Below are 72089 nucleotides of genomic sequence, written 5' to 3' on the forward strand. Positions count from 1 at the left end.
GGAAGGAAGAGAATGAGGAGGAGGAGGAGAAGGAGAAGAAGAAGAATAAGGGTTAATGGGAGGTAACGTGTCACGTTAGATAAAAATAATGGGAGGTAACATGCCACGTTAGATAAAAATAATGGGAGGTAACGTCAGGGACCTTACTGAAACTAAATTAAAAGTTCAATGACTATATTGCATGTTTTGAAAGTTAGGTGACCAAAAATAAAAATATCCTAAAAGTTTGATGACTATTTATATAGTTTACCCTTAAAATATATGAGGATCAAGGCTTGTAAGTTCCCGATAAAAAAAAAAAAATCATGTTAAATTCAAATCGAATAAGGTTTAAGTACAAATTTAAGTTAATACTGAAACTAAATTAAAAGTTCAATGACTATTTGCATGTTTTGAAAGTTAGGTGACCAAAAATAAAAATATCCTAAAAGTTTGATGACTATTTATATAGTTTACCCTTAAAATATATGAGGATCAAGGCTTGTAAGTTCCCGATAAAAGAAAAAAAAATCATGTTAAATTCAAATCGAATAAGGTTTAAGTACAAATTTAAGTTAATTTCAAATCAAGTACAAATTAAGGATTTGTTTGTTTCACGTAAAACATTTTTCGGAAAATATTTTCTTCATTTTTCCAGTGTTTGGTTGGAGGAAAATTGGTTGGTTAATGTAAAATATTTTCCTAGTCAATAGAATTTCCTTTGTATTTTCAAAATAACTTACAATTTGATTTTTCGTAAGCCAATTTCCGAACTTTTCACTTCAAAGAACAAATACTCAAAATAATTTTATTTCATAAATGTAATATTAATATAATATTTTAATATCATTTTGATCAAAATATTATTTATTAAAAATATTTTTTAATATTTTTTAATAATAATATATTATATTTTTTAATATTATAATATACTCAATTATATTATAATAATATAAAATATTATATTTTTATTTCAATAAATTCTAAAAGATTCATCCACTGGTGAAAAATGATTTACACAACCTCTTCCAAACACCGTAAATTATTTTCTTAAAAATATTTACATAAAATATAGTTCATTTTACAGTACCCTAGGTTCAATTTAATCTCAGAAGAATCATTTTCAAGTATAGATCGATGAATCATTTTCAAGTATAGATCAATTTCTAGCTGAATGAATTCATATAGTCAACTTATCATAGTCAAATCAGATTACGTCAAATTTGAGATTAAAATTTTAGATTTGTCAAATTTGGCACGTCCATCTTATGGTGTTAGGAAACAATTGCATTGTAGGCAAGTAACGAGCAATAACAGTTGCTGGTTTCTAATTTCCTAACTTTTAAATGCATTTTCAGTTTGCATGAAGAGACTGGATAACAGAATTATTCACCAAGTTCTCATTTCGGTGAGAGTCGCACATACCCCCCTACAAATATTAGCAACACGAATATGGGGGAAATGGTTGAGCAATCCATGTCTTGAATCTGTCTTCAGCCACGTATGAGGAAGATGGTGAAGTATTCTTCGCCAGCCACTTTTTAATCGTGAAGGGCACACAATGGCCGCCAATGAAAATCAATAACCAATTTTCTTCGATACTTATTCCACTTCGATAATGTTTATGCAATGCAATTCTTTATCCTTCTAATGTTTTCTCAAGAATGATACACCAATTTGATTTGTCATAAAACTTATCAACGATCACAGCATTATCCATTCCCGATACCAACCTGCACAAATTCGTGTAAAAATTAGCAGAAATCTGCAGACGTAAATGGTTAAACGTAGATGGTTAAACATGTTATATCTTTAACTGAAATTGTATAAATCCCTTGGACATCAGTTCCCAATGCAATTATATCGACGGTTGTGAACCATTTCCATCCCTCATATGCAAAAATAACATTTACACCAACTACTATGTCATGATATCATGTCCGGTTAGCTTACTAAAAAACAGTATACTGTACTGTACTGAAATGTGTTGGGTGCAATGCTAATACACAACACACATATTGTTGGGAGGGCATCCACAAACTCCGAATATGAACAGTTAAACGGACATGGAAGAATAAAAAATACAAAACAGTGTATTGAAAATGCCAGTTAGATAGGAAGAAGTTTTGAGCAGTAGTATCATATATCTAAAATCACAAGCCACAGTCACACCGTTTTGGAGAGCCAATCGAATGGGGAAGGAGGCTTGCCCCGTGTGCAGCCTGACCATTGGATAATATGTTGCTAAATAAATGGATAATAGAACAACAAGCATTTACAAAAAAGATTTTACATACCTCTCAAGCTCGCCCTCACCAAACACATGGTAATATCTGTTGTACACTACAGCACCCTTCTTATCATCTTTCTTTGCCAAACCATTTTCAAGAGCACTGGCAGAGGCACCACTAACTTCAGCACGGTGATAAGGTAAGTGCCAGGGGACGAAATATTCCTGCTGATTCCTTCCATCATTAGAAACCAGTGAATCATCCTCATTTTGGGGGGTTGAACACATTGGTTGTAGCATAGTCCCAGTCAAACTCTCTCTAGAATCTTTAGGATGGCCACCCAAACCATTTTCCTCAGTTTCAGGAATGCTTTCTAAAGTCAGAGATGAAGGCCCACGAACACGAGGACTACCTGGTCCTATCCACTCTTCTACGTACTTTTCAGCAAGTGGAGTCCATTTAGCAAGTAATGACCTATCCTCTTGTTCAACAGCCCAAACAGTTATTAGAACTAGCCCACCCTTTTTGACAACACGAACTAATTCTTCAATAGCTCTTTCTCCTGTTCTCTGTACTTAAGTGGTGTAAAACAGCAATAGAGATTGCTGCATCACCAAAATTAGCTCTGTAAGGAAGATTAACAGCATCTGCAACCAAAACTTCATGCCCTTTATCAGCACAAATTTTGATAAGGGAAGGACTTATATCACATCCTATAAAATAGCAGCTAGAATTTAAACCTAGATATTTCCCATTTCCACATCCTGCATCTAAGATAAGAGAGAGCCAGTAGGTAACGATTCCAAGAAAGCAGCAACCTTTGGCCACTTAGCAAAACGGGTTGAACTAAAATGGGGAGCAATAGCATCATAAATTCGATGGACATATTTCTTTTCTATTTCAGGGGTTGATTTTACACTTATAGACGAACACTTGTGATCCTCACTTTGAGAGGCAGGTTGCCGGATACCAGGTTCTGTATCAGGTACAATAGTACACAAAGAAGAAGCATCTTTAACTTTGATTTCTTTCATACTCGGGGAACTTACCAAATGGCCAGCTGAACAGATACAATCAATGGATGGCCTGCTTGTACTCCAAAATCGATGAGTGTATCTAGCAGCACTCAGAGAATTATAAATCATCGGTCCTAAGTATTAGAAACCATCATCAGAAGTTCAGAACACAAACAATGAGAATGTAAGTAACAGTGTGAACTATCAGCATGGTTTTATACTTTCAATTCTTAAACGAACACTTCACATCGCCAATAGGTTATTTACACCGGGGTTATTGACACACTATTGAAGGAAATAGAAATGAGATGATTCTGAAACAATAGGCGAGATATAAAGCAACAACCAGGTAAGAAGTAAGAACAACGGGGTAGATTTCACTATCTTATCTGTTGAATATTTAGGAATTCACTTTTGTGCTTTTCAGCTGATTGATTCTACCCAGTTCAATACAGCAAAAGAAACCCAGATATCGATAGAGATAAAATCAACTAACTGAACTATTATCTGATTAAAGAACTCTCAAATTATAATTCAAACAAACCCCAACTTCATATTCAGCAGGCGAAGAAGGGGCATTAAGCCAGATCAGTCGCAACCTCAATTCACTCACAATGCTATATATAAGCATCATCCAAATCATTTTTTTTACTTAACCAACAACTTTTAATCTTATTCTCATCTGTATTACTAAGAAAACAATAAGAACATGATAGAGGGGAAAGTCAGAGTTAAAATAAAACATTAATTACTAGAAAAATTAATAAGCTTTTATCAAGAAATTATGGCGGCTTACATTGATGCAGCGACAGCGGAGAGGGAATAGAAAGATTAAAGCGGTGGAGATTTCATCTGGGTTTTACGAATTTTGTGAGTTAGGGTTTTGGAAATGAAAGCATAGTAATATTAAGGGAGAATTATTAAGAAACGCACGAGTATAGCACTGAAACGTGAGCCGTCAAATATTGGCCGTTAGATACATAGATTTTTCAATAAAATATGGGTCAAGAACGCAACCCTAATAACTTCAAATTAGAGAGCCAAGGAGCCTTAATTTTCCAAACATCTAACGGACAAATGAAGCTTCAATTTTCATTATAATTTACTTATATTAATATTGGTAAATGATTCTAATGAAAAGTTGAATGACACTTCGCACTCTTTCTCAACATAGTTGTTTTAAAGCTGAATTTTTAGAGAAAATAATATTTTTTTAATTATCGATATCATTTAATAATTTATAACGAATTTAACAAAAAATTTCTAATGAGAAATATTTAATAAAAAAAACTCGAGTATTCTTTTGTTCTAAAATCATAATTTTTTGTTAAAAAATTTATTGATCGTCTTAGTTGAACGTTAACCTGTTAATTGGGTTATATAAAATTTGTTCATAGAACTATTTGAGTTGTATTTTATGGACCGACTATTCGTTTAATTATGTCATCGAGCTAGCACTTAAAAGCAACGACAGAGCTAGTAAACATCACTAAAATATGATTTTATCATATCGTACACAACAAATTAACATCCAGTTCAGACGACCATTGATTTTTAACATAAAAAGACGAATTTAGAACATATGAATAATTATGTGATCATTTTGTAACTTTTAATAATCAAAATACTCAACACAGTAACATCTTATAGTCGGGGACCATTTAGATACTTTACCTTATTTTTGAATTAAGACTATAAATTATAATAAGGGTAAAATACAAAAATGTTCCCTTAACTATATGACACTACTTTGTTGAGTCCTTCGCTTATTAAAAGTTATAAAATGATACATTAACTATAAGGTGTTGCTTTGTTGAGTCATTTGACTGATAAAAGTTACAAAATGGTCACTCGAGTATTCATATGTTCCAAAATTGTCATTTTTTGTTAAAAAAATTAGTGGTTGTCCTAGTTGAACGTTAACCTGTTAACTTATATATGATAAAATCTATTCATAGAATTATTTGAGTTTTATTTTGTGGATTGGCTCTTTGTTTAATCATGTCGTTGAGCTAGTGTTTAAAAGCAACGACGGGGCTAGTAGACATCATTAAAAATATGATTTTATCATATCCTACATAGTAGGTTAACATCTAACTTAAGCAACCATTATTTTTTAACGTAAAAAGATGAATTTAGAACATGTGGATAATTAGTTTATCATTTTGTAACTTTTAATAGTCAGATAATCATTTTATAACTTTTAATAGTTAGAGATTCGACAAAATATAACCTTATACTTAGGTGACCATTTTGTAACTTTTAATATTCGAAAGACTTAACAAAGTAACATGTTATAGCTAGGGACCATTTATATACTTTATCTTATTTGATCATCAAAATTAACTTTAAATATTAATTTTTAATTAGGTCTTAATTTCAATTTAATTTAATAAATTTATTTCTCCAATCAAATTGTGACACATTTCACCTTTTGTATAATGCAATTTAATTTATTCAATAACTTTTCAATCCAATAAAAAAATGACACATGTCACCTTTTGAATTGAAGTGGAAATAAAAAAAATATGAGTTTTAACACCCAAGGGAATCCAACTTGGGTTCCAAGGGTAACCTTCACATGCCTTAACCAATGAGCTAATTCTCAGTCTTTTTATGATAATAATACATATGTTATACAACTTGTTCAAGTTTAGGCATAATAAAATTAACACAAAATGAATTAGTAACCAATCAACCTTAACGAATAAGCTAAATCTAATATTTAGAAATCAATTATAATAAATATATTATATAATAATTAGTGATAAAAATAAAAAACGGATGAGTGAGAATTTACCTAAAGGCCAATTGAGAACATTACAACATTTAAATCACTAAAATAAATCTAATAGTTTATTTATAATTGATTTAAGTTTTTAATATTTTTAAATTATATTTATTGTTTTCATATTTATTTTTTAATGATTATATATATATATAATTATTAAAAAATAATTTAATATTCTAATTATAATCATAAGAAAGAAATATTTAAGATTCAAATCATAAGTTTATCTTTTGATTTTAAATTGTGCTCGTGAGTTCGTGTATGTTAAATAAATTTTTAATTTTAATATAATTCCATATATATAATCATTAATAAATAAATATAAAATAAAATTAAAAATATTAAAATCTTAAATTAATTATAAATAATATATTAGATTTTTTTAGGAATTTAAATGTTATCATATTCTCAATTCCCCTAGATTTAAGTATCACTTGTTTATTTTTATTTCTATCATTAACTATAATATATAATATATAAAAAAAAATTAATTGATTCCTAAATATTAAATTTAGCCTATTGGTTAAGGCTTTGCTTGGTTACTAATTGATCTTGGGTTCAAATGCAATTAAGTTATTTTAGTTTTAGTTTTATGCCTAAACCTGAACAAGTTATATAATATATATATTATCTTGATAAAAAGTGTGAGAATTGCATTAAATGAAAATCTAAGAAAACAAATCATAAACAAATAGTGACCAAAATGGAAGAAAATAAAGTAGAGTGCCAACGACGCGAATACGTAACTTTATAAGAACATGTTCCCTAATTATATTAATTTTATTAACTGTCACGTAAACATTTTCGTTAAACGTTAACAATAGGTGGTTATGTTGAAATCATTTAAATAGTTCGGTGGTCATATTCACGTAAATTTGAAAATTCATTTTTTTAAAAGGATTAACTACATGGATAGTCATTTATGTTTGTGTTTTGTCTACTTTTGGTCATTGATTTAAAAAAACATAAGATATTCTCAGTTACATTTTTATTTAATTAAGATGTGGTCACCCCGAGTTAATTGTTGTTAACAACAGTTAAATATTTTGATAAAATCACAAATTTGGTCCTTGTATTTACATATTTTCTCAATTTAGTCATAATTTTAAATAAATTTTAACATAAAATATATATTTTTAAATGAAAAAAATAAAATATTTGTAAATTAAGCGAACAATAAAATATATTTAATAAGTTAATATAAAAAATATTTTTAAGTTAATATATATAATTTGAGTCACATGTACCTGATTCATAATTTTTTATTTCTTTAATTTATATTATTTTTGAAAAATCATATATAAATTTTTTAAAATTTAAAATTTAAAATTCTATAATATATAATCCACACATAAGTTTAAAAATTCAAATTACATAATTGAAATAAATTTTTTTAAAAATTAAAATAAATAAATAAAATAAATTTGAAATATTTTGAATTTAAAATAAATATTTTAAAAAATAATTTATAACATTAATGTGAAATAATTTAAGAATTTAGAATGTTATGGTGTCAAAATTTAAGAAACTAGGATTTTAGAATGTTAGAGTGAAATAATTTGAGAATTATGAATAAAAAATTTAATATAAAAATTTAATATAAAATATTGATACCCTGTTAAGCAACATTTTGTGACCTAGGCCTTACCTAGAAACCAGAAAAAAAAAAAGTGGACCAAGTACCAAGTACCCGACCCAGAAAATCAGGTGTTTTTATTATAAACACTCGGTTTTTTAAATGGGTAGGCGGGTTGATGGGTCCGGTATTTTTGATCACCCATATGTGGCATGGCATGTGTCATTATTCGAATGAAGGATTAAATTTATTTTAATTTATTAAAAGTATAACTAAATTGAGAGAATATGTAAATAACAAAGACCAAATATGTGATTATATAAAAATATTTAACAGCTTTTAATGGCAGTTAACCCGTGATAATCACATCTTAATTAAATAAAAACGAAAGTGATCATATCTTAATTAAATAAAAATGAAAGTGACTATATCTCATATTTTTTGAAATTAGTTACCAAAAGTGGACAAAACAAAAACATAAGTGATCATCTATATAGTTAACCCTTTTAAAAAAATTCCTCTTATTAACCGTCGTTTGTATGAAAAATGGAACCTTCACGGTAAAGATTCATCTTCCTTTTCTTCCGGCTTAAGCACCAGTAGCGGATGCACTAAGTTCTATAGAGGCTAAATGCATCTCATTATTTTTTAAAAAATAGTTAAATTTAAGTTGATGTGATAAGAAATATCTTTTTTTCTTACATATCTATTATTTTTTTAAAAAGAAAATTAAATTTTTTGGATCATTCTTAAATTTTTGAATCAAACTGTTAAGCACCCGCCGATCCGCTACTGGGTACTTAACTTCATTGCTCCTCCGCTTTATTTTATTTTATTTTTTAGTGTTAAAATGGACTAGAAATGTCATTTTTACATGGATTATTGTTTCCATGTGCATTTATTGACGTGTTCTCTGTTGGATTGGGTCAGTTCTTGCTTTTGTTTTTCTAGTGGCAAATTGGTTCTTTTTTTCCATGATGTTTTCTAAAAAGGAAGCAAAATGGTGCTATTCATTTTTCTTATTTTGGTGTGACATTTGGTTTTGGATTCTCGTTTACTCTATCCTTTTTTCCTTTTGTGTCAGTCTTTCTGAAGGTGGACATCTGCATCTTTGTTTCTTTTGAAGTATGTGGAGTGTCATTTCTCTTCTTTGCTTGTTTTGTCATTTTTAAAGCCTTTTCGTTTGAAGTCCACTCTTTTATTTTTCAATTAGAAGAGTTTGAATCCGCGGATTTTAAGTCAGAGTTCTGAAGTTTGTTTTGAAGTTTTTGCATTTTTCGGAAATTTTTGCTTTCCTTTGAACGAGGCATGGCCTGGAATTAGCGATATCCTCTAATTTGGCTTTTAGTTCAAATATCCTCTTTATACATTTTTGGATCTTGTGTTGGTTTCTGAAGAAACGGTGAAGTCAAACTCCCTAGATCAGACCATTGAAACCAGCAGAGTTTAAGGGTTTTCTCCCATGGATTTTGGCTTGGAGTTTTGTTTAATTTGCATTCCTGTTTACTGAACTTAAACCTTCATCTGAATTTAACTTCTGTGTAATTTGGCTCTTTCTAATAATAAGAAAAGCTCTTCTGTTTGCTTTTCATTATTTTTCTTCTAATTTTGTTACTGTCTCGATGAAGTACACTTATTCATGGGATTTCAATGCTCGCAGTAGGCTTCGGATTCCAAATATGCTCATACCTGCATTTGAACTAGTTTTATTTGGTCTCAGATGTCTTTGTGCAAATGATATGGCAATTTTGGTTGTTTTGTTGTAAGCAGGGACAGTGTAATGGGGGGGGGGATTGTTATGTCATAGAGCTGGTGATTAATTGATTTGCTGGTAATGTCGAGGATCCACAAGTGGAAGATTGAGAAGAAAAAAATAAATGTTGTGTTCCGGTTACAATTCCACACTATACAGGTAAGTCGCAATTTATGCTTGGGGAATTTTATTACATTTTTATTTAAAATTTTCTATTTGAAGCTAATATCTTATTGATATTGTTATACGGAAGAACATGTTACAAGTTGATGAATTCGTAATATTTGAAATTATAATGTGTACCAAATTGTACAATGTGCCTTATTAAGGTGAATCAAGAACTCAATGGAAATGCATTGAATGTAGAACTTAAGCTATATTATGTGAATGTTCTATAATGTTCGCATGGATTGTGATTTTATCTTTTGTGGTACTTCCACCATGCAATTACGATTTTGTGATTGCTTGCATCTGGTAGGAAATATGTATTTTGAATGCAAATTTTGCTTTCAAGTTTTTCGCAAGTGTTTTCAGTTAGAGAGTTTTTTGCTAGTGTATTTTGAATGAAAATTAGATGTCCACCATTTCATATGATCTGTGCATCTAATTTTTCCCACTGTTTATACGCCGGTAACCTAATACGTGATTGATTGTTTGTCCATCCTTCCTTCATAACTGGAAAAACATATTCTGATGCATCATTCATCTTGCTATGTTTATTTTTCTGAAAAATTCAGATTCCACAAAGTGGATGGCATAAACTGTATACATCCTTCATTCCTGCTGATTCTGGGAAAGCAACTGCAAAGACAACCAAAGCAAATGTGAGAAATGGTGTTATATTTACTGTAAAACTTTTCTGTAAACCATTTACAAATGTTCTGTATTTTTCATTTCACAAGCTTGTATTTATCATTTTTACAACCTCCATGCTAGAAGAATCTATTTGTTATGCCAGCTCACCTATGCAGTTATAACCATTTTAACAACTTGGCTAATATTTGTTTTATTGGTTAACATTCTCCCTACTTTCTACGGCTTCAACATCACCTCCATAGACATGCATCCTTTCGCGAAACATTGAAAAATAAGCTCTTGACAAGGGTTTGGTTAAACCATCTGCACATTGATGTGAGGCAGGAACATAATTAACTGCAACATCACCAGCAGCAACCTTTTCCCGAATGAAATGTAAATCCAACTCAACATGTTTCTCGAACGTGAGTGAAACACTGGGTTTGCGCTCATGGCAATAGCACTAGTATTGTCGCTCCAAATGACAGGCTGACTAGAGCACACTATACCCATATCTTTGAGCAAAGCTGTAAGCCACACAACATCAGTAACAGTTTCTACAATCCCACGATACTCTGCTTCAGTGGTGGACCTTGAGACTGAGCGTTGTCGTTTAGACGACCAAGATACCAGATTTCCGCCAAGGAACACACAAAATCCAGAAATGGAACGACGATCATCAATGTTGCCTGCCCAGTCAGCATCGGCAAATGCTTCAAGTTGAATTCCAGTGTTATTTTTATGGAATATTAATCCATAATCCAAAGTGCCACTGAGATAACGAAGGATACGCTTCACGGCTATCCAATGTTGTTCACACGGGGCATGCGTATATTGAGCCACGCGATTTACACTAAACGCAATGTCCGGACGTGTATGATTGAGATATAATAGAGCCCCCACGACACTTCTATACATTTGAGCATCTGGTAATAGACTTCCACCATTCTTACTTAATTTTGGTGATAAAACCATTGGTGTTGGCACCGGATGAGCACCACGCATTCCAGCTTTGTCAAGCAACTCAAGAATGAACTTCTTTTGTCGTAGAACTAACTTCTGATCATTTTGTGTAACTTCCAATCCCAAAAAGAAATCCAATTCCAATAAATCTTTTAGAGAGAATTCATTACCTAATAGCATCACCACTTGTGCAACATCCTCATCATCATGACCCGTGATGATAATGTCATCAACGTATATAAGAACATATACCATCTTGTCATCAAGTCGACGAATAAACAATGAGGCATCAGCCTGAGTACCATTGAAACCAATTCGAATTAAGAAGGTTCGTAACTTTGCATACCAGCTGCGAGGAGCCTGTTTGAGACCATACAACACTTTCTCCAACTTGCATACCAATTGAGAGCCATCGACTGTAGATTTTTCAAATCCCGATGGTTGCATCATGTACACTTCTTCATTGAGTTCCCCATTGAGAAAAGAGTTGTTGACGTCGACTTGTCGCAACTTCCACCCATGCATCACGGCTAATGATAAAACTACCTTAATTGTGGACGGTTTGATGACAGAACTAAAGGTGTCGTGGAAGTCCTGACCAGGAACTTGAGCAAAGCCTTTTGCTACAAGTCTGGCTTTATGTCGTGCAACTGACCCATCAGCATTCTTTTTAATTCGGAACAACCATTTACATCCGATAGCCGTCCGACCATGAGGTAACGAAACTAATCGCCAAGTGCCATTTTGAACCAGCGCATTGTATTCAGTCATAACAGCCTCCTTCCATATGGGTGAGAGCAAAGCTTGTTGAATTGACACTGGTTCATCGCCATCGATCATAGAATTTATAGAGAAAGCTTTCGGTTTAAAAGTGCCAACTTTACTCCTAGTAACCATAGGATGGATATTGGATATGGAAGGAAGAGGTCCATATACTGTACCCGTAGCAGCAACTTCAGGTGGAACAAAAGTTGATGACCCTTGAAGTGAATTACTAGAACTAGCTTCTGAATTTTCAGTCGCATGTATTGTTTGTAAGTCATCAGACGAGTGAGTTTGAACAACTGAATTTGTGGGCATCATATTCGCTTGTCCCATGTTATCATATGCATTTGCAACCGGGAGAGAAGATATCGAAGTTCCACTTGAACCAGAACCAGGATTGTCGTGCAACGTAGCTGGAGCAAGAACACGATTTAGTTGTTGAGTGCCTGGAACCTGAACAATCTTGGTGTATGGCATCAAGGACATCGTAGTGGAAGCAGGAATCGACTCTATAACCTGTCCTGCAAAAGGAAAAGTGCCCTCGTCAAACTTAACATGTCGAGAAATAAATATTCGTCCATCCGGTGCCATGCATAAATAACCCTCGTGTTGCACGCCATAACCCAAAAAAAGTGCAAGCCTGTGACCGAAAAGCAAGCTTGTGTGACTGAAATGGCCGAAGATATGGGAAACAATGACATCCAAAGACACGTAGGTGTTCATAACTCGGAGTTTTACCAAATAACTTGCTGAACGGAGTCGAGCCGTGTAGAACTTTTGTAGGCAATCTGTTGATCAAATAAACTATCGTAACAATAGCATATGACCAATACTTTAGTGGTAATGAGGCCTGAGCAAGAAGCGTAAGAGCCATTTCAACAATGTGACGATGTTTACGCTCAACAATTCCATTTTGTTGAGACGTGTGAGGGCAAGTGAGTCGATGACATATCCCGAGTTCTTGAAGAGCTTTAGTGAAAGAACGGAACTCTCCACCCCAATCACTCTGAACTTCCTTTATTTCCTTATTAAACTGTACACGAATTAATCGTTGGAACAGTTTGAAGGCATACAAAGCTTGAGACTTCTCTTTTAACAGATAAACCCAATTATACCTGGTACATGCATCAACACACGACATATAGTATCGATATCCATTGGACACAACGTGAGGAGGCCCCCATAGATCCACAAATATTAAGTGAAATGGCTCGGTATAAGTATTAACAGATGGAGAAAAAGATAGAGAATGACTTTTGCCAGAGTGACAAGCAACGCAAACAAATTCATCATTAACCAAAGTTGTATCAACATTACATTCTCTACACACTTTGAGTAATGTATCCCGAGAAGGATGTCCTAATCGGTTGTGCCATAAGCGAAAATCAACAACCCCACGAGCTACATTAAACTCGGCATGATCATTATTCCTTACCAAGATAGAGTCAAACTCATAGAGACCATCTTTCTCACATCCTTCAAGTAGCACCGCTCTTGTAGCTTCATCCTGAACTACATATCTATGAGCATGAAATTCAAGAAAATATGCGGTTATCTTTGGCAAGCTTAGAAACTGATACTAAGTTCTTCGATATTTGAGGAACATGAAGTTAATTATTTAACGTTAAAGAACGATCACGGCCATATAAACAAGAATGACCAATGCTGGAAATAGATAAGTCGTTACCATTACCAACCACAAGCTTACCATGTCCGGTATACTCCTCTCGACCAACGACATTATCTGCATCTGACGTCACATGATGGGTGGCACCTGAATCGACAATCCATTTCCCAGATGATCGAGCAACACCACAACTACCCATATTGGACTTAGGAGCACATTCAGCCGCAGCTACTGTAGCATTGGCATCCCATACTCCTTGACAGCTACACGCATGTGATGAGGAAAAAACACAAGAATGAGAAGCTGGATTGACAGTCGAAGAAGAACGCCCTGCAGAGACCCCTTGAAATTTTGGTCGAACCTATACCAGCAACGGTTCACTAAGTGACCAATTTTCCCACAAAGTTGACATTGAATCCGAGGCTTACCACGACCTCGACCACCCTGGCGATAAGCAGAAAAACTAGGAGATGATCTAGTTGAAGGAACAACCCCATTCACCGGCACGTCAAAAACCTGAAGGTTCACAAGATTTGCGCTGATCGTCAAGCTATCAGCCTCCTCAAAACCCTTCTGTTGTAATTCTGCATCAAGCAACACAGACGTAACACCATCCAACATGAAAGGTTCTCTGCTAGCAGTGATAATAGTAATAAACGATCGGTACTCCGATGGAAGACCGTTCAAAATGGTCGCCACTTGCTCATACTCGGTCACCGGAGAACCACACGCGGCAAGAGCATCACAAAGCTCCTTGACCTGAGATATGAACGTTCGCATGCTCATTTCACCTTTACGAACTGCTTTCAAATGATAATGAAGATTCATTATCGTCGTTTTCGACTTGCTGGCAAAATACTTAGTGACTGTAGCCCATACCTGCGCAGCCGTATCAGCTCCGACCAAGTGGGGAAGGATCGACGGGCTTATAGTGGACAGAAGCCATGAAGCAAGTGCACTGTCTTGTGCAACAAATATTTCATATTCTTCATTTTCACCAACCGTACCATTTCCCAGAACCACCGTTGCCGGAGGAGGAGTGACTGCACCAGTGAGAAGTTTTTCCAGGCGATGACTACGAACCGCCAGAAGCACTTGTTGTTTCCATAAGAGAAATTTGTGTTCATCTAAGACGACACTGAGTCGTTTGTTGGTGAAGATCTTTTGCAGCGTCGTCGATGATACGTCTGTATCACCCATCTTACCACCAGCAGAACAAAGTAAGAAGAAAAAAAAAACTAAGGAAGGTAGATACCCACAGACCCCAAGACGCTCTTATACCATGTTAGATTTACTGTAAAACTTTTTTGTAAACCATTTACAAATGTTCTGTATTTTTCATTTCACAAGCCTGTATTTATCATTTTTACAACCTCCATACTAGAAGAATCTATTTGTTATGCCAGCTCACCTATGCAGTTATAACCATTTTAACAACTTGGCTAATATTTGTTTTATTGGTTAACAAATGGGACTTGCAAATGGGCTGATCCAATCTATGAGACTACGAGGCTTCTCCAAGACATCAAAACTAAGCAATTCGATGAAAAACTCTATAAACTTGTTGTGGCAATGGTAAGATTCTAATCCTTACACTCGAATTGCAAAAAGCAGAATAGATATTTGTTTTCCATGTCATTTTAATTAAGTTTAACGGTCTTTCACCTTGATCAATTTGGCATCAGGGTGCCTCAAGGTCTGGCCTTCTGGGTGAGGCGACCATCAACCTTGCTGATTATGCTGATGCATCAAAGCCTTCTGTTGTTCCACTGCCACTTATTGGCTCTATTCTGGAGCTATATTACATGTGAGGACTTTTGGATCTCTCAAAATATTCTTGGTTTATTCTTTTCATTTTCTTGTTGGATTGCTTGAGTCGTAATGTAGCTAAATGCTAAAATATTTGTGTGTAACTTCTTCTAAAATGTTTTTGGAACTCTTTCATAATTGTTGTTGAAGTTTTTCTCTGTTACTGGAGATTCTATTGTTTTATGCCTAAATAGTCTTTAATTTATAATTTATATTCAATGGCAGGTCACTTTACAACTTCTAACCTCTAAAACTGGTTTCAGGTATTTTTTTGAAAATATTTAAACTTATTGCTTCAGCTTATTTCAGACTGCTTATCTGTAGCTATGCTTGGTCTCAGGGAGTTTGAACAACAACGAGAACTTATGGAGATGGGATTGCAGGTGGGGTCAGATCAAAATGGTCCTGATCAGTCTTCTTCTGGAAAAGTATCAGTTTCTGAGGATATCCTCAACAGTCATACGGTTAAGGTTCAGTCTTTTGTTTCTTTTGGATTTCTATATGTAACTGTATGTATTTTATTGTAGTTAAGGTTCTTTGCTTTTGTTTTATGCTTTATATTGATATCTTTTCACATGTACCCACAAAAGCACATTCTTTGTTGGAGATACATGATTGATCATAGTTATCTTCTTTCTGAGACAGTTCTTCACTAATGGTTACGAAGTTCAGATTGTTGGTTGGGGTTATGCCCGTAATTCCAGACAGTTCTTCACTAATGGTTACGAAGTTCAGATTGTTGGTTGGGGTTATGCCCGTAATTCCTGTGTTATCATTTTCAAATCTCTCGAAGAAATGATGGAGGCATGGACAAAGAAGAGAGATGTAATAAACTTCTGTTTTGATAGATTAGCACCTTTACTGAATGAAGAAGGTGTTCCAATGGCTTATTGTCAGCTTGAGTTAAGTGGGGTTCCTCTGCTATGTTGGGATGAATCCTTCTTGGAACGAGCTGCTGGAAGATGGGGAAGTATGGTAGAAATCCATGAGTCCACGAAGAACAGGGAGGATCTCTCGTCAGTGAGGATTCTTTTGCGAGTTGCAAGTCCTTTTGATGTTCCAGAATTCACTAATTTTGGATCCTATGGCAGATCGTATCGGATTAAGATCAAAGTTGGAGAGGGCTGGGAAGTTGCAAATCCTTCTTTCAAATTTTTTCCGGTGATCGGTGCAGATGGGAAACAGTATGGCGAGTTGGGGTCTGAGGAAGGTAGAGTCAGGGAGAAGTCAGAATATGAGGAAAGTTCAGTCAAATCAGCAGAGATGTTCAGACAGAAGGTTGACTTGTGGAATGATGATGGTGTCTCTTTCGGCACAGCACAGTCTGATGGAGAAATGTACTTTCCAAGACTTTCTAAACATGGGAAAGGCATTAAAAGAGGGTTGTCAGGTGTTCAGAATGGTGGGAATACCATAGTAGGTGAGTTTGCAGGTTTGGGCATCAGAAATTCAAATATTTCGGCTAATGGGCCGGAGGCCCTATCTGTTGACATGAGCTGACTGGATCGGAGGCTTCAAAGTTTTTTCCTTCTGGGCCAGGATATACAATTAACAAGTTGGTAAACTGGTTAAAAACAGGGGAATTATAGAGGCTAGCAGTGTTAAAAACAAGAATAAAGGGACCAGTTGCATTTCAGCTTCGTATGCCAGTGTAGATATTGAGGTTCCTGATCCTAATTTTTCGCTGATAGTTCCTAACTCGAATTGTTTGAAGAGCCAGTTAAGAAATAAAGCGATGGTGGTGCGTAGAAGCTCGCTATCCACAAAAATGAGCCTCTACAGAGAAGGAGAATGGCCAGTTACACAGCAAGTTTATAGAAGGAGGGAGAGAAAACAATGGCATGGGGAGATTCATAAGGAAACTAATGGTACAGAGGTTGTTCCAGTTCAAAACAAAGTTTGTGATCAGGTCTGCACGCCAAATCAAAAGATTTCTACAGCAGCAGAGCTTATTTCTCCAGGCAGAGAGGAGACAAATTTAGTAGAGAAAGCTGGGATTAGTAGTCTCGATGGAGAGCCAGGGTTGTGTGACGGACAGTCATTTGATTAATTCCAAATCAGGATTTTGCAAAAGAAGGGCAATAAGATCATTGGTAAGAGAAGCTCTAGAACATGTCGATATTTCTACAGCCTCTTCTACAGAATTTTCAGAGCTTTTAGATGAAGCAGTAGCCACATGGCAAGTGAGTCAGATTTTGGGGGTCTCTTTTACTAAGGGGAAGGAAGCTTTTCTGGACAAAATAATTAAATTAGACAGGGCTTGAATTTGGCCAGTTGAGTTGCCCATAGTGGGGAAGTCAGTTCTCAAGAAATTTTAATGAAAGACAAATTAGCAATATTTCATGGAATGTTAGGGGCTTGGGGAAAGAGAAAAAACATAAAGCAGTCCAGAGATTGGTCTCTACCTCATATCCTTCTTTCTTTGGTTACAAGAAACTAAAGTAGAGAAGGTTCAAAGGTCTTTTCTGAGAAGGAATGGACTGAATAATCTTCAGTGTTATTGAATCTCCAGCTATTGGTTCTTCAGGGGGCTTATTATGTTGTTGGGATGACAATGTGTTTGAGATGGAAATCACTGCATTAACAGAAGATTCATTGCTGTTGAGGGAAATTCAGGCTACATCAATTCAGAAGTGTTCTCATTAATGTTTATGGCCCTTCAGTGGAGGAAGAAAAAGAGAGTTTTTTTGAAGAACTCAGTGTGTTCATCTCTGGACAGAACCTGCCGGTTTGTGGAGGGATTTTAATGTTTATTTGTGTGAAGATGAGAAGGTGGGTAAAGCACAGAATAGGTTCTCTATGAGGATTTTCTCTAAGTTTATTCAGTCTTTAGGTTTGATTAATCTGCCTTTGAATGGGGGAAGGTTCACTTGGTGTAATAACCAAGATGATCCAACTTTTGTTATTGGACAGATTTTGGTGGATGGTCAATTTTAGCTACTTTTCCTGAGATTTCTCAGTCTCTTATTCCTAAATCCCTTTCAGATCACAATGCTATTTTATTGAAAGATGAAGATATTGATTGGGGGAAAAGACCGTTTAGACTCTTTAATTATCTGATGGAGGAAGACGGCTTGAGGATATGGTCGACATTCTATCACAGATGTAAAAAGACTGGGAGAAAAGGTGGGATTAAGTATTTGAAGAACTCTAGAGCTGCCATCAAGAAATGGTCAGGGAAGAAGAATCAATTTCCGGGAGTAGCAATATCAGATTTGGAAAAGAAAATTCAGAAGCTTGAGGAAGACGCCAGCAGCGGATAAGCTCTGTTCAGGGGATTGCTAAGAGCTTAGTGTTTGTAGAGCAGAGTATGGAGACTTCACAGAATTGAGGAGCAGATTTGGCTTCAAAATTCTAGGAAGTGGCTTAATGATGGGGACCGAAACACAAGATTCTTTCATACTTGTGCTTCATTAGAGGAAACGAAATGCTCTGAATGCTTTAATTGTTGATGGGAATACTACTCACGATCTAACTGTTATTAAAGCCAAGGTCAAAGATCATTTTTTCAAAATTTATAATGATCGGTCTACTTTAGAAGTTGAAGATATGGTTTGGTTTTCCCCCAGAATTTCTTTTGAACAGAATGCTTTTAGAGAAGGAGTTTCCGAGGAGGAGGTTTGGGAAACTCTAAAGTCTTGTGATAGTATAAAGCTCCGGGGCCCGACGGATTGAATTTGGGTTTTTTTTAAAAGGTTTTGGTCTGTTCTCAAGGGGAATATTATGCAGTTTTTTCACAGATTTTGTAGGGAAAGAATGGGAACATGGTATTAACCATACTTTATTACCCTTATTCCTAAGGAATCTAACATGGAAGTCTTGATGATATAGACCTATAAGCCTAGTAGGAGTGTATAAGATATTATCCAAGTGTCTTTCAAGGGGCTTAGAAGTGTATAGAAGATCTTATAAGCCGACTCAATTCTCTTTCCCGGTAGACAAATTTTGGACTGCTCACTCATTGCTAACGAGGGTATTGATTATTGGAGGAAGAAAGGGATAAAGGGTTTGTGTGTTTAAAGTTGATTTCAAAAAGGCATACGATACGGTTGACTGGCCTATCTTGTTCAAAGTGATGGAAAAATGGGTTTTGGTTTCACATGGATAAGTGGATTAGGAGATGTGTTTCTACAGCTTCAATCTCAGTGTTAGTTAATGGGGTTCCATCCGAGAGTTTCCAATGGCCAAGGGTCTTAGACAGGGATGTTCATCTCGCCTTTACTTTTAACCTAGTGGGGGAATTATTGAATTTTTAATTCGAAGAGCTGTTTCGGAGGGTTATTTGCTGGTTTGACAGTTGGAAAGGAGGAGGGGTCTTTTAACCTTTCACACTTGCAGTTTGCGGATGACTTAATTATTTTCTGTGGAGCTTCGAAGACTCAAATTATGAATGTGAAGAGGGTGCTTCTCAATTCTATTATGTCTAATTTCTTATGGGGAGGGGGCAATGGTATTAAGAAGATACACTGGGTTAAATGGGATGATGTCTGCAAATCAAAGACTGAGGGAGGCTTGGGAGTTCGGAATCTGATTTTTATGAACAGAGCATTGCTAGGGAAATGGTCTTGGAGGTTTGCAAATGAGAGAAATTCTGTTTGGAGGAATTTTATTTGTAGCAAATACAATATTGACTCTTCTAGACTGTTGTTTGACAGCAAGATTCCTTCTCAATCCTCCTGGTTTTGGAGAGCAGTGGTTAATACCATTTCAAACAAGACTCATTTGGTGTAAGTTTCGTAGTTTGTGCAAGTTTTATGTCGGAAATGGTAAGCATGTTCGATTTTGGCAAGATAGTTGGGCTGCTGATTTTCCACTTCAGATTCTATTTTCTAGACTGTTTTCACTGTCAACTAATAAATTCGGTAAACTTTGTGAGTTCGGGGAATTTATTTCTTCGGGTTGGATATGGGATGTTAAAGTTTGAAGAAATTTAAACGATTGGGAGCTTGAACAATGGTGCAATTTGGTGAGCATCATTTCTTCTTCTCTATATCTATGATTCTAGCGATGGATTGATATGGAAAGGCAGTGGGGATGGGGTTTATACAGTCGGTTCTTGTATTAAGAGTTGTGCTTCAATTTCAGAAGAGACTAATTTCTGGAACAAGATTGTTTGGAGAGGATTGGTTCCCCCTAGAGTTGAAACATTAGTTTGGCAAATTGTGCTTCAAAAAATTGCAGTTAAATCCGAATTGGTTAAAAGAGGAGTTCAAGGTATTGAGGATGGCTTATGTCCTCTTTGTAAAATGGTTGAAGAATCTTCTTCGCATATATTCTTCTCCTGTTCGGTTGCGTGGTCTTTATGGAATAAATTTCTAAATTTTTGGAGATTTAGTTCTGTGTTTTCTGCAGAAGCAAAAATTTTCTTCTTGCTTGGATGAGTTGAAATCTAATTCGGTAATTTGGACTTTCATTCCAGGGGCTGTTATTTGGACAATCTGGAAATTCAGGAATTACATAGTTTTTGAAGGGGGGAAGCTCGATCAGACTGAATTATTCTTCTTAACAAGAGTTAGGCTGGCCTCTTGGTATTTAGCAAAGAATAAGGATGTTTCTATTCCTAAGGACTCCTTAATCTCTGATCCTTCTATAGGGGATTCTTACTCGTCCTATAATTTCTTGAAGTCTTCCATAACCCCTTGGTTACCTCCCCCTACGGGTTTCATCAAGTTGAATGTGGATGCAGCAATTAGTTGTGATTGGGAAAAATCAGGTCTGGGTGGTCTTATGAGGGATCATTCTGGTGCAACCCTTGGTTCTTTTCAGGAACCGGATGGTTCTGGACCTCCAACATTGAAGGAACTTAAAGCTATCCAAAGGGGTATCTCTTTCTTTACCTCTGTCCTAGGGAGAGTTCAAGATAGGTTGATCATAGAGAGTGATAGCAGAGTTGCAGTAGACTGGATCAATAAGGTTGTCCCATGTCCAGCTGTTTATGGTTTCATTGTTAGAGATATTGTTGAGTGTCTTAAAACCATCGGGGGGGTTGTTAGATGGATTGCAAGGACAACTAATGTGGATGCCGATGCTCTAGCAAAGGCTGGTATAGGTTGATTATTATGTTGTCCACTTCTATAGTTCGGTTTTAAGGCTCAAGAATTGTTGTAAGGGTATTTCTTGGATTTTTCTATCCAAGGTTGTAATTCTTATTTTCTTCAATGAAATTATAAGGCACTCTTTTCCTCCTTCCCATGATTAAGAAGATTTTTTACAAGCTTCATTAATCAAGAAGGAGGTTTTTAAAGAGACCTTCAAATCTTATCAAAAAAATTTAAAATCACAAAGATTGGTCGAATTTAGTTGTTGCAAGCATTTTATGAATGAACAATATATGCTTTCCCGTTGTCTTCTATAACTAGGAGGTAGCCTTATGTTTCACCTTTTATCATGTATGTAGGTTAATCTAAGGGTTAGATTTAAAGAAAAATCAAAAGAACACCCTTTGCTTGAAGAAGATTTGAATGAAGACTATAGAGACTCAACTGTTGGGTTTGATGGCTCTTCTAATACTTCAGAAAGTTTATATGCAGAGAAATATGACACTTCCAGTACTCATGAAATTGGCATCCTAAAGATTACAGTCTCTGGTGATTTGACCGGACTTGGTCATAGCCCTGGGAAAGAGAAAGGAGATCTCTTATATCATTGATTTTTGGAAGAGGGGACTAACTGTTGGGTTCATGGCTGTAGTTCAGATTATTCGGGGATAATGACTAAACTGTTACTTATGAAGAAAATAGCAGACACCGAGGGTTCTTGGAAGTGGCAGAGTCCTCCATTCAGGAACTTATGATACAAGTAAGCTTGTTGGAAAATCATGCTAGTCAAATAGGTGCTGAAAATGAGAAGTTTTCTCAGCAACTTGTCCCTGAAATTTCTTCAGAACGGTTGGCAAAAGAGATTTCTGCTTTAAAATTAGATTGCTCGATGTTGAAAGACGACCTTGATCAGATGACAAGTTCTAAACTGTGCCCTTCTCTAACCAGCAACGAAGCTATTAAGAAAGGCCATGACCACTTACTTCAAGACTTAGAGGTCTTATTGTCAAAGGGGCTTTTAGTCCTGGAGGATAAGATGAGGGAACTTCAAAACAAGGCATGTTTGAATTTGTTGAAAACATTTTGATATTTTGATATAACAAATTAAGTTAAATGAATTTTAAGATTTTCCAAATGATTTTCTAAGTATATTCGATAGAATTATTCGAATATCAAAACATTACTCCAAATCTTTCAAATATCATTTTTAATCCTTACTCAAAGTGTAAAATTAAGTTTAAATCTTAAAACAATTTCAAAATAATTTTACAAAGTATTTCAAACCATTTCAAAGCCAAAAATTCCAGATTGCTTAGAGGGAACCGATTCCCCCCTAAGGGGGTACCGATTCCCCCATGAATGGTTTGGCTCCGAGAATACCAGTATGTTCGGAGGGAACCGATTCCCTCCCCAGGGGGTACCGATTCCCCCTTGTATAACGGTCGAAATATTTGAATTTTACACTTAGGGAACCGATTTCCCATAGGGGGTACCGATTCCCCCCACGCTCCAAATTGTTTTATTAATTGTTTTCACATTAAAACAGCTATATTGTTTTCTCTAATTATCCCCAACGTTCAGAAGTGATTCAAGGTGTATTTAAGCAAGCTTAGAAGCCATTGATCAATAACAAGAAACATCAAGCAATTAGAATCAAGAGAGAATCAAAGAGAAAGCATCAAACCTCAAGTTTGAGCATTTCAAGCCTATTTTTCATTCAATATTCATTTTTCTTTCAAGAACACTTATTGTGCTCAATTGTATTTATTCTTGAGTGTTCTTTCTTTGTTCTAGAATTGTGCAAACATATTTGCCTTGTGAGGTTTTTCATGTAAGTTAGCAAATTTGTATCTCTTTGAGAAAAGAGTTTTCTTAAGAATTGGGGTATATTCTTGATGGAGTTGTAAGGTTATCTCTTTGGCCTCAAAAGAAAGAACAAATTAGTGAATTTGTTGGAAAATCCTTGGTGTGGATAGCTAAGGTAGTGGATGTAGACTTTGGTTGATAAAGTTGAACCACTCTAAATCGCTGTGCAATTTCTTTTAATTTTCTGCAAAAGCTTCCACCAAATTTTTTAATTACCGATTCACCCCCTCTTGCCCATATTCGTCAATCGATTAACTCAACAATTGGCATCACTGCCTAACTCATTTGAAGGTTTAATCACCTCTTGAGTCGATTCGGGAAGAGTTATATCGATAATCAAAGTCATCAGTGGCCTCCGCTTCAAACTTCGACTCCGGTCTTGACTCGATGCCCGTCAACAAGCCTCCTTTCTTCAATGGAGCTAACTATGCCTATTGGAAGAATATAATTATGTACTTCATTCAAGCAAGTGACATGGGAGCATGGAATGCTGTAGAAGAATGATACATCAAACCTCTCACTCATCCAAGGTTGTGGAGTGAAGGAGAGACAAGAATGTTCCAGCTCAACTCCAAAGCCATCCATATCATTTTTTGTGCTCTTGGACCAGATGAATACATAAGAGTTTCATCGTGTACAACCGCCAAAGAAATATGGGATAAACTTCAAGTCACTCATGAAGGTACCGATGAGGTACAGAAATCTAAAACTAGTATTCTAACGCATAGCTATGAAAATTTCAGGATGAAACCAAATGAAGATATCAAAGCTATGACGGATAGATTTTCAACGATTGTCAATGGTCTCAAATCATATGGAGAGATCATTTCAAATGAAAAGCTTGTGAGGAAGTTAGTCTACTCCCTCCCAAAATCGTGGCAATCAAAGAAGACATCAATCATCGAGTCTAAGGACTTAACGTCCTTAACTCTTGAAGAGCTAATTGGGTCACTCCTCACTCATAAAATGATGCTCGAAGATGAGGTGGACCTCGACAAGATTGACGAGACACCAAAGGAGAAGGAGAAGAAGAAAAACATTGGAGTTGCTCTCAAATCCAGAAAAGATGAGAGTGATTCGAATAACGATGACGATGACGAGGAAATGGCATTGTTTGCCAAACGGTTCAGAAAAATGATGAGACCTTATCGAGGAAGAAAATTCAAATGAAATGAAGGCCTCAAAAATGAACCGAAAGATAATGACCCAATCATTTTCTACGAATGCAAAAAGCCAGGGCATGTTAAATATGATTGCCCACAATTGAAGAAAAAGGGTTAATCAAAGAATAAGCACAAGGCTCATGTGGCTACATGGAGCGATGAAGAAAGTTTCTGATGAAGAGGAACAAGAAGTAGCTAACTTGTGCTTGATGGCATTTGGGGAAGATTCTAAGGTAACCTCTAACTCATCCGTTTTGATGATTTATCCTATGATGAGTTATTAGAGGAATATAATGGGTTTGGCTTCGGGTTATGAGAATTATTTTTAAAATATAAAAATGATGTTTCAAAATTGAAAAATGAAAACAAACTCATATCCAAAACCAACAACGATCTTGAAAGTAAAATCAAAGATTTGCAAATCAAACTAGAAGAGTTTGAAAAGAAAAATTTAGATTTGCAAAATTTACTTTCAAAGATCAATGATGATCATCAAAGAAAATTGATGATCTTAAAACTTCTTTTGATAAAGTTGGAACAAAATATTTTGAAAAAGGTGGAAATTCAAAATCCAACTTTGTTAGAAAAGTTTTAGAAACTACAATCATAGAGGTCCCCAAAGAGCCTCTAATAGAAAATCGTTAGAAGTATGTGGGTTCCTAAAGAACTCATTACTACTAAAGATAAAAATATCCTACACAAATGGATACCTAAGGGGACTAGGATTTTGGAAACTAATGAATATGGACCCAAAGAATTTGGGTACCAAAAATCAAAAATTAATCTATGTTTTGTAGGGAAGGAGCATTGCTACAAGGCACGGGAAACAAATTCAAATTCATGGTACCTTGATAGTGGATGCTCAAGACACATGACCGGAGACAAAAGCCGGTTCATTGAGCTTAACGCCAAAAATGGAGGAGAAGTGACTTTTGGAGACAATTCAAAAGGTCACATTGAAGGTATTGGTACAATAGGTAATACCTCTTCCATACAAATTAAAAATGTTTTATTGAATGGATTAAAGCATAATCTATTGAGTATTAGTCATTATGCGATAAAAGGATTCAATGTCTTTTGAAATTAATGGTTGTAAAGTCATTGACATTGCATCTAATCGGATTATGCTTGTTGGTCATAGAATAGGGAATATATACATGGTGTATTTAGATTCTTTTGATATGACTAATTTATGCCTAGTTGCTAAGGATGAACATGATAGTTGGTTATGGCATAGGAGACTAGGATATGCTAGTATGAGTGTTTTGCAACGGTTAATTCAAGGAGACCTAGTAAGAGGGTTGCCTAAGCTTAAATTTGATAATGATAAAAATCTGTGATGCTTGTGCTAAAGGAAAACAAAGCGAGTTTCTTTTAAATCCATTAATGATGTATCAACTAGTAGAGTTTTAAAATTGATCCATTTAGATCTTTTTGGGCCAACTAGAACTACTAGCTTGGGTGGAAAACAATATGCATTTGTCTTGGTAGATGACTATTCTAGAAATACTTGGGTTCTATTTTTAAATACTAAAGATGAATCATTAGAACAATTCATCACATTTTCAAAAGTAATCCAAAATGAAAAAGGTTACTCTATAACTAGTGTTAGAAGTGATCATGGAACTGAATTTGAAAATCTTGGATTACTGAATTTGTAACTCTGACGGTATTAGCCATAATTTTCAGCACCTAGAACCCCTCAACAAATGGAGTTGTTGAGAGGAAAAATCAAACTTTAGAAGAAATGGCTAGAACCATGCTTTGTGAAAATAATTTGCCAAAATATTTTGGGCGGAAGCCAAAACCGCTGTTATGTTGTAAATCGAGTAATGTTAGGCCAATTTTAAAGAAAACTCATATGAAATTTTCAAAAATAAAAATCCAACATTAGTTATTTTCATCCTTTTGGATGTAAATGTTTTGTTTTTAAACAACGGTAAAGAAAACCTTGGCAAATTTGATGCTAAAAGTGATGAAGGAATTTTTCTGGGTTATTCTTTAAATTCTAAAGCCTATCGTGTATTTAATAAAAGAACTTTAGTTGTAGAAGAGTCTATACATGTTGTTTTCGATGATAATCCCCTTCCGAGGAAGGATTCGTGTGTGACTGATGATGTAGGTGTATAAATACAAATGACGTTAGACATGACGTTGGAGAACCATCATCAAAGGAAGAAACAAAAAATGAGGAAACTCATGATCCTCTGAGAATCCAACCATTGAAAAAGGGAAGTATCTTATCCAAGAGAGTACAACTATGTCAAGGAGGTGAAATTATAGGTGATCCATCAAAAGGGGTAACAACTCGATCTTCTCTTAGAATATTTGTAATTATGTTGCATTTATCTCATGCATAGAGCCTAAGATATTAAAGAAGCATTAAATGATGAACATGGATTATGGCTATGCAAGAAGAGTTAAACAATTTGAGAGAAGTAAAGTATGGACATTAGTTGAAAGGCCTAGTAATAAATCTACTGTAGGTACTAGATGGGTATTTAGGAATAAGCTTGATGAGAGTGGTAATATAGTGAGAAACAAGGCTAGACTTGTTGCTCAAGGGTATACTCAAAGAGGGCATAGACTATGATGAAACATACGCTCCCGTCCGTAGCTAGGATGGAAGCAATTAGAATGTTATTAGCATTTGCATGTTTCAATAAATTAAATTATATCAAATGGATGTTAAAAGTGCATTTTAAATGGTTTTATAAAGAAGAAGTGTATGTGGAACAACCTCCAGGTTTTGAAGATTCAAATTTTCCAGATCATGTTTTAAAATTGACAAAAGCACTTATGGTTTAAAGCAAGCTCCTAGAGCTTGGTATGAAAGATTGTCAAATTTTTTAATTGAAAAAGGTTTTTCAAAAGGGAAGGTTGACACTACATTGTTTTTGAAGCATAAAGGTAAAGATTATTAGTAGTTCAAATTTAGTTGATGATATAATATTTGGTTCTACTAATGATGTTCTTTGCCAAGAATTTTCTAAGCTAATGCAAAGTGAGTTTGAGATGAGCATGATGGGGGAGCTCTCATTTTTCTTGGGACTCCAAATCAGCAAAGAAAAGATGGCATCTTCATCAATCAAGTTAAGTACGTCAAAAGATTGCTCAAGAAGTTTGGACTGGAAAATGGGAAACCTCATGACACTCCAATGAGCTCTTCAACAAAGCTTGACTTTGATGAAGGAGGTAACTGTGTAGATGTTAAATTATATAGGTCAATGATTGGATCTTTACTTTATAATGCAAGTAGACCGGACATTATGTTTAGTGTTTGCTTATGTGCTAGATTTCAATCATGCACTAAGGAATCACATTACTAGCTGTTAAGAGAATCTTTAGATACCTTAAGGACTCCTAGTTTAGGACTTAGTATCCTAGAGACTCTAGCTTTAGCTTGCATGCTTTTTCTGATGCGGTTATGGAGGATGCAAATTAGATAGGAAAATCACCTCCGGGTACTTGCAATTCCTTGGAAATATGCTAATTTTTGGTTTTTAAAGAAACAAAATTGTGTTGCATTATCTACCACTGAAGTCGAATACATTTCAGCCGGTAGTTGCTGTGCACAAGTTTTATGGATGAAACAACAACTTTTTGATTATGAAATTGAAGTAGGTATCATTCCTATCAAGTGTGACAATACTAGTTCTATTTGTCACTAAAAATCCCATCCAACCTAGAACTAAGCACATTGAAATAAGACATCACTTCATTAGAGACCATGTCACTAAGGAAGATGTAGTTCTAGAATTTGTTGATACTTTGCACCATTAGCGGATATCTTTACAAAACCTTTAGACAAGGAACGATTTTGGACCTAGGAGAGAATTAGGTTTGACCAATCTATCTTCACTGAGTGTTTAAAATAATTTTAGCACTTTTAATAATAAATGAAAATTGCTTATAATAATAATTTTTAGTTGCTGTGCACAAGTTTTATGGATGAAACAACAACTTTTTGATTATGAAATTGAAGTAGGTATCATTCCTATCAAGTGTGACAATACTAGTTCTATTTGTCACTAAAAATCCCATCCAACACTCTAGAACTAAGCACATTGAAATAAGACATCACTTCATTAGAGACCATGTCACTAAGGAAGATGTAGTTCTAGAATTTGTTGATACTTTGCACCAATTAGCGGATATCTTTACAAAACCTTTAGACAAGGAACGATTTTGGACACTTAGGAGAGAATTAGGTTTGACCAATCTATCTTCACTGAGTGTTTAAAATAATTTTAGCACTTTTAATAATAAATGAAAATTGCTTATAATAATAATTTTTTATTGCATTCATTGCTATTAGTTAGGGGGAGTTTATGATTCTTGATAAAAAAAATTAATTTTATGTTCAAATATCGTTTAAAGATTAATTGAATTATTTGAACATGATTAATTTTCAATATATGAGTTGCCAATACCACTAGAGGAAATTAATTTAGCATTTTGGGTGTTTAAAATCGGATTTTAGCATTTTGGTGCAGAGGGAATCGATCCCCCTGAGGGAACCGATTCCCCTTTGAAGGGGAACCGATTCCCCCACAGGGGAATCGATACCCCCTGTGGTTCTGGTTTTAACACGGGCAGAACCCAATATTGCTCAAACTCTCTTATTTTTCTCTTCTGCCGTTCCCTCTCAACTCTCTCCCTATCTCCATTCTTGCCTCAAATCATCGATTTTAATCGGAATTCACTTCAAATATCATCTCCTAAACTTGCAATCATCATTAAAATCGTGCAAACAACATCAAAATTCACTCAATCTCATCCTTCAAGGTAAAATTTTCTAAACTCCCTATTTTATTGATTTTGAACATAGGACTTGTTTTAATTAGTTCTAGGATGAAATTTAGATTGGGCATTGATTATTTAGTGATTAGAAACTAGATATTACAACCAATTTCATCAAAAACACAAGAATTTTCCAAAAAAAAAATTTAAATTTTCGAAATTAAAAAAAATGTTAATTTTCAAATTATTGTGTTTTGATTAAATTATGTTGCTGTTATGAAAACTATACATATATGTTTCTCAAAACCATATTTTTCAAAAGTTTTTCAAAAACTTTGCCCATTAGGATGATTTAGAGAACATGTGTTTTATAAATTGCAGGTTATCAATTCTATTCCGATTTCCTAACCATGTCAAATCCTAAACGTGCTAGGTCTTCATTTAGTTGTTCACACCGTCAACCAAATCCACCTCCAATCCTCCACCTATTCCAATTCTAATCCTAATCCTATGATCCTAATTTGACTATCCAAAAATTCGTGTTTCAATCATCCTGATCCTAGAAATCATTGTTTTTGGTATTATCAATATTCGACTCTTACAAAATCTGGGAAGAAACGTATTCCTTCTCGTCAGCTATGTTAGCTATCAATTTTAAATATCTTCCTCTTTTACAAGAGTGGAAATTTTGATAAACTCTTTGACCTTGAACCCATCGTTTACCATCAACTTGTTCGTATTTTCTATTCTAATGCCATTTGTGTTAAAAACTAAACTGAAACCAAAACCATAGGAATTCGTTCCTACCTTCTAGGATAATTCTTATATATTGACTCGGCTTACATAGCCAATACATTCGGATTAGATAATGATGGGATTTCAAATGAAAAACAGGTTTTAGGATCTCGTTATAAAAGAAGGGATAGTGCAAGTGTCCTAGACATTCATGAACGTTTTCTTCATCTAATGATTTCTTGGTGGTTTTGACCATCCGGAGGTCGTTATTCTACTCTTAGAGCCTTAGATCTTTGGTGATTACATTGTTTTGAAAACAATATTAAAATCAACCTACCTCAGATTATTTTTGCTGAAATTCTTGAAACCGTAAATCTTGTTCCTAACAAAAAACTCTGTTCATCTCTTGTTTACGGTTGTATTTTGAGTAATCTGTTTTCCAAAGCTGGGCTTAGAGTCGGTCTAGATGTCGTTTTTCCCCTTAAGAAACAAATTAACCTTCTTTCCTTAACGAGAGCGGGAAGGATTAAGGATAAGGAAACCGAATGGGTTCGATCTTCTGCAAATACTACCGGGCTAGTTCTTCACAAGCTCCACCCAAAGCTGACGAAGATCTCGAGCTTGAGCAATTAATGCGAGACATCAATGAAGCCGAAGATGAACCTGAGCAGCCCGAGGAGCAGCCCGAAGAGCAAGCACAACAACCGCATCCAATGCCTCCATATTTCCAATCCTTTATGGAGACATTCGATTTTTGATACGCTACTATGGATTCGCGCTTTACTTCTATAGAGTCCCATTTATCCACAATGGGAGCTCAACAATTATAAATTCTTCGGGAAATGCATGCAAATAATGAAGAAACCAACGCACGTATTAATGACCTCACTAACGAAATGGCCGCTATACGAACTCGTTTTCCTCCTCCTAATCCTTTGATATTGTTGTTTTAACAATTTGAATATTTTGGAATGTTTGAATTTGTGGATTGATTGACTTTGAATTTGTTTGGATTCATGAATGGTTAGAAATTATCTATTTGGTGTGATTAAATTTATTCATTATTGCATCATTTACTTCATGATTAGATATATGACCAATTTTGCCATTTCACATTAATTATGAATATTGATTATGAAACTAATGGCTAAGGTTTCTCTTGCTTGTGATCTTAGCAGCTTATATTATATATAATCAATTGGCTAAATGATTTCAAAACCTTGTTTAAATTCTTTAAAATGTCTTTTTGATTTAACAAAAAGGGGGAGAAGTGTTAAAGGTGTTTTTAAATGATAAAAGGGAGAAGTGTTAAAGTAAGGGGGAGTAAATTTCAAAACTTGATTGATTTCAAAATCTTAAAATTACTAAAATGCTTTGTTATATCAAAAAGGGGGAGATTGTTGAAAACATTTTGATATTTCGATATAACAAATTAAGTTAAATGAATTTTAAGATTTTCCAAATGATTTTCTAAGTATATTCGATAGAATTATTCGAATATCAAAACATTACTCCAAATCTTTCAAAGATCATTTTTAATCCTTACTCAAAGTGTAAAATTAAGTTTTAATCTTAAAACAATTTCAAAATAATTTTACAAAGTATTTCGAACCATTTCAAAGCCAAAAATTCCAGATTGCTCAGAGGGAACCGATTCCCCCCTAAGGGGGTACCGATTCCCCCATGAATGGTTTGGCTCCGAGAATACCAGTATGCTTGGAGGGAACCGATTCCCTCCCAGGGGGTACCGATTCCCCCTTGTATAACGGTCAAAATATTTGAATTTTACACTTAGGGAACCGATTCCCCATAGGGGGTACTGATTCCCCCCACGCTCCAAACTGTTTTATTAATTGTTTTCACACTAAAACGGCTATATTATTTTCTCTAATTATCCCCAACGTTCAGAAGTGATTCAAGGTGTATTTAAGCAAGCTTAGAAGCCATTGATCAATAACAAGAAACATCAAGCAATTAGAATCAAGAGAGAATCAAAGAGAAAGCATCAAACCTCAAGTTTGAGCATTTCAAGCCTATTTTTCATTCAATATTCATTTTGCTTTCAAGAACACTTATTGTGCTCAATTGTATTTATTCTTGAGTGTTCTTTCTTTGTTCTAGAATTGTGCAAACATATTTGCCTTGTGTGGTTTTTCTTGTAAGTTTGCAAATTTGTATTTCTCTTTGAGAAAAGAGTGTTCTCAAGAATTGGGGTATATTCTTGAGGGAGTTGTAAGGTTGTCTCTTTGGCCTCAAAAGAAAGAACAAATTAGTGAATTTGTTGGAAAATCCTTAGTGTGGATAGCTAAGGTAGTGGACGTAGACTTTGGTTGATAAAGTCGAACCACTCTAAATCGCTGTGCAATTTCTTTCAATTTTCTGCAAAAGCTTCCACCAAATTTTTTAATTGCCAATTCACCCCCCTCTTGGCCATATTCGCCAATCGATTAACTCAACAGAATTACCATGAAAGAGACCATAGGTTCCTTCAAACAGACTTGGAAGCACTGTTTGGCATTCTGCAAGATCTCAAACACTCAAAAAGAAATGGTTGTTCTAAGGTCAGAACCATCAGAAAGATGCAACATGAAGAGTACCAGAGAAATGAACCTAACTAATTCTTTTATACCAGCAACTAATTTTGATGCAGAGCATTATCAACCAGAACTAGGCATGGTTCCATGCATTAGTGTACCTGGTCTTATGTCACATGAACCTGATTCTATGGTTGCTACTAATGCTATGAAAGGAAAATCTTTGAACTTCTGAGAGAGTTGGATGAATCAAAATCTGAGCGGGAAAGCCTTGCAAAGAAAATGGACCAGATGGAGTACTACTATGAAGCTCTTGTCAGGAGCTTGGGGAAAACCAGAGGCAGATGTTGGGAGAATTGTAGTCTCAGAAACGAGGATTCTAATTGCTTGTTTAGGGTGCAATCTGCTAAAACTGAGATGGAGACTATGTGCCAAGATACGAATGAGAAAATCTTGAGGTTTGCTGAAGAAAAACAAGATCTGGAATCTCTGAGAAAAGAATTGGATAGAAGGGCTATTATCGCAGAAGCAGCACTGAAAAGGGCATGTCTTAATTATGCAATTGCGGTGGGCCAGTTGCAAAAGGATCTTGAGCTGCTTTCTTCACAGGTTATGTCTGTGTTTTAGACAAATGAGAATCTCATCAGGCAAGCTTTTGTAGGTTCTTCACAAGCCAACTCTCAAGGATACCTAGAGAAGGTGCAGAATCATGGGCTGGATTCAGAAGAATTTCAACCCACCAAGTCCTTGCATTCTCAAAATTAGTATGTAGGTGTGAAGAAAAAAAAAGTTGGGTGGAGATATTCTTTTAGAAGACTTGAAACATCCCTCCATTTGCAGGAAACCCTTTACCAGAAGGTTGAAGAAGAAGTTTGTGAAATGCATTACCAAAATGTTTACTTGGATGTGTTTTCAAACACTCTACTTGAAACTTTGCTTGAAGCAAATTATGATAATAAAGCAAGGAAAGAGAAAATAGATGAGCTTGCATGGAAATTGGAACTTTCACTTGAGTCCAAGGAGTTTTTCAGGATCATGAGAGAGATAGAAATCGGAGAATACGGAGGAGAATTAGGGAAATTGGAAATGGGGTTAGGGATTTTAATTAAGGGGAGGTTAGGGATTTTAATTAAGGGGAGGTGTACTGCCAGCAGTGAAGGAAGTCACGCCAACAGCACCTGCAAGGGAATCTAACGGTTAGAGACAGCTGTATTGTCAGCTGGTAAATGGTTGGTACAATGTAAATATATAAGCAATGTTCTAGGTAGGGCTGAAGGCATGAAATGAATGAATGAATTTTTCAATTTTCTTGAATCTCTTTTCTTCTCTTCTTTAATATCCATTTCCTCAATTTCCTTCGACTATTCTTCTTCTATCGCAGGGACATAACAATTGGTATTCAGAGCCATCATTTCCTGGCAGCTTGAAGCAAAGAACCAAACCATGGTTGAAACTCCTAATCTTTCTGCAATCCAACAGTAGATTACAGAACTTACAACTCTGGTGACGCAAGCAACAGATGGCACAAAACCGCCTAAATGGTGGCAGAAGCAGGACAATCGGTTGAGTATGTTAGAATCTAAAATAGCGTCGTAGCAGAGAGATATGGAACACATTTTACAGTTTTTGACTGGTAAAGAGTGTGAGCAAAAACATGATGATTCTCAGGTGTTCGATAAATTGCCAACATCAAAGATTCAAATTACTGCTTATGTTGAGAATTTCGGGAAATTTACATCAGAACAATTCCCTGAGGATATTGCTGAGCTTATTCGCAGCCGCTATCCATCGAATGAGCAACGCTTTTTTTATGACGTTCTTGCAACTTTTGTCCTTCATTATCCAGAACATGGGCATGTGGTTGTTCTTCCAATAATTTCAGGCATCATTGATGGATCCAGTAAAGCAATGATGATAGTGAATGCTTTGCTGGAAGTTGCTTCCCATCTAGAATATGATATTACTTCAATGACCTTTAATTTTTGGCACAATCTTCAGGTTATCTTGACAAAAAGGAATTCCAACATTTCATTTGGCGATGAAGCATCCATTGAAGCTGAAAGAAACCAGAGGCTTCAAGTTTTTCATCAATCATATGAGTCTCTTGTATCCTTGGTTAGCTCCCAAGTTCAATATCCCCAAGCCTATCAAGATCTTTCATATGAGGATCTCAAGGAATTCAAACATACAAGATATGCTGTTGCAGATGTGTTAACGGATGCAGCATCAGTTTTAGGCGGCGATACAACGCTGTACATTCTTTATGTGAAGCTATTAGAGGCCGTATCTTGTTGTGGAAATGAACAAAGTGAATGGCATCCAGCTGAGGCTGCTTTATTTTGCATTCGAGCTATATCAAGTTATGTGTCGGTCGTTGAAACAAACGCAATGCCTCATGTTATGGATTTGCTTCTCCAAACGGTTTGCTTAATAATTGGAGCATTTTTAAGTGGCTTGATGCTGGTTTCTCTAAGTTGCCTTTCGTGATTGATATTCTCATGAGTGGGATTCGTACCTCTGAAGATTCTGTTGCAGTTGCTGCTTTGGCATTTAGACACATCTGTGATGATTGCCGTAAAAAGCTTTCTACATATTGTAAAGAGCTTTTCCATATATACTATACAACAGTTAATGGTGAAGGTAGTTTTAAGGGCACTGTTGAAGATTCATTACACTTAGTTGAAGCTTTAAGCATGGTTATTACTGAACTTCCACCAGAGCCTGCTAAGGCTGCTTTGGAGGAACTATGCGCATCAATTGTTACTCCTTTACAGGCAGTTATTAACCAAGATCTAGAAGTTTTAGAGAATAAACATGCTAATGAATTAACAGTTCACATAGATCGATTTGCTTATATCTTTCGGTATGTAAATCATCCTGAAGCAGTTGTTGATTCAGTTCATAGGCTTTGGCCAATATTCAAAGCCATATTTGATCTTCGTGCTTGGGACATGAGGATCATGGAGTCACTTTGCCGTGCTTGCAAATATGCTATGAGAACTTCTAGAAGGTTTATGGGAACAACAATTGGAGCAATGCTTGAAGAAATCCAAGGCCTGTATCAACAACAACACCAGCCTTGCTTCCTTTATCTCTCTAGTGAAGTTATAAAGATATTTGGCTTTGACCTTTCTTGTGCAAGTTACCTAAAAAATATGACTGAAGTGCTCTTCAAGCACACAACGTCCCTTCTCACGAGTATTAAGGAATTCACTACAAGACCAGACATCGCAGATGATTGTTTTCTACTAGCATCAAGATGCATTCGTTATTGTCCTCAATTATTTGTCCCTTCTGCTGTATTTCTGGCAAGGGCATTACTCAGGAAAGGTGAGTTTTGTATTCAAAATTTTTTCACAAAAACTTAACAAAATGGGATGCACGTCATTGTAAGGAAGAAATTGTTTGATCCTTGGGGACATGGATCATTTCAAGGGAAGGGGAATGTCATAATTATATGGGAAGTCAACAAAGAAAGCAGCAGGAATCAGTTACTAAAACAACAACTGTTGAATCTGAAATTTTTTCAGAAGACTCAAGCAAGGTTGAAAGTTTTTGCTAAAATAAAATTGACAGGCAGAGGTATAAAGACAGAGGACAGAATTTACCTGAAGTTTCGGTCTTACCATCAAACCTCACTTGCTCTTCGAAAAGGATTAAGGCTAACAGCAAGTGTCTATGGTACCTGCATCGTTTTACATTGCATGGGGTTAGATGAGTCCTTGAAGCTGCAAACAGTGAATTATGATAGTTGGTTGAAAAAAAAATCTGGAGATCAACACATTACCTCATTGGAGCCTTCCAAGTTTGGACATAAGGGACAGTTGAAGGTCCAATATGCTATGAAGTTTGACAAACATTGGGATAAGAAGTACAATCAGCTGTAGTGGACAAACTTAAGGTTGGAAAACGTCATTGGGGTAAACTATATTGTGTTTATGGCACAATTGTTAGGTTTTGATCCTTGGGGACAAGGATCCTTTCATGGAGGGGGTATTGTCATGATCATGAGAGAGATAGAAATCGGAGAAGATGGAGGAGAATTAGGGAAATTGGAAATAGGGTTAGAGATTTCAATTAAGGGGAGGTTAGGGATTTTAATTAAGGGGAGTTGTACTGCCAGCAGTGAAGGAAGTCACGCCAACAGCACCCAACAACACCTGCAAGGGAATCTAACGGTTAGAGACAGCTGTATTGCCAGCTGGTAAATGGTTGGTACAATGTAAATATATAAGCAATGTTCTAGGTAGGGCTGAAGGCATGAAATGAATGAATGAATTTTTTCAGTTTTCTTGAATCCCTTTTCTTCTCTTTTTTAATCTCCATTTCCTCAATTTCCTTCGACTATTCTTCTTCTATCGCAGGGACATAACAGAGTTATTAATGCAATGGCTGCAAACAGCTATGGATGATGTTCATTCCCTTAATGAGTACAAGGCTACTTGCATTGCCAAGTATAATGACTTGGCTCTGCAGAAACAAGCTTTGGAAGAAAATGTGGAAAATATCACCCATGAAAATCATCTTTTCTCTGAGAAGATAACTGAACTGGAGTGCAGCTTGCTGGAGTACAAAAGTTACAAGAGCAAATTTGATGCCTGTGTCATGGAGAAAATAGACTTGTCTAATTTATTGAAGGAAGGAACAATGGAAAATGATAATCTTAGAAACAATATCTCTTCTTTGGAGGAAGAGTTGAGAATGATAAAAAAATGAGTTTGATGAATTGGTTCTTGCGAAGGAAACGCTGCAAAATACTATGAACTTTCTGCGAAACAGGTTTCTTAACTTGTTGTCATCCTTTGGCAACTGTTTTGATGAACCACCCCTCTCAAGTGACTTGGTTTGTCAGGATATTGAGTCTGAGGACTTGACGTCTTCCATTGTTCGTTTAGAAGTGGTCCAGAATAATGCATATGAAAATTTCTTCATCTCTTGAAGGAAAAGGAAGATCTGATGTGTGAAAGAGATAAGGCTTAGATGTCTTTAAGTGTGGTAGAATCAGACATGGTACTAATGGAACAAAAGTTCGAACATGATGTACGATCCATGGTTGATAAAATGGATTTATCCAACGTAGTAGTAGAAAAGCTTCAGTTAGAAATTGAAGCTGTTTCTAAAAAGCTCTAGATTAGCTCTGAAATTGAAGAAACCTATGCACAGAAGCAGAGAGATCTTTTATCTGATCTTGAGCATTTTGAAACGGAGCTACATCAGCTTACTTCTAAGAATATGGAGATTGCTGAAGAACTCTTGGCCTTAGAGTCTGTCAGTGAAGAACTTGGAAGCAATAAGTTGACTGGCAGAACTTGTGGGAAAAAACAAAGCTTTGGTACAATCTTTACAGGATACATCCAAGGAGGCGTCCAAGCTTGCCTGGGAGCTTAATGGTTTGAAAGAAAGTTTACATTATGCACATGATGAGCTGCAAGCAGAAAGAAGCGCCAAAGATAAATTAGAGAGTACGGTTACAGATCTTACTTCCCAAATGAATGAGAAGCACCATCAATTGTTGTTATTTGACCAACAGAAATCTGAATTGGTCCATCTTACTCATATGTTCTTGGACCTAGGAGCAGAGAAATCTAGAGTTTGCAATCTTTTACAACAGTCCAACGAGAGCCTCAACAATGCTCTCAAACAATCTCCTATTACTTCTCTGGACTCTCAGTTGGCTGAAATGCATGAACTTTCAATAGCTGCAGATGTTAGCCTCCTTTTCTTAAGAGCTCAGTATGAAACCTGGACAACTGACCTTGTTCGTCAACTTTCCAGGTCTGAAAGACAACTTGCAGAGCTTCAAAAGAAGCAGCTTAATTTTGAGAGTATACTTGATTGTTGTCTTGCTCGTGAAGCACACTGCATTGAAGAAAATAAAAGATTATCAGTGAGACTTGACTCCCTACAGTCGGAGTTAGAAGCTTCCATGGCTGAAAACCAGGTACTCATCAATAAAAATATCTCTGTAATAGCTGGGCTTCAGGATTACAAAAGTAGGATTGAAAAGATTGAGTTTGCTTACTCTGAGGATAAGCATCAGCATGCTCCTGAAGTTGAAAGGCTGACGCACTTACTTGGCTGCTCCCAAGAAGAAATTGATGATCTAATGGTACTGAAGGAAGAACTGGAACTCAATGTCGTTGTACTCAAAGCTAAATTGGATGAACAGAATACTCAGATGAACTTACTTGAAGCGCGTAGTGATGAAGTGCTGCTGCTGCAGAATCAGTGTAATGAGCTTTCTCAAAGGCTTTCTGAACAGGTTTTGAAGACTGAAGAGTTCAAAACTTGACCATTCATTTGAAGGAGCTCAAAGATAAAGCTGATGCAGAGTCCATCCAGGCTCGGGAGAAGAGAGAATCTGAAGCACCACCAACTGCTATGCAAGAATCCTTAAGAATTGTATTTATCAAAGAAGAGTATGAAACAAGGCTGCAAGAACTAAAGCATCAGTTGGCTATCTCCAAAAAGCATAGTGAGGAAATGCTATGGAAATTACAAGATGCCATTGATGACATTGAGAACAGAAAGAAATCAGAAGCGTCTCATTTAAAGAGAAATGAAGAACTGGGAGTGAAGATCTTGGAATTGGAGGCCGAGTTACAAGCATTGATTTCGGACAAGCAGGAAAAAATGGGGCTTATGACCTGATGAAAGCTGAACTGGATTGCTCAATGATTAGCCTTGAATGCTGCAAGGAAGAAAAACAGAAACTTGAAGCATCTTTGCATGAATGTAATGAGGAAAAACAGAAACTTGAAGCGTTTTTGCAAGAATGTAACGAGGAAATATCTAGAATCTCAGTTGAACTTAGCATAGTGAAGGAATTGCTTGAGACCTCCAAATCAACCATGAATTTTCAGAAAGAAAGAAATGGCAACTTGAAAGATGCTTGCATTCCTGATGAGCTGGTTGTCAGTAATGCTCCAACTTGGGACACTGATCTTAAGCATTTGGGCCACGATACTTCAGAAAACTCCAAAGAAGCAGAATGCTTAGCTTCTCTTGGTGAAGGTGACCACACAAATGCACCCAAAGATTTGCAACCTGAGCAGGTAATTTCTATCACTTTGCTTGGAATATCTTCTCTCCCTATTATTGATTCAATTTATAATTCTTTGTTTCTGTATGAATTATAAGTCTAAAATTTTTACGTAGCACATGACTCTGTTGTGTTGCACATATTTGTATTTTTGCTATCTTCGGTTATAATGATATAATTTGAGAATTTTTTAGTCAATTATCTACTTATTGTAAATGCTGAGTTTGCAAGAATTGAAAATGCATTTGGTCCTACGGATGAATGTGGAAATACAATAGCATTATTTTTACTTTGATGTTATCTACTCCTGACTGGGCTAGGCTCTAGGCTTAGCATCATCAGATTTGTTAATCTTAAGGGTCTGCCTTTCAGTTCTTTTGATGAACTATCTTGCATTTTCTTTTGGACTGCAAAGTTATCAATTTATGTTAACTGTTTAAAAAGTTTATTTGAATTACAAATTTACCCTATTTCCTTAGCAAGAATCTTGGATGAAGATTTCTTTGAAGAAAATATCATCCACCTTCATTTATCCTTCCTCTACTGTGTGGCCCATTCTATTTACTTGATAATTTTTTTATAGTGATTATTTGCTTAATTGTATATCAGGATCTTGTATCTAATGATACAAATGAAGTTCAAAGTCTGGCACTTGTCAACCAATGTAACTTACCAAAAGTTGATGCAAAGCATCTGGCCTTAATCAATGATCGTTTTAAAGCCCAAAGTTTAAGATCTAGCATGGACCACCTAAATAGTGAGGTATGCTTGTTGTCGAAGCCATAAGGTGCCGGTTAGTGACGATCTCACCCGATTTTAATCGCAATTTCTTCTTATATTGTTGAACTTTAGAGAATCATTACATATGTTGCATAAAGTTTCTTTAGGAAATGGTGATTAATTTACATTTTTCTTTTGGCACTTTTAGCTGGAAAGGATGAAAAATGAGAATCTGGTTCTTTCAAAAGATGCTCATATTTCAATACAAAGTTTCCAGGTTTACAGCAAGAACTAATGCAGTTAGATAAGGTGGATTGATATGGACCTCTTCCATAAAGTTTCAATAAAGTTCTTCAATCAGGCTCTCACTTTTTTGCCTTTGCACAGGTGAATGAATAACTGGGAAGCATATTTCCTTTGTTTAAAGAATATTCAGAAACTGGAAATGCATTAGAACGGGTACTCGCGTTGGAACTTGAGCTTGCCGAGGCACTGCAAACAAAGAAGAAATCAAGCATCCTTTATCAGGGGTACGCTACATTCTAGAAAAGAACACTAATATGCTTTTCTGAGACAACCTTTTGATTAAGGGAAGGAATTTGCTTTGGCCTATAGCTTAGGTCTTGAAGGTCACTTAAAAGAAAATTGCTATGGCTTCTAAGTTTAAAGTTCTAAGCCCACTGCACATTAATCCCTCTAGAGTGTTGCATGCATGAATGAATTCTAAGCCTAGCTGAGCAAAGGAAACATCAAAAGAATTTGACATATTTTATTGTGGTCCAGCTCTTTCCTGAAACAGCACAATGATGAGGAAGCAGTATTCAAAAGTTTCAGGGACATCAATGAATTGATCAAAGACATGTTGAAGATAAAGGGAAGATATGGAGCTGTAGGGACCGAACTAAAAGAGATGCTTGAACGATACTCTCAGCTAAGCCTTCAATTTGCAGAAGTTGAAGGAGAGAGACAAAAACTCATGATGACTCTCAAGAATCTTCGGCAATCGAGGAAAGCTCAAAACCAAATTCGCTCCTCATTAGCCTCTCTTGGAGACCATTCCTGAGCCTCAGAAACAAACTTGGCACCGGATGTCTTCTTAGCAATGGCCCCCCTTGCAGGATTAAGTTCATGCCTGTTCCTTATCATTAAATTAGCAGATTTCCTATTTCACAGGTTATTAAGATATTGCAGGGTTCAAGATTCCGAAGCTTGATACACAATGTTCAAAAGCAAAGCTGCTGTATTTTATGTAAATAAAGTATCATAAGGTATAGATAGGCATAACACTTCGGCCTTTTCCCCCTGGTCATAGTGATTTATTCTTCTATTGTATAGTGAATCAAATTCTTTGATTGACAACTATTTTCACTTCCCTTAATTCCTGCTCTAATTATATGCATATCTGCCACTTTTTCTTTATCTTGTATTCTACGCTAGACTTTCATCTTTCTGGTTTCAATCAACTTGTTTTCACGTGGGAATATTCATTGATACGATACTCTAAACTTAAGGCCTGCAAAATATCTATAATGGAAAAAAGATATTATAAACAGTCACACATGTACTCATCCATTTTCAAGAGCAGTATTAATTGGAAACAAAGAAATCGATAATTTCTCACCATAAATTTCGCTTTTTCATCTATTTTTATCCATCATCAACAAAGCTTAAAGCCCTTTCTTTCCAAGAAACATTGGACATGTCATATTTTTCCAGTAATGGTAAACATAGAACTTTTTGTTCATGTTTCTGCAGCCACCAGATTATGTAAAATATTCCTCAAACAAGAAAAGACGAAGGACTGCAATCTAAACAAGTCTGACAGGAAAGTGTCGAAGAAACCAGCATCGCATCTGATAGGCAGCTAATCTACAGTATTGTGCATGAACAGCTACTTTTCTTTGGATAATCATCCTGTTGTTTCTCTGTGGATAAAATGTGGGGAATTAGTACTTGAGTTTGGTTTTGGCATACTGATCCCAGCAAAGTTTGGCACATGAAACATAGTTCAGAAAGCAAATAGAGTACTAAACAACGTACATTCGCCCTCAAACTATATTCATGTGCAATGGGAAAAAAATAGATATGCTGGGGATTACCATTGTTCTTGTCCGACAAAGGAAGGCGAAGAACGACATGCATTGTAATTGCACCCCCTGGAAGTTCACCAACAGGAAGTCTGGACTCAGCAAGTGTCCTGCTGTTTTCAAGTATCTTTCCAGCATTAATTAGCTTCAGATCCTGTATTGTCTTGGGGCAATTTTCTTTTTCTGCAAACAGAGAAGAGTACTTTCATATGCAAACAGAAGCTGATTACACGAAATCACAATGTTGTAACCTACAATACCAGCAAGTAACTGTGTTCGACATATGAGTTCAATCACATTAGAACATGAGGAAGCTATAACCCTTCAAAAACATGAAAAACTAAGAAGCAAAATATATAGCACCCAGCCGCAGTAAAACCAAGGCACCTAGCTGCAGTAAAAACGTGTTTTCACTCTAAGAAGCAAAACTGAAAAACAATGAAAGAGGAGACATAAGTCGAAATCGGTATATTATACTCGTACAAGTAACAAAGCTTCCACCAATTATCTAATTCTAAATAAAAAAATTTAGAAGAATCCATCAAGTGACCTAAATACAGTAAAAAAGAATTTTGGTTTTCCTATAGGTCGTAGGTTCTAGCAATTGCTGCAGAGTATTGTCAATTAAGAAAGATTCTGAATATGCTATTAAAAAAATCGAAAATTTAGATTACACAATGGAAACTGTATAATCATAGGCGTTCTTGATAGGCAGACAACAAAATAAATCAGAGAAAACTTTGGTACTCAAGAAACCAGTATGTTATTGATCTAAATCCGCGTGCCTTTGAAACATAGATCCAGTTATTTTTGGAAAAGACTTCATAAATCAACAAATCTGCAAGCAGATGAAATAATGAACATCACGCAAGTAAAAAGAGGAAAAAATGGAAAATTAGGTAACCTTTAGGCCAGTGAGCAAGTATTTTTTTCTTTGAGAGATGCAACAGTTGTATCTTGCCTATACTTGCTTGGACCAATATCAGTTCCATCTGCAAGCCTGAATTTGAGCTCGACTAAATCTTCTCCAGCCATTGATGTATTCTCTCACCTCAAACTCTCATGTTAATCTGGGTTCCCCCCTCCTCAACCAGATTGAATTAACTCTTTACTGTAAAGCCTTCTTCTTTTTCTGTAATGAAGATGTTTAAGAAACAACTGAAATTTGCTTCTTGTCAAGAAAAACTAAAACTTTCCAGAAGAAACGAGCAACAACCCATATTTTTTGTGCAAAATTGCCTTCAAATAGTTAATCACTTGAAGCTTGAAGAGATACCAAACTCCAAGAAGGAAAAAGAATAAGAAATTTTTAGTATGAACAAACAAGAGTCTGGACAGAGGAGGGAGAGATTTGCAATTTGATGAAGAGAGAGAAGAATGAATCCACCCAAATGGGAACTTTTCAACTGAGATTATTGCCTGAATCTAACCGAAAAATCTAATGACATGGAAAGCGACACTTTTACATTGTCACTCGTGATTAACCCCACTTAGTTAAAACTCCATTAATGTATGTAATCTGATGAACACAACAAACTCATGTGTTTGAATGGGAAAACATTTTTCACTCGGTAAATTTTTACTTTAAAAATAAACTTCAATATTTTTTATTACAATTGGTGGCATGCAACTTTATGGCTATACGAACCCGTATCTTAGCAGTAAAAGAAAAAGGGTAAACTACTTCAATGATTACCTAATTATTTGATTAGAATTGATATTACTATTATTTTTAAATTTTTGTCAATATAATTACTTAAATATTTAATTGATTTCTTTTTCGTCACATATAATTAATATTTAACAGGAGTTTTGATGTCAATTAATATAATTAGTATAATTACATATTTGATTTTTAGTATTTTATATTTAACCAGTTTGATCCTAATTTTAATTTAATAAATTAACTCTTTAATTAGGAGTGACACGTGTTACTATACGATCGTGACCCTTGTCACAGTTAATACATGTAAGCATCTGATTGGAGGGATTTTAATTAATTAATTTAAATTTATTTATAATCTAATCAGATTTTGACAAGTGTCACCATCTGATTAGATTGAAAATAAACTAGAGACGGAATGTGTTTGGGGAGGTTACTACTAGTGCCCCTAGGCTGAAAATGGAACGCTTAAGCCTATAGACCAAGTGCTTCTATTGGTTTATTAATAAAACAAATTCTATTTATTTTATAATATTTTTATTGATAGAGAAAAAAAAATTAAATGAGGTTTCAAACCTAGACCAATTATAAAATATAAGAAAAATTAATATTTATATTTTACAATTAAGTACAGACAAGCATCATAAATTGTCAAATAAATAATTTTTAATCTCAAAATAAGTAAATAATAAGCGTAATAAAGAGAAGAAGGGTCGATTAATAGAGATTAAAGAGCTTCTGATGTCGAGAGGTTTCGATTCTGACTTTAATGAGAAAGTAAAGAAAATTGGGGGATTTCAATTGAGAGAGCACAGTAGAAAGTAAATGTAAAAGAGTAAAAGTGAATGTGAAAGATTAAATTTAGAAAAATAACGAAAGAAAATTTTGAGAGAAGAAAATCAATTAAATAAAATAGCTTCAAGCCTCGTTTTGCCTTAATTCACTTCGATCATCGAAAGAGTTTTACTTCGAAATTCATGTCGATTATAGTTTTCAAGGCCCAACCCTTGTAACTTACTTTTATATTTCCGGTAAATCAATATTCCCAAGTCAATCTTTGAAGTTCAATCCTTGTTTGGACGAACTACGACCATCGCCGTTAGCACCAATACAACTTTAACCGCTGAAAAAGCCCAATTTGGATTATGTTGTCTCAATAAGAATCAAATCCGATCTCAATTTCTTTTAGCGGACCGACGCTAAGCATGTTCATAGAAGTCGAATATGTTGCCAACCGACATGTCCTCCCAACTTTAAATCAGAACAACATCTAGACCAACGAGCTCTTTTTGAAATGAAAGTGTTGAGATTTTTTAAAGGAAAGACCGATTATAAATCCAAGTTTGTAGAAAATTGAGAATGATATCCGAAGATATTAAGTGTTATTCAATTCTCATGAAATGAATTGATTTATAACTAAGTCATCTGTTAATTGAGAAAATTAGCTAAACATGATAGAAATCATATTTAGCATATTTTTAAAGAAAATAAAGCAAAGACTTAAAGTAAAACGGAGATGAAAAGAAGAAGACTTTTATGAAAATAAAAAGGAAAACAAAAACAAATCAAATCCAAGTACATTTCAAGCTTTACCCTAAGATTATTTATAGCTTTCAAATAACTTAAGGAAAATAAAATGAAATAATTAAGGCTAAAATCCTAAAAACATTCAAATAATAAAATGATAATTTTCAAATATTCGTTTTGAATTCAAATGCAAACTTAAATCTTAAGTAATTTATGCACATCTCCCTTTCAGATAGTGTTCTTTCCAAATAATGTTAATTGGATCGCTCTCTAGAAATTGCCGCTAATTGGATTGCTAGAATCTACTACGTCAGACATCATCATGCCCCCAGTCATGCCCATGAATCTAACTTTGATTCCAAAAAAATAAAAATTTTTGCAGAACTTGTTCATAAAATGTTGTTTTTTTGGAAATTAAAGTCTTTCATAGAATCGAATAAAAACAACCCAAATCAACAATATTGAATAATAAACAAAGAGAAAATAATAACAAAATAAATCACTCATCAAGTACATTATATTTTAAATTGTATGTAAGATTTAAAACTAAAAAAAATATTTTTACATTTCTAAATTAAATTCAATATTTTCTTTTTTATTTTAAAAAATAAATATGAAATTATAAAAATAAGTATGAGAAAAAACAATAATTCTGTTTAAATTTTTATATATTTTATACAACTATAACCATCCAAAGATTCATATTTTATAATTAAATAGAGTATAATATTTTAAATCGTATTTAATATGTATTTAATGTAAAATTTAAAATTTAAAATAATTTTAATATTTGTATACTTATATTTTTAAAAGTAAATATGAAATTATATATGTAACATCATTTAATTGTGACCAGGGGCGGACCTTATAGTTGTCCTATCCCAGGCAACCCCTTAAAATTGTCTACTTAGTGTTAATTTTTTCTAATTTTTTTTAATTAATACAAGTGTCACCTCTAATATTGTGTGTAACTATTGCTCTTTCTTATACGAAAAAATTAATATCCTATTTAAAATTAAAAAAAAGATCAAGCCCAAAAAACAAACCTTAAGCCCATGAATCAAGCACCTATTTTCAGTTTTGTGGGAATTGGGATACGTCTTTTTTTTTTGTGCAACCTCTGAATTTTTGTCCTGAGTCCGCCTCTGATTGTGACATGTGTCAAGATCGTATAGTGATACAAAAACGACATAAAAATGTTATCTTCTTCGGAAACATCATCAATTATAAGTCCTAAATCCCATGGAATATAACTTTTTAGTTAAAAAAATATTATGAATTAACACAACTTTTTAAGTTTAATATAATAACATTTTAAATTAGATTGCTACACAGGAGAACAACCCTAATAAATGACTTAAAATCAATTTATGTAACATGTTCAAGAAAAACAATGAAGGGTTGATTTTAAATATTAATAGAAGATGGAAGTGATGAGTGGGAATCATGTCTCCTCACATTCTTAGTAAAGTCTACTCACATTCTCTGTTTTTCTTTTCTTCCCAATTCTAGATTTGCACGTTCCTTTTTTTTTTTTTGGTCTTGGAAATTTTCCTTTTCTCATCTGTGGACTTAAATATTCCCATCCGATTATTCAATAGTTTATGGCTTAATTGTAAAATAAGTTTCTAAACTATACCGTACTTTAAAAATGTGTCTAAACTTTTTTCGATTCATCCATGTCTCCAATGTTACAAACGTTATTATTTTAGGTGCTCGGACCGTAACGATCGTTAAATTCTACTGTTAAAGGACACGTGTCGTGTTCAGGTAGTTTTTGAAATTTTTATTTAAAATAAAAACTTAAAATTATATATATTTTTTAAAAAAAAACTAAATTTTTTTAAAATCTTAAAAAATCAAACTTTGAAAAACCCTAAATCTAATCCCTATACTCATGCCAACCGTTGCCCTTGCCTCCGTTATCGTCGACCGAACCTCCACCTAATGACCATTTTCCCGACGAAAAGCCACCACAACCAGAGCCAACGCAGAGCCAACGGGAGTTAAATCGAGTTCGTCATTTTTTTAGGTTTACTGTTGATTTCATCGTCGAGGTGTAGTTTTTCGGGTGGTTGTTCTGGCATAAATGACCGTTGGGTGAAGGCGTATTCGAAGGTAGGCTTGATTGACGACAACAGCGGTTAAAGTGGTGGCTGGCGTGGGTATAGGACTAAAATTAGAGTTTTCAAAGTTTTGGGTTTTTAGTATTTTTAAAAAATTTAGACTTCTTTTAATAAAAACTTTTTTTAATTTTTATTTTTTGAAAATTATCAAAATTATCATAATGTGACACGTGTCACATAATGAATTTTTAAACGACTATTACGACATGAGCACCTAAAGTGATAATGTTTGTAACGTTAGGAGTCTGAATGAATGGAAAAAATGTTTCGGCACCTATTTGGGAAAAGTGGATAGTTTGGGCACTTATTTTATAATTAAGCCATAATTTATTGATAACAAGTTGAATATATATTTGGGTAAATTACGTATTTAGTCACTCAACTAGCACTTCAATTCTATTTTACTCATTCAATTATTTTTTTAAATCGTCACCAATATTACTTTTTTGTTTCATTTTGGTCACCCGCAGTGTCATTTTTTTTTATTTTTTAATGATGACATGACATTACTTTATGTTGACACATCGACATCATCGTTAATTTTTTAACGACGTGTGATCAAAATGAAACCAAGTTGTAACGTTAATTATGATTTTTAAGAAAATAGTTAGGTGGCCAAAACGAAAACTAAAATAATAGTTAGATGATTACATACGTAGTTTACCCTGTATAGTTTTGTTTTTTTATCACAACTTCCCACAATAGTGAAAAAGTAGAAAAGAATTGTGTGTGTTTTTTTTTTTGGAAATAAGAAAAGAAATTTGAGTGTTGAAACAAAAGAATGTGGCATTGGAGCTATCTTCGGAAGAATCAACCGAAGAAGTGACATTAACACTTATTTACGAACCAAACATTATGTGACAGTTTTAGAAGCACCACCGACGGTTGACTAATAGCTTTGTTGGCACCAATATTCATTGTGCCCATCTAACTCAGTTGGTAGAGCGCAAGACTCTTAATATTGTGGTCGTGGGATCAAGTCTCACTGAGGGCAATTCATAATGGAGGTCTTCCATAGAAGCTGCTCTCAACCTGGAGTTGAGGTTAGCCTATTACCCTACCTTCCTATTACATATGGGAATAGGGTCAGTTAATTTTTAATATCCATTGTCTGATTTTCGGGGCAAAGATAAGAGTTGATGAAAGACAACTGTACATTTGATTCAACAACTCCAAAAAGACAAGGATTAAAGTTTAAACTAATTAATGATAATAATATAAGAAAGAAAGAATCATTATCATTAAGATGTGCATCAGTTGCATGATAGAGAATCTCAACTCCATTTCATGTTTCATCCGACTTTCATTCTTTTAATAATGTCTAAGACAATACCTTATGCACATATGCTTTTGTCGACAGCTGTTTATAATGGAGGCCACGCCCTTCACTTACCGCATCAGTTTGGGAATCCAAATCTCTCTTTCGAATTTTCTTCGTAAATCATAATATCTTTGTTGCTGTTTTTTAATTTGTCGAACTTCCAAGCTTTCAGAATTATATATTCTCTTATCAGTTATAATATAAGCTCACGTGATCCATTGATCAAATCTATCAACCGGCAGTCAAAACTATTTACTATGTAAACCTATTATAAATAATCATCATTAAAGACATGTATATAAATCATCATGAAAGGTGGAAAAGAAGAGAAGCCAAGTTTTTTTCTTCATACCTACATACAGTTATATGACCCATACAAGAGAGGGAAAAACTAAAAAGAACATAAGCGAAGAGAAGACAAGTTTTGTTGGCACCGACAGTTGACTAACAATTATCAACTTCGCTCCAACTTCTGTCCTCCAACTGGTAATATGAGCCATACCTAACAAGTTAATATGTAAACCAAACCGCTAATAATGATTAACCATTAGTGGTTAACCATTTTTTAACAGTTAAATTATAATTAACAAAATTTAATAATTGTAATACCGGCTAATCCACAATTTAGACTAAATGACACTGTTAATTGACCATAAACACATTTAGTAACAAGAGCTAGTGGCTCAATGACCCAAGATATAATAAAATAATAATGCAAATGAACAAAACATAAATTTTGTTCAAAATTAATGATCAAGATTAAATAAAATTAAAATAAAAGTGATCATACTTATAATTTACCCTTTATACAATAAAAAAATCTTTTATCATATTTGAAATATTTTTCACGGTGTCCCAGTTACTTAAAAAAGTTTATTTATTTTTATTTAATTAAACCCAAAAAAAGTGGTAACATGTAATTGAATTTTTTTGGAGCATTATTTGTTTTTAGGTGTAGGAGAGATGGGAAGGGCAATGTGAGTGTAATACCCCAAATTTTGGTTAGTAATCAAAATGTAACTTTTGAAAGTTGGATGGTCAAAGTATAACTTGGAAAAATTTAGGGAATTAAGTGATAAAGTTCCTAAAAAGAATTTTATTCCATAAATTGATAGTTTACTCTTGAGAGTGAGGTTTTATGAAAATCATATTTTTGGATTTGGAATATTAGTAAAGAAACATGAGAAAGAGTTAAAGTTTGGTAAGGAATCGGTAATATCATATTGAATTGGAATTTTACAAAAAATTGAAGGATGTTATAAAATGGTTGGAAATATTATTTTAATATTTTGGATAAGAGAAATTTGGTTTGGAAATGTGTAATTTTTCATATTTAACCAAAACAGTGGAATTTAGTGACTAAAACGCAATTTTTGAAAATTCATGGGATTTTTCGTAAATCAAAGTCAAAATAATTCATCTTTGACTTTGAAAGATGATAAGGATGAGGTGTATAGGTTTTATGGTGAATATGGAGATTCATTAATGGCAAAAATGGAATTTCCTATTGATTTGAATAAAAAAATTTCCATTATGTGATATTATGCCATGTGATGGATTATTTAATATTAGACTATCAATAATGGTGGAGCATTTTCAGCTTCTTCGTCATCCAAGCTTCCGTGGGTTTTCTCATAAGGTAAGAGAAAGTTTCAACTCAATTTTCAAGCAATTTACTTAGGATTTTGAGTAAGTTGTAAATAGAAATTTGTTATATGCGAAAAACGCTATCATTTGGTACCAATATTGCATGATAATCTTGTTGGTGTGCAAAGATCCCAAATTCTATAGTTTGTGTTCATAAAATGGATCATGAAATTGATGATAGATCTTGATGTTTGTGAGGTAGTTGATTCATATTCAAGCATGTATGATGATTAGAACATGTTTAATCTTTCTAGAACTTGTTCTTTAAGTTTTGGCCATGGATTGTTTGAGTGAGAAAAATTATGGAAAAATTATATATGGGTTGGAAATGATGAAGGAAGTATTCTACAAGTCTTAGAAAAATTTGAGGACCATTTTGTAAATTTTGAAAAGTTGGAGATCAATTCGTAAATTCTAGAAAATTGAGGGGTTGTTGTGTGAGTGTTGTATAATTGATGTACTATGCTAGAAATTGTTGATTTGGAATTTAAATGAGTGTTATATGTGGAAAAAATGACTATTTTGGAAGTTTGAAAAGATTTGTGATTTAAGTATAATATTTGTAAAGTTGGGGTACTTAAATGTAATTATGCTTTTGTAAAAGCATTTGAATGGGAATAAATTCAATGCTGGAATTATTGGTATTAAGAATGTATGTGATAAAATGGTGAAGGACCATTTTGTGTAAATTGGAAAGTTGGTTCCAATGTTAAAAGGATTTATTAAGAGATAAATATTTTGATAGATAATGAGTTTCAAATATATTATGGAGTTATTTTGGGATATGTTTATGTTAGTACAAAACTAACATATGCATTGTTATGAATTTGTGAATTATACACATCATGATTTATTTGTGATCGAAGCAAGTCAAATAGAAAAGAGTTTATTGTTGACAGTAGTGAGACACATATATATTTGGAAAATTTTAAAGTGTCAAGGTGAGTGCAATACATGCATGAAATTATACATGGATGTTTTATACATCATCAGGAAGACTTGCGATAAGCCAACCTTGTTTTATCAGCATGATATTATATCATATTTTTTTTATAAATTGACATGACATTGATATGTCAGAGTATGAAATTATAATGCATTGATTTTGGAAAATGTGATATTTTATCATGAATGTTATTTTGGGTATGAACTGCCCCATTGTTAAATATTGATAATATACTTTGCCATGGATGGATTAAATAAAATAGAATGTATGCCCAAGTAAGTAATTGAGGGACATGGTATAGTTGGCATGCCATAGAGTCCAACAACAGGCTGCATACGGGATACACTAAAGGATACCTAGTGTATATGGTGGGTACAACCTTATGTGCCATGCAGGACTGTACTTAAGGATACCTAGTACAGATGGTGGACACGACCTTATGTGTCATTCGGGTTAGCACTATTGTGCTTATATTTGACTCGTGTACCCAGAGTCCTCAGGGTTTTATATAGGGCTATGAACTATGGAATATGATTTATTGGTTAATAAATGGTAAGTATGCAAATAAGCTTACGAGCTTATGAAATAATGGCAAGTATATAGGTAAAATAAGTTTATGAGGTTATGGAATAAATGGTAAGAAATTTTATATGATTTTATGGCATTTGTTTTTGGCAATGAAATTCATGCATGAATTGTATTGCACTGTTTATTGTTTAATTGCCTCACTAAGTATATACTTACCGTGTGATGATTTTCACGCGTAGGTAAAAAGCCAGTAGAGGAATAAAGAGCTCAAGGCGACATCAAGCATCAAAAAGTATATTTCTATATCAGTAAGACATCCTAAGATGTAATATAGACATAATTAGTGGCATGTAATTATTAATGTTTTATTTGCTTTGTTGAATAAAATTGGAAACAAAATGGAATTTATATGTATTTTCGGGAGTTACTGTAGCTGTTACTGTAGCAATGAATAGTAATCACGTTTTAAGAAAATTTCCAAAATGCTTTTGGGGTACCAATTCCCTGCTAAGGGAACAGATTCCCTCATTGTTCACTGTTCACGAAACTATTCATAAAAAAGAATTGTAGCACTGTATTCCAGACTACAGAAGCAGTCTCTGCTCTAACAAACTAAGAAAGCAAATAAGTATTAATAGTTGACAACAACCAAGAAGCCAAAGCACTGTCTTGGGCAACAAAGTCTTCATAATCTTTATTCGGAACCATTGCTCCATGTTCATCAACAACTAATTCAGGTGGAGGCTTCATCACACCAGTAAGTAACAGTTCAAGACGATGACTCTGAAAGGTAAGCATCACTTTCTGTTTTCACAGCAAAAAAATCATATCGTCAAGAACAACATTAATCTTTTTGTTTGTAAACATCTTGATTCTACTTGAAGAAGAAAAAGATTCACCAAACGACATGATCAAGCCACAGGAGCGAAAGAAAGGTCACCAGGGTCTTTGGCGATTGATACCATGTTGAGAAACTGGAGACTTTGTAAAATACCAGAAGAATATTCAAAGTATCTATTTACTGAAGTTTACACGCTGTTATATACGGCTTACAAACCCAAACTAACTGCTACTAACATCTAACAACAATGAATAACAAACTAATAACCTTAACAGTCAGCTAACAGCTTTAACAGTCAGCTAACAGCTAAGACCAACAAGTTACAACCATCCGAGCACACCATCACAACAGCTTCACCTTAGCTATACTTAACACAAACAAGCTAAATTCACTTAAAAAATACATTTTCACCACACTTCTTAAAATAATGTCGAACTTATTTATTGATGCAAAAGTTGCTACTTAAAAATACCAAAAGCACTGCCCAAACCTAAAAATGTAATATTAAATCTCAACTTTAAATATAATAAAGGGTCAAAATCATAATTTGACCATTAAAATGCAAGATACGACAACTACATACAATGGCAGAGCCGCAACTCAGTGAGGATGGACACGTATCTGCTCTAAAATTTGAATTTTCTTCGATTAATTACTTATTTTATTCATTGTGTCCACTTGAAATTTTTTATGTCTTCCCTGAAATCTGAGTATTCTTATATTAGTTACTTATTTTACTGACAATGTCCATCCTAAAATTTTATTAATATCTTTCTCTTTTAAAATTTTATGTTGTTAATATATATGTACTCGAAAAATATTTTTAGATCCTTAAAAATATATCTTAATTTATTATCAAAATAAAAATTCAAAATCATGACTTAGTTTTTGACGCGATTATTCAGTTACAGTACGATCCAACATAAATCCAAAGGAATTAAATTAATTCATTTCAAATATGTTAGTGGCCAGATGTGACGAGGTACGCAGATCAACGAAGGTTGGTACCAGAGTTCTAATCCACTGCCTCAAACCTACACTCGGATAAGAAGACATGCATTTGCTTAGTTTTAGGTAATATTATTGTTTTTTTAAATATAATTTTAAAACATTGTGTATGTGAGAGATATTTCAAAATGGTTGATTTTTTTTAAATAAATAATATATTGTAATTATTTTAATTTAATAAAATAATATATTTTTAGAGTGTTCGGTCGAAATTAATAAATAATTTAGTGGTAAAAAGAAATATTACTCTCCTTATATGATATATTTTTAGGACACAATGTATATAGAGTGTTTGAACGTTCATTGTTAAATGATTAAGAATATATATTTAAAAAATTCAGTCAAAAATGATTGTAATGATAAAAAATATTATTCATCCTTAAAGATATATATTTAAGTAAATACATTTATAATATACAAATTATCGATAAATTAAGAAAATCATAAATAAAATTACATCTTAACCATTTCACACTAGAAAATAGATTTTCAGAGTCTCTTCAGTTGGATATTTAACAGAAATATCAAAGGTTAATTTTATGATTAATTACAATATAACGTAAAAAAGATTAAAATGGTACAGTTTACTCGCACAACAAATTAGGTCAGTAGATGAAGCAAAAATCATTGTCCAAAAGTTGGATATTTCACACTAATGATGGGAACTACCTTGTCCAAAAGTTGCTGGATTTGTGCACTGAAGAACAAAGGCTGCAGATTGTTCTCACTGTGACCAAAGAACCGGGGCAGCTTGTGAGGATTTCTTTGAACACATATGGGTATTTGCTTCATTTATCATTCACTCTTTCTTTTAATGTTATTGTTTTTTCTGTTTCAATATTGTTGTTAAGTGGATTTACTGCTATTTTTCAGTACACGTGTGGTACAGAAGTTGATTGAGACTCAAATCCAGACAACAGATTTCTCATGTCGAATCCGCTCTTAGACCTGGAATTCTTGATCTTGTCAAGGATCTCAATGGAAATCATGTGTTGCAGCGCTGTTTGCAATGTCTTGACAAGGAAGATAACAAGGTATAATGATGAGTTTGCTTTTCGTTGATGACACAATTTTTAAATCTAAAAATGAGCATTTTACATGATTTAATTACAACTAATGAAACATGAATCTTTTGCATTGCATTAAATGATGTTTACTCATCCGACATTGTTTGTTTTACTAGCATGTTGTAGGTTTACTAATTAATAAAACAACAGGAACTGCATTGAAGAATTTTGGCCATCAACTACAGTCTCGTTTCATCATGGCTACCTCCTGCGAGGTTTATCTCTAGTTAACAATTCGAACATATATCTTTCTTCCATTGAATTCATCTTGCCAAAGGGTACTCAATCCTCCTAAAGAAAATTATATGGCTGTTTTAGAGGTCTTTATCCTAAGGCCAATTACCTATGTGCTTAATTTAGTATCTAATGCCAATTGGAGGCATATCTTGGTTTGATTCATTACAAACTCAAGGTTACAGCATTCTGTTTGAACATGTTTCTCCTCTTCGTCGGTTCAGGGAACCTTTTGTGTGTGTACTCGTCTACGGTTTATTTTAACTCATTGTTTGTAGGAGGGCGTCGTAAACAGGCAGAATCCTTTCTTCTAGACACAGGCTTAATTATGTGCATTTGACAATTCTCATTGCCAATGCATGGCAAGCAACTGGCGTGCAAATGGGTGTAATGTGATGTGAGATAGATAATAAGTAAAGCACTTGAAGAGTGCTTAGGCCATTAGAAGAATCTTTTTGTAGCTTGCAACTTCTCATAATTGACTAGGCACTCTTATGCTAGAGTTGTAAACTTACAGAATTTTGTCCAAATTCTTCAAGAACTATGCTTTCTTTCATACCCTAGTAGTCACCCTCCGGTGCGCGCTTCCTGTTATGAAATTTCTTTCCACTTGATGCTATGCATTTTCATGTGACCTCAAAGTCTTACATTTTTACTCAGGTTTCCCTTATTACTGTCAGATTATTTTCGATGCTGCTGCAAAATTTTGCGTAGACATCGCCATGGATGCTGTGTGTGGCAACGCTGCATTGCTCATTCCAATGGACAACATCGAGAAAAGCTAATCACTCGGATTTCTAGAAATGGACTTCTTCTTGCTCAGGATCCTTTCGGGTAATAAACTAAGCTCTACTGTTTATCTGTTTTCTTCCTAGTATGCTGGTTTTGATTAGCTTATAAATTGACTTCAATCAATCATGTAAAATTATTGCTTTTTATTGCAACCAACATCTCTCTAAATTTCTAGTCTCAGAATAACAATCTCTTTGTTCATAAAACAGGGAGATGACTGACATAGTTCATTAGTGGAACAGGTTTCCGAGATATAACCTACTGAGTCTCGAGTAAAGGAAGCTTAGCTCGAATCATGAATGACTAACAGAGGGTTTCATCATGAAAATAGAGCTCTTATATCTGATATTCTTTTGTGGCCGAAAAATGCCTCAAGCATTTAGCAGAAAGTCAGTCTCAGATCATCCGTGAATTGATCTCTGTCGTCCATTTTGAACAATTGATGCAAGACCCTTTTGCCAACTATGTGATTCAATCTGCTTTAGCCGTAACCAAGGTAAGGGAACAACTTGTCATTTCATCCTCCTTTTTCAATGCTTGAACTGTAACACTAACATGCTCAACTCCGGATGAAACGTTTCGTCGCAATTTTTTCTGTCTATTTGTACCAAACATATTATTTACATCACGCGAGCAGGGTCCTCTACATGCATCTCTAGTCGAAGCGGTCCGACCGCACACAATCCTTTGTACCAGCCCGTATTGCAAGACTTGTGTTTCTGCTTAGGAATGAATGCTGCAAATGTTATGTTATGCCCCACTTTTCCCTTTTAGATTGCCACAACCAATAAACTACGTATTTAATTACTCAACTATCACTACGGTTTCATCAGGTCACCTGACTATTTTTTTTAAATCATCACTAATGTTAGGTTTTGATTTCATTTTGGTTATTCGTTAAAAATTTAACAGAACCGTTGTTGATGATGATGAGGCATTATTTTATAGTGATATGTCAACATCGCCATTAACATTTTAACGGCAGATGATCAAAATAAAATCAATGATAAAGCATATAAAATGTTCCCTCGACTATAGGAGTCCTCGACTATTAAAAGTTACGAAATGGTCCTCCAACTATAGGACATTGCTTTATTGAGTCTCACGAACTATTAAAAGTTACAAAATGATCATATGATTATTCATATGTTTCAAGCTTGTCATTTTTCATTAAAATTTGATGGCAATCTAAGTTGGACTTTAACATATTGACTGATATATTATAGTTGTTTAATATTTTGGGATCATATCTTAACATATTACAATTAGAAGATTAACGTTCAACTCAGACTACTGTTAATTTTTAATAAAAAAATGACAAATTTGAAATACATGAATAGTCGGATTATCATTTTGTAAGTTTTAGACTACTCAACAAAATAATGTCATATAATTAAGAGATCATTTTGTAACTTTTAATAGTAGAGTGATTAAGCAAAGCAACATTCTATAATCAATGAATCTTAACGATAATTTTAAAAAATAATCGGTGATTAATTAAGTCGAATGTTATGTCCAGTGGGGATCAAGCGCTTGGATCTTTACTGCACACATGTAATGGTGAGGTAACAGCTTGTATTCCATGCTATTTTGTTTTGCTAGTTGGGGTGATTAATTAATTTCATCATATGATTATAGCTAGGGATGACAACGGGCCAGGTTCGGGCCGGGTATTGGTCTTCCGTCTCCGTCCCCGTTTAAAAAATCCGTACTCGTCTCCGTTTAAAAAAATACAGGGATTTAAACGGGGATCCCCATCGGGAAATCGGGAAAAACCGCGGGGAAACGGATATCCCCGTTTAGCATAAACGATTATTTAAACGAGAATCGGGGCGGGTATATATATATATATATTAATTTAAATTAAATTTATTAATATTATATATATATATATATAATTATTTTTAATATTTATCGGGCCGGGTAATCGGATAATCGAGGCGGGGATTACCAAACCCGTCCCCGTTTAGCATAAACGGTTTTTCTCTGTCCCCGTTTAATTCAATTTTCGATTTTTCCCGTCGAATTCGAATTTTTTTGTCATCCCTAATTATGGCCATCCCTAATTATGGCCAAGTATTTGGTTAAGAAAGTTTATTTTTTATATGTATTTTATTTCTCGTAAGTTTTTATTATATAAAATTCACACAAAAAAAAAACTCGTTTTCACTAGATATTGAGATACCTTCGTGCATAATTTAACAGAATAATAATAAATAATGTTTTAAAAGTGAATATTGATTAGAAAAGCGAAAGCTTATATTACAAATAATTACTTAAAAGTATGATTTTTCGTATACATGTCCAAAGTATTTTTTTTTGTTAAAATAAATATTTAAAGTATTTTTTGTTAAAATTGATACTTATTGTATTTTTTTTTTATCAAAATAGGTACTTAAAATATTTAATTTTATTCATTTAAGTACTTAATATATTCTTTAATTAATGTCATATGTTATTTTTTTAGAACTTAGATGAAAAATATTGAATACTTTAGATGACTAAAAAAACACTTCAAATACCTAATTTAATTAAAAAGATAACTTTAATACTTATTTCGAAAAAAATACATTAAATATTTAAATAAAAAAGATGTAATACTTTAAGTAATTATTTTTTATATGACTAGGGATGACAATTTAACCCAAAATAAATAGGTTACGACGCGATCTGATAACGTCGTATTTTTTTAGAAAAAGATCGAGTTCGAGTCGGGTTGTATCATATTTTTAAGGGAGTGAGGTCGGGTTAGTTTACATGTGTAATTTAATTAGCAAATTGTGCAATTATAAACATCGCTCAAGTAATAAAATGATTGTGAGATCGTCTCCACAGGGATTGGAGGGAAATTAAGCAAAGAATATGCAAACGAAATATATAAACATGTATTGCTTGTGACTTGTATGAACAAGGTGAAGTAAATGGTGTAACAAAAAGGTAATATTGAGAAATATTGTAGCAAAATTCTGTTGAGAACAGGGTTATGAGATAAGGCAACAATACGAGACCTAGCATGTGTGAAACACTCAAGAAGGATAAAATGTTGGGTCTATTGTAGAGTCCTATGAATCATCTAAAAGAAATTTCTTACACCTTTCCTTAATACGTTGCTCGACAGGGTTTACTAAGTTGTTTCTAAGTTATATCTAGTAAAAAACTGATAGTGGAAATGCTAAAGCAATACATCTTTGCGTAAACCCTAGCAAGTTACTATCTATGAATCTCTACTCCTTTCAGTTATAAACTCTATCCTTATCTCTAAGGTGAGTTAAAGTTTTTCTTCTCAGCTCAACCCCATTATCCACATAAATCTACGCTTAACTCTCTCGAATATTAAGCATCAAACATAGATTATTGTTAACTCTCGGAAGCTCTTACAAATTTAAGTAAACAAAACAGTGAACAAAGTGAGTGTAAAACAGGAAACGCTTCAACATTCAATTAACAAGCCATAATCATTCACAATAAACCCAAATCAACTTAAGTTAGTTCATGGCTAGATAAATATCATCCACAATTATTCAAATAATACAACCCATAAAGTAAGAAATGAAATAGCACTAAAGAAGAAGAAACTCATGTGTGTCATGAGCTGTCATGAATTGCATTGAGCTTGCTGAAATTTCTCAAAGTCCAAGTCGATATCCCCTTAGAGCTTCAACAATGGAGGTCACCACGAAGAATGAGAGAAAAAAAGAAAGAGTAATCACATTTCTTTTCTCTTTCTTATCTCATAAATTCCATTTTTCCTTTAATGTGGGTTTTGTTTGCTTTATATAGTGGGGCTCCTAGGGTTTTGTGTCCTAAGAAAAAGATTCCCTTCACGTGTAAGGCACAACTAGATAATGGGTTCACGTGTACATCATCATATAAATATCTTTTTTTCTCCTTTTTTACGCCAAAAAATGTTGTCCCAAATGTTGCAACATAATTTTATCCCTCATCGGTTTTCCTTAACTTGCACAACACAACACCAAAACACCACACTTCTCGTGTAGAATCACTATTTTATAAATATATTAAGCTCAATAAGTAAACCCCACCATATACATGAATTATGCAACTAAATGGTCTTGAAAACAAACAATAACTTAAGAAAAATGCATGAAATATACCCTTTTTAAGGGGTTAACACACCACAAACTTAAGTTATTGCTTGTCCTTAAGCAATGAGTAGCAACCAGTAGAAAGATTGCTATGGCATAGTTCAATTCAAGGTTGTGTATAGAACCAATTTCAATCCTCATAAACATAGGCTTCAACATGCTAGACATGTCGAAACTTTAAGAACATTTCCCTATGACTAGGTTCTTTGCATGTGTGTGAGTAATTGCATTCAATCTATGCTCACCAAAGTTAGAAAAATTCTAAGAAAGCTCTATAGCTCTATATTCTACCTTAATATTTTTTCAACATTCAAGAACATGTTAACTCCCATTACCTTAAAGAGTTTTTTTTTATTATCAGAGTAGTCAACCTATCACACCTACTGTTCTAGACTTGAAAGTGAGGTGGATCAAACACCCCATCTATTAGCCTATTAATCAGTCATCTTGTGACTACTTTCATTCAATCATATACTATTTCTACCATTTATTCAAAATCAAACAATGCAAAACGGAGTGTCCCTCTACATAATATGCTTTTGCATTTATTGTAATTCAAACATTCAATAAACACAAGGAAGTTTAACGTAAGCCTTTCATGCTTTCATTTATCATTCACGGTTATCAATATCAATTTCTACTAAGACATGCAAGAGTTCTTCATAAAAAGTCTTTAGAATTCTTAAGTATAGAGAACAAACAATAATAAAGTTCTTCGTAATAAAATTGTTTTCTCATCATCGAACATCATCAATTTATTCATAAAAATGTCTCTAAAGCAAACAAATACCATAGCAAAGTTTTGTTAACAACTACAAATGCAAATGATCAACTATGAACACTACCTCCCCCAAACTTAGAGAAGTTATTATCATCAATGCATGAAAACTAAATTAAAACTAAGCCACATACAATACAATACAATGCTATGTAGTGTACCTTGATTGAAATCTACTTTGTTGGTGAGGTTGACTTCTGCGCCATGTGTTTGACACACTTTTTCCTTAATGCGAGAATTTGATAGTCAAATTTAGTGTGGTGGGTCATCATTAGACTCCTTGGTTGGGAAATTCTATATTTGACCAATAGTTCACTTTAAGAAACGTTGTGTCATTAGTGTTGAAATTGGTTGTGGCATTGGTGAGGGGAGAACTTCATCAACAATCTCATCGTCATCGTTTTCCATAATGAGGGCTTCATGCTTTTATGCTTAGCTTTGTGGGTCTCCTATTAGGGATTTTCTTTTGTTTGATTGTGAGGGAGGGTTGTTGGCAATATGCTTGACTAAGGCTAACTCCTTGGTGGTTTCTTTATCTTGAATAACTGCCTCCTTATGAGTAGTTGATTATCTCTAAATAGTTACATTTTCAGTGCTACGAGTAAAGACTCTGGAAGGGAGGAAAGTCAGTTGAGGTTTGAGGCAACTTCTCCTTGAAGAAAGAGACCAGGAACTCATCCATATCCTTTGCATAAATGAAGAAGGTGCTCAGGTTGCTCTTCATCTCTTCTAGATGCGCCTTTTTGCGTCGTATAGAAGCGACTATGGATGCTAGTTTTACTGTAGTAATGGTTTTTGCACCACATTCAAGCGTTTCTTCAATGGTTCATCGTATCCAATCAAGCATAGGATTTTATCCTTGGTTAAGCCTTACTTCCGTGGAACTATCTCATCAAATGTGTCTTCATAGACGTTCTTCAACCGGTAAAGTTTCAAGCTAAAATATGTATCAAACTACTCTCTTATTCAGGGTTAATACTAGAAGAAATAATCATAGACAAAGTCTTATTGTAACTCAAATAAACATATTTAAGGTGTTGTAATACCCCAAAATTTGTTTAGTGACTAAATGTAAGTTTTGAAACTTTAGTGGCTATAGTATAAACTTTGAAAAGTTTAGGGACCAAAATTATAATTTTTAAAAGTTATATATTTTAGCCTTTAAATGAAAAGTTTGGATTAAAACAGAGATTTTAGTGAGAATTAGATTTTTGGTACGAGAATTGTGTTAAAAGCTATAAAGTAGTAAAGTTCAGTATTGAAATTGGATATTCGTATCGAATCGTAATTTTAAGAAAATTTGAAGGAGGTTATAAATTGGTTGGAATTATTATTTTCATATTTTATATCAGAGAAATTTGGCTCAAAACAGTGCAGTTTTTCAGATTTGACCAAAATAGTGGAATTTTAGTGACTAAAAGCAATTTTTGAAAATTGCATGGCCAATTTCGAAAGTCAAAGTCAAGTTGATTCATCTTTGACCAAGGAATATTTTAATGGAAAATATGACAATGGCAATTGGTAATTTTTAAGTTTCATTAATGGTAAAAATGGATTTTCCTATTAAATTGAATAAAAAATTTCATTTTATTATATATAAGCCATGTGTTAAGTTAATTATCATTAGAATATTCAAGAAAGCTGAACATTTTTCAGCAACAAGCTCTCTCCACCGAAACTTGAGGTTCTTTAAGGTAAGGAATTTTATTTTTATTTTTGAAGCCATTTACTTAATTTTTTGAGTTTAGCTATTAGATAGAGAATTATTCTACATGAAATTCTCTATCATTTGGTACCAAAATTTCATGGTGAAGATGATTGTGTGATGAGATTGGATGATTAGGGTTTAAGGAGGTTTAGTGATCTTGAAGAATTGATGAAGGATTTTTATGATTTTTATGTTAGTGATTATTTCTAAAGCATGTATGATGATTAAAATTAATTGTACATGCATAAATAAGGTTTGGCTTAATTAGAGTTTATGGAAGTACTAGGATTTTGATTCAATTTGATGTTGTGATAATTAGAAATGCATGAATGTAATCATAGGAGATTGAATTCATGCTTGAAATTGAATGAAAAGTTCACTTTAAGTACATGATGATATTCAGCCATAGTGAAGAAAATTGGGGGAAAATGTTGAAAATTTTCCTATGTATTAGAAATGACATTAGAAGTATTCTATGTTGTTTGGAGATTGATTTGAATCAATTTCGAACCTTAAAAGTGAAAAAGGGTTAGTTCACAAGTTTTTGGAATTGTGGGTTATTATTGTAAGATTGAAATTCTTGAAGGATTCAATTTTGATTTTGATATTTATAATGCTGGAATTTTAGTTGGAAAGTTGTTTGAAAACCAAATTGCAAATTTAGTAAGTTTTGAGGTGAAATTCGAAAAGTCCCAAAACCTTGGGGACTTTTTGCAAGTTCTTAAATATAGAAATATTATTTGAGTAAAAATATTTCATTCTTGAAAATTTATTAGTATATTGAATTTTGAATTAAATATTGAGTTGGGGTTGAATTATAAATATATAAAGTTCAATGATGAAAATAAAAAGTTTTGGAAAGTTTGGGTTGAAATTTATAATGTTTTAAATGTTGAAGTATTGATTGGGTATTTTATTTAAGTGATGTAATTTTAGTAATTTATGTGCAATGATCATAATGGTGAAGGACCATTATGAATTAAATGGAAAAGTGGAGATGAATTCTAAAAAGAATTTATAATTTGTGGCTTATTTGTGTAATTTAGCAAAGATTAAAAATGAAGGGTAAAAAAAAAATATTCATGGATTGGAAGAATATTTTAAAAAGTTGAAATTATAATAGAAATATGATTTAGTTGATATTGATTTTTTTTGTAGATTTTCGAATATTAAATCAAAATTAATATATTAAATGTAACTAATTTAGTTTTGTGTTATAATTTGGTATTGTCACTCGAAAATCTAGCAATCCAACGATTCGAAAGGAAAGGAAAAGCTCGTGACTAAAGCTAATATTCATGGATTTGGAAGAATATTTTAAAAAGTTGAAATTATAATAGAAATATGATTTAGTTTGATATTGATTTTTATTTTGTAGATTTTCGAATATTAAAATCAACTTACATTAATATAATACTAATATGTAGTTCGAACATTTTTTGTGTTATAATTTGGTATTGTCATACTACGATAAATCTAGCAATCCGAACGATTCGAAAGGAAAGGACAAAGCTCGTGACTAGGATTATTATATACAAGTTTTGTATTGAGGCAAAGGTGGGTGCAGTTTATTTATTTAATTATTTTGATTGAGGAAGACTTGCGATAAGTTAACCTCATATTATCTTTTAAAAGTGTTGTTTTATTTTAATCATTGAATATTTCCATAATGACATATAAAAAATTTATTATTATTTTGGGTATGAAATTACCCAATACATTTTTATATATATTTTCTGAAAAAGGTATTCGAATGAATTCTTTTTATAATGATTTTAAAGAATGATATTTATTGTTAATAATGGAATATTTTCTCTATGATTTTAGAAATGTTATTTGAATTATTTTGGGTATGAATTGCCCATGTCATGTTTTACGAATGTGAATTAAATATATTTCTGATCCTGATATGATTTGTATCAAATAATTACGAAATGAACTGAAAGCCCACCGTATGTTATATCAAGAGTTAAAGGTATAATTGGCATGCCATGAGGTGGAGTGATTATTTGTTATGATTCTGATATATTGTTGTGTACTGGAGTGTACGCTAGTATATATATTCTGATTTGAATGCACTTTGTTTGCATATTGTTATTTTCGATGCGATAACACTATGTGTGCTTATCTGTTCCGACTATGATGATCTGAGATATGTATTGTGCACACTCGTTTGACTCACGTGCTTTATATTCTCTTAAAATATACTTTGGGCTATAAAAATGAAATACAGAAGTTCTGAAAAGTGTCTGATTACAAAAGAATATGGACTGATTATTCTGTCTGATATGATTTATTATGATTTTTTGAAAATCAACAGATGATTCTTTTCAGGTTTATGATAAAGTTCAGTATGAGATATCCGGTTTGAAACTCTGAAAGTTTGTTATTTTTTTATAAATATATATATATATATATATTGATACTTTATTTATTTGTTCTCACCTTTTGTATTACTGTCTCACTAAGTTATATTTAGCGTGTGATGATATCTATGCGTAAGGTCTGATTGAGATACGAACGTTTTATGGGGAGCCTTTCAAGCATCATGTGCTGATCATCTATAATACCAGTATTAGTAAGACATCGTTGAAATTTCTTTTAACTAGTAGTGGCATGTATATTTATGTTATCAGTTTGCTTTATTAGTTTTGACTAAATGGTTGGTAATAGTAAATTAGGACTGTTTAATTTGACTAGGTTAGCTTATCAATATTTTAATATGCCTAAAATTATATAGTAAATAAAATAGTATGTTTTTAAATGGTATGCAAATTCAAGTAAATAAAAATTGTTGATAAAAAGTTAAAACTAAGAATGTTTAAAAAAATTAAGTAACTGTGAATAGTAATCATTAGTCAGTTTGATACGACATCTATGGCTCGTATTCTTAAATGTTTACGGCCTATAGGTGTTACAGTGTGATGACAAGGATTTTAATTTTAATGTGGCTGTGTGCTTAAGTAAGGGTTTGGGATGAGTAAATTCATCAAAATTCAAGGGTTCAAATTTATACTTGGTCTAGTTAAGAGTAAGCTAGACTACTGCACCTCCCTAGGAAATTCCTCGATCTCCTTGTCATCTTCTTTATCAAGCTTCAAGTAATCCTCTAATTGTAAAAAATTATTGCAACAAAATTCCACAACTTTTCTTCTACCATATACTCCATATCTTGAAGGCATGGACACTCCTCGGAATCATCCATATATTTGAGGGTGTTAAAGACATTGATGGATATCCTCTAATTAACAAATCACGTAGTAAATTTACATTTTTCTCAACCGATCAAAATTCGACTGGTAGCTAGAAACGACTTTCCCAAAATGATAGGTGTATTATAATCAGCCCACATTCCAGAATGAGGAAGTCAGATGGGAAAACAAACTTGTCCACCTTTACTACAAAATCTTTGATCATCCCTTCAAGACGAACACGAGATTAGTCTGCCAATTTTAAGATCACAATGGTAGGCTTCATATTTCCCATACCAAGCTTCATAAAAACTGACTTGGGCATGATGTTCATACTAGCTCCAAGATCTCAAAAAGCTATCCCCACATAATTTTAATTTATCGAGCATGTGATGATAAAGCAACAAGGATCTTTCCTCTTAGGTGGAAAACTATTTAGCACAACCAAGCATTATATTATTATGTCAATTTCTTCAAGCTCTCCAACATTCTTTTTCTTAGTGGTTATATCCTTCAGAAACTTAACGTATATAGGCATTTGATTAATGACTTTTAGAAATAGGACATTGATGTACAACTGGTTCAAAATATCCATGAACTTATTAAAATAAAGGTTTTGATTCTACTTTTTTAATCTCCAAGGGAATGATGATGGGGTCTAATTTATTTCTTTGCTTGTGGGGGTTTTTCTTTTGTTGTGGCAATATTTTGCTTTTCATCTTTAGGTTTGCTTGCTGAACTCACATTATTGTTCTTCATAGAAGGTGAATCCTCTTGTTGTATTAACTCTTCAGGCATATTCTCTAAGGTGGGTTCATCGAGTTTCTTCCCTTAAACTTATATTTTTTTGTTAATTTGAGTTACACTCCTTAGAGTAAGTTTACTACACTATTACATGTTTGGTGCTTTAGTGACTTCAATATCACTTGAAAGGCTGCCTTATGGTCGAACGTATAAATCTTGGGCTATTTAACGCAGATGCGTTTCCAAAGCTCTTAGAGAAACACTATGGCTTTGTAGTAGTGCTCATTGGCTCTTAATAGATGTCATATGATTTTGAAATAGAGCTTTCGTGGTTGTCATAAAGTCTTGGAAAGTAGCTTCTAAAGAGTTGGAGTTCGATGAAGATGTTGAACCCTTGTTAATTTTTCATGACAAATTTTGTTGAAAACATGGGGGTTCAATCATATTATGTTGTCGATTCAAGTTACTGGTATTAATGGCTCATTGATTTCCCTAAGAAAAATTATGATGTTGATGTCATCTTGGGTTGTAATTGTTCGAATAAGGGTTGTTGTTGCCTCTATTAAAATTACCCACACAGTTGCTAGACTTGTGGTTTTCGGGGCACTCTCTCACAAGGTGATTTTCGTTACAAAGAACTCAATAGGTGCTTGAAACATTAACTTCATTCACTTCACTAGGACATTAAAGATTCTTCAACATGTTTATAACTGATAATTGAGCTGAAACAGACTCATTAGTATCAAACTCAAATGTCCATTGAGTCTTCTTCCCCATTCCTAACTTCGAAGAAGGGAATTGATAGTCATTGTTTGTTATCCTATCAAAGATATCAAATGCTTCTTCAGGTGACTTGTCCAGCAAAGGTACATTTGTTGAAGCATCTAACATCATTCTCGTTGGAGCATTTACACCATTATAGAACATAACAACTTGAATCTAATCTTGAAATCCATGGTTCATACACTTACATAGGAGTCTCTTGTATCTATCCTAACACTCATTCATCGACTTGTCATCAGCTTGACGAAAAGAAGCAATGTCATTCTGAAGCCAGGTGTTCATTTTGGGTGGATTATATCACAACAAAAAGCTTTTGGATAGGTCTATCCATAATTCTATCGAGCTAAAAAGTACTCCACTAAGCCAACCCTTGCTGGTTTATCAAAGGGTATATAAATAACTTCGATTTCAGCACATCTTCATACACACCTTGTTATCGAAATGAGTCACAAATCTCCAAAAGTGCTCGAATATGCTATCTTGTATCCTCAAGAGGCGCACCACCAAACTATCCAATAGATTTCAACATGTTGAACATCATCTGTTTAAACTCAAAGTGTGTTGTCTGAATCTCTAAAGCTATAATTTAAGGGTTGAGATCATCCAAGATAGGAGCTAATTGATCTCTAATAGCAGGTGGATGAACTACAAATTCATCATTGCAGATTGCTACAACATTTGGATATTTACGATCCTCAACTTTATTTTGAACTTCATACATGGTTTTTTGAGTATGTCTTCTTTGACGAAATAGTCTTCAGGTTCAAATGGTAATAATGGTTCTTCAGGTCTTTTTTCGGGTCATACAACAACAGAACATCTGAAAAAGGTAAAAAATAATAAGTAAATATATACAAAAAGAAGAAATGAAATGGTGTAAAAACTAAACTTAAAATCATCAATTACTAATCCCGACAACGATGCCAAAACTTGTTGCGTGTGTAATGTAATTCGCAAATTGTGCAAGTACACATGTCGCTCAAGTAATAAAGTGACGAGTGAGATAATGTCCATAGCGATTGGAGGAAATATGTACACGAAATATATAAACAAGTATTGTATGTGAATGTTATGAACAAGGTAAAGTAAATGTTGTAGCAAAATGGTAATGTTGACAAATATTGTAGCAAAATTATGTTGAGAACTAATTTACGAGTTAAGACGACGAGACGAGACTTAATACGTGTGAAACATTTAAGAAAGATAAAAGGTTGGGTCTATTGTTGCTTTTTATGACTTGTCTAAAAGAAATGTCTTACACCTTCCCTTAATGCGTTGCTCGATAGAGTTTACTAAGTTATTTCTAAACTATTTCTAATAAGAAATTGGTAGTGGAAATGCTAAAGCAATATATATCTGCATAAACCTAGCAAGTTACTATCTATGAAGTTCTACTACTTTTAGTCATTGAAACTTTATCTTTATCTTTAAGGTGAGTTAGGGTTTTACTCACAGCTCAACCCTATTTTAGACGAAGATCTACGTTTAACTCTCTCGAATATTAAGCAACAAGCATAGATTAAGGCTAACTCTCGCAAGCTCTTACAAATTTAAACAAATTAAATAGTGAACAAAGCAAGTGTAAAACAAGAAATGCTTTAATATTTAATTATCAAGTCATAATCATTCACAATAAACCCAAACAAACTTAAGTTAGTTCATGGTTGGGTGAATATCATCCACAATCATTCAAACATTACAACCTATAAAGAAAAATAATAGGAAATGAAATAACACTAAGGAAGAATAAACTCCTCTGTGCCATGAGATACCATGAACCTCCTTGAGCTTACTGGCTTATCTCAAAGTCCAGCTCGATATCTCCTTGAAGCTTCAACAATGGTGGTCAACACGAAAAAAAGAAGTAGAGTAACCTCCTTTATTTTCTCTTTCTTATCTCATAAATTCCATTCTGCCTTTAATGTGCGTGTCATTTGGTTTATATAGTGGGGATTTTAAGATTTTGTGCCCTAATTCTTTGTGTGCTCAAGGGAAAATATTCTCTTCACATGTAGGGCACAATTGAGGGTAGGTTCATGTGTACAATATCATATAAATATCTTCTTTTGTTCTTTTGTGCATCTAGAAATACTGCAACATAATTTCATCCCTCATTAGTTTTCCTTAATCTGCACAAAACACCACCCTTCTTGTGTAGAAGCACTATTTTATAAATAAATTAAGCTCAATAAGTAAACTCCACCACATGCATGAATTATTCAACTATATACAATCAAATGGGCTTGAAAACAAACAATAACCCAAGTAAAAAAGACATGGAATATACATTTTTTTTATGTTAACGATTGGAGTTGGTTGGAGGATAAAAAACTTTGAACAGACCCTAGGATAATAATGTAATTTCTTTTAAAAAAATTATTATAATTTTTAATTAAGTCATTGTTTTATACCGAGCCGGTTCAAATTTATACTCTAAACATTCGAGTTGATCGAAATCTAGCAGATGATATATACTTTTTGAGTTAGGTCTGATAAAGGATATATAATTATCGGGTCAAGTCAAATTCGAGTGAAGGATACATATTTTTGGGTCAGGACGAGCTGATAAAAACTCGACCCGTTACCATCATTAAACATAATATAACCCTATAAGGAATGCGAAAGTAATGAAAATAAAATAAGAGAAAATAACCTCAGTGACCGAAAATGCCTTATGATATACGAATTTAACCAACTTTTTTTGGATTTGCCAAAATGACCAATAAATTTGCAACGCGATCTCCAATTTCGCAACCCAGTTTCCAATTTCGCAACGCGAATATGTAAATCGCATTGCGATTTTCCAAATTCGCGTTGCGATTTTCCAAATTTGCAACGCTAATCTGTAAATCACAACGCGATAGTCAAATTTGCAATGCGATAGTTAAATTCGCAACGCGATAGTCAAATTCGCAACGCGATAGTCAAATTGGCAACACAAAAGTCAAATTCGCAACGCGAATTTAATTTCGTAACAGGTTTTAGTTTCGTAACACAAATGTTTTGGGTATATAACAACGCAGCAACAACAACTCATAACCTAAATCCCTAAATCGCAACTCATTCCATCTCCATCTATCACTCTCTCCGGCGACATCCGTTCCTATATCCAACGACATCCTTCCCTATCTCTAATTTTTTTACATAATTTTATTTCTATATAATTTTCAATGATTTCTCTCCCAAATTATCAACTATCAACTTAATAAAGGTATGTTTTTCTCTAAGTTAGTGATGATATCTAGTTTATAGCTCGTTTGTTTAGTAAATTAATTTACAATTTGTAGAATGAAATCATCTAATGTTGTTCATGTTTGGATAGATTTGTGTTTTGGAGGGTCATGGGAGAATGTTCATGGTGTTTTACAATATGTGCCTTTACCCATGAATCTTCAACTAAAACTGTCATTAAAAGTTACTTATGAACTCTAATGTTACGTGTTGCAAAGAAATTGAATTTAGAGCCTCTAAGTGGATTTAGGCTATCTTATCAGAGAAAAGGTAAAGTTTATGTTTAACCGACAATGATGTTGAACGATTCATTGCTTACATTAGTGTTTCGCAAGAAGATGTTATATTGTATGTTATGAACCTAGAAGTAGTGAAGTTAGGTCACTAGCGGGTAGTAATCAACTAAGTTCTTTAACCCAAAATTTAATGGTTCCACCATAATTTCATCACCAAGCAAATTTTATTTCACCATATTTTCAATACCAAACACAATCTCAACCCACAACCTTTTCCTAATCCAAATCCCAATCAACTTTCAGCACCAAATTCCGATTTTGTATTGATCAGTTAGACGATTATGAGCCAAGAAAAATTGTGAGTACTAGTCAGTATTCAAAATTTGATCTTAGTCAATACCCGACTTTGATCTTGGTCATACTCAGATTTTGATGATGTATGGAAGAAGAACGACTCTGCATGTAATGATTTTGATATTGGTCATTACCCGAATTTTGATGATGAAAAGCCGCTGCCGAGGAGATGTTGTTGATGATAATGAGGAGGAAGGTTACGACTGTGATGAACATGTGACATTCATTTTGTAATTCATATAACCCTGAAGAGAAGAAGTCCCCGAAGAAAGAAAAAGAATAAAATGCCACGGGAGTATAACTCGAATATGCCAGAATTACTTCAGATACCGGACTTGAAGATAGCTTTGTATACGAAATGTATGGAAGATGGCTATCAATTAAAAGTTAACAAATCAAGCAAAGATCGTTTCGAAACAAGGTGTATGATTGACAAAAACTGTACGTGGCGTATGATTGCAAAAGGATAAAAGATTGCGAAATGTTTCAGTTAGACTTTTATTGATAAACATACATGTTCAATAACCCAAGTTTTTCCTCGCTATAAACAGACAAACAAAAAGGTGTTGGGTGGTTTTCTGGCTGAGTTAATGTTTTTGAATGGAAGGGTATATCGGGGACATGAAATTATGACTGACATGAATTTGCCCAACTGTCGGTTGTCACAATTAAAGCTGAAAAATGGGTCGGTAACTCATATCAAAACAAATAGAGATGGACGCTTTGAGTTGATGTTTATCTCTATTGGTGCTGTGGTTAGTAAATAATTATAATTTTGTTAACTCATTTTTGTTATTTGCATGTATTTCACATTTAAATGATTATATTTCTTGTGTATATGATTTTGTAGATTCGTTCGTTTATTACTTGCATGCGCACAGTTATTATAGTTGGGAGCACATTTGAAAGGTCGATACCTTGGGAGTAAACTTATTAGCAGTAGCCATGGATGCTAACAATGGGATACTGCCAATACTGAAAATCTCTAATTCATGGACATGATTTATGGGGCATCTTAAGGATTT

General features: G+C 33.9%; 4 pseudogenes; 2 read left to right on the forward strand and 2 right to left on the reverse strand.

Annotated features, from left to right (window-relative positions):
• Positions 1 to 1356: 1356 nt before the first annotated feature.
• Positions 1357 to 4090, reverse strand: LOC120182136 (annotated as a pseudogene).
• A 4284-nt stretch (positions 4091 to 8374) lies between these two features.
• Positions 8375 to 41407, forward strand: LOC120182680 (annotated as a pseudogene).
• Positions 41408 to 41892: 485 nt separating this feature from the next.
• On the reverse strand, positions 41893 to 43589 carry LOC120181504 (annotated as a pseudogene).
• Positions 43590 to 54452: 10863 nt separating this feature from the next.
• On the forward strand, positions 54453 to 56497 carry LOC120182690 (annotated as a pseudogene).
• Positions 56498 to 72089: the final 15592 nt, after the last annotated feature.

This window comes from Hibiscus syriacus, unplaced genomic scaffold, assembly GCF_006381635.1.
Source record: "Hibiscus syriacus cultivar Baekdansim isolate YM2019G1 unplaced genomic scaffold, ASM638163v2 tig00003721_pilon, whole genome shotgun sequence".
Lineage (NCBI taxonomy): Eukaryota > Viridiplantae > Streptophyta > Magnoliopsida > Malvales > Malvaceae > Hibiscus > Hibiscus syriacus.